The sequence below is a fragment of the Equus asinus genome, chromosome 2 (assembly GCF_041296235.1).
Source record: "Equus asinus isolate D_3611 breed Donkey chromosome 2, EquAss-T2T_v2, whole genome shotgun sequence".
NCBI lineage: Eukaryota > Metazoa > Chordata > Mammalia > Perissodactyla > Equidae > Equus > Equus asinus.
Genome location: NC_091791.1, coordinates 98,133,607 through 98,187,089, shown reverse-complemented (window position 1 = coordinate 98,187,089; position 53,483 = coordinate 98,133,607). Strand labels below are relative to the sequence as shown.

The 53,483-nt window shown below is 44.0% G+C and overlaps 1 protein-coding gene across 1 annotated transcript; it reads right to left on the bottom strand.

Moving 5' to 3' along the window:
- Positions 1-25,604: 25,604 nt before the first annotated feature.
- On the bottom strand, positions 25,605-52,272 carry BNC1 (basonuclin zinc finger protein 1). The gene is made up of 5 exons (XM_070494356.1): positions 52,154-52,272; positions 37,276-37,375; positions 35,973-36,208; positions 32,132-33,996; positions 25,605-27,885 (listed from the first exon to the last, which is right to left on the bottom strand). Exons 1-5 carry the CDS (start codon positions 52,160-52,162, stop codon positions 27,201-27,203), a joined length of 2,895 nt encoding a protein of 964 aa, XP_070350457.1. The 5' UTR covers positions 52,163-52,272; the 3' UTR covers positions 25,605-27,200.
- Positions 52,273-53,483: the final 1,211 nt, after the last annotated feature.

Here is a 53,483-nt window from a genome sequence, read left to right as displayed (position 1 = left end):
CATTCATCTTTAAATGTTTACCAACTTTAGAGGTGATAAAGAAACCTATTGATGTTTATGGTGGCGAGCCTCCAAGATGGCCTTCAAGGACCCCATCCTCCTGGCACCCCCTGTGGGTTTCCCCTCACATTGAATCAGAGCTGCTCTGTGTGACCATGGCTGGCTAAAAAATTTGCAAGTCTCAGTGGAAAATGAAAATGTGGGGTCCTTGTTCAAAAAGCAAGAAAAAGTGCCAATAAATGTACTAAAAGTACCATAAATAAAGCTTTCCCCTTTCTTCTGCAGTCTCTCTCTCACTCAGCTTCTCATGGCTTTTTAAAAATTTACTATTAATGTCATCTTAAGTAAAGAAAAATTAAAATATTAAAATTTTAGCACAAAATTTACCATTCACCTTTGTATGTGCAATGCCAGTTTTAAATGCAAATATGAGAGCATTTAACTCATATGCAGAATCACCAAGATCACATGATTCATATTCTGTAGCTTATACACACATACGTATTTTTTTCTTACCAGAACAGTGAAAGGGATGCACAAAATTAGCTCTACTCTTTTAAATTTCACTCCTTGTTATACATACATTCTCCCAACACTCTGGAAGCTGGTGGCTTCCAAAGCACGCTCACCTTGTACTTGCTTTGCGTCTCATTGAGCTCTCACCTGAATTCTATGCGTTGCTAATGCTGTATGCGATGGGGTGGCAGGAAACAGCGGTAGACACGAATACTGCGTGTATCTCCTCTGCTCACATGTGTAGCCTATTGTTCCCGTGGACTTCACTCATGAAACAAAAGTTCAAAGGTAAAATTATTATTTTTTTCCTTAAAGATTGGCACCTGAGATAACGTCTGTTGCCAATCTTCTTTCTTTTTTTCTTCTTCTCCCCAAAGACCCCCAGTACGTAGTTGTATATTCTAGTTGTAGGTCATTCTGGTTCTTTTATGTGGGATGCTGTCTCAGCATGGCTTGATGAGCAGTGTGTAGGTCTGTGCCTAGGATCTGAACTGGTGAAACCCTGGGTCACTGAAGTGGAGCATACAAACTTAACTACTCGGACATGGGGCTGGCCCCACAAAGGTAAAATTATTAAGAATATCAACATGGTTGGGGCTAGCCCAGTGGCATAGTGGTTAAGTTTGCTGCTCCACTTCAGTGGCCTGGGGTTCACAGGTTTGGATCCCGGGCATGGACCTAGCACTGCTCAAGCCACCCTGTGGCAGCGTCCCACATAAAACAGAGGAAGATTGGCAACAGATGTTAGCTTGGGGCCAATCTTCCTCACACACAAAAAGTCATTGCAGCTTCTGCTTTGTTCTCTTGGCTTGCTTGCCCTCAGGAAGTTGGTCACCACATTGTGAGGACACTCAAACAGCATCACAGAAATGCCTACTTGGGAGGATCTGAAGCCTTTTGCAAACAGCCAGCACCAACTTGCCATTCATGTGAATAAGCCACTGTGGACATGAACCTCCCAGCCCCATTCACACCTTCAGGTGACTCAAGCCCCAGCAAACATCTCGACTGCATCTCATGAAAGACCTCAAGCCAGAATTACCCAGCTCAGCTGCTTCTGAATTCCCAGCCCACAAAACTATCAGATACAACAAATGTTGATTGTTGCTCTAGGTCACTAAGCTTTGGGGTGATTTGTCATACTGTAATAGATAACTAAAACAACACTTTAATTCACATTTGCTTTAATTTTCATTAGATTTGGCATCTTTTTTCATGCTTGATGGCTATTTTCTTTCAACTCCTCATTAACTTTGCTCATTTTTATTTGGTCGTTTATCTTTATCTTACTGATATATAAAGAACTCTTTGTAAACCAAGGAAATTAGCCTTTTGTTGGTCCTATGCATTGTACAGGTTTTTCACAGTTTATATTTTGACTTTTTTTCGTTGCAGAAGTTTAAAATTTTTATTATAGTTAAATTGACCAATCTTTCCCATTATGCCTTTTAGATTTTGCTTCAGACTTACAAAAGGCTTTTCTCATTTCACAGTTATTGAAACGTTTATCGGTGCTTTGTTTTACTACTCTGATGGTTTCATTTTTACATTAAAATTTTTTTTATTATTTTAGAACTTTTTGGAGAAGAGAGAAATACAACTCCTCCCCTTCACAATAGTTAGGTCATTATACAATTTCAATTACTAAATACCATCTTTATCATATCCCAGATGCCTGTCTCTTTTTGGGTTTCTTTCTGTACTCTCAAATCTTCCATTGATTTGTCTATTCCTGTGCCAATGTTACTCTTCTATTTCTGGATATCCTGGTTATTTTTATGTGTTTCATTTTTCTAGAATAATTTTGGAATCATTTTTCAACTTCAAATAATTAAGTGAATCAATATCCCTTGGTATTTTTATTGCACCAAATTTATGAAATTGAGTATCCCTATCAAAGAGTAAAGTCTGTTTTCCCATTGGTTCATGTCTATTTTATATTTTTTGATAGACTTTTAAGATTTTCTTCATTTAGGTCTTATATATTTCTTATTAAGTTTATTCCTAGGATTTTTAAAAACTGAGGTACAATTGATATACAGTAAACTACACATATGTAAGGTGTACAACTTGATAAGTTTTGACAAATGTATATAATCCCGAAAGCATCAATGCAATCAAGACGACACATGGCCCTTTGTAATCATCACTTCCCTAAGCCACCACCCATCTGCGTTCTGTCACTGTAGACTAGTTTGCATTTTCTAGAATTTCATATAAATGGAATCATACAATATATATTCTCTTTTGTCTGGCTTCTTTTACTTAGCATCATTATTTTGAGATTCACTCATGTGGTTCCATGTATGCATAAGTCACTTTTTTCATTGCTGAGTACTATTGTATTGTACGAATGTACCATAACTTGTTTATCTATTCACCTGCTGAAGCAAATTAGGGAAGTTTCCAGTATTTGGCTATAACAAATAAGGCTGCTATGAATATTTGAGTACAAGTCTTTGTATAGACACGTGCCTGCTTTCTTTTTTCTTTAGTAAATACCCGGGAGTGAGATGTCTGGGTCATATGATAGATGTGTGTTTAACTTATTAAAAGACTGCCAAACTATATTGCAAAGGGCTGCACCATTGGCCATCCCCACCAGGAACATGTGTTTTGGATCCTATCTTTGTTACTACTTTCTAGTTTTATTGCATTATTAAAACAGAATGGGGTCTGATTTAATTCTGCTTTTTGGAATTTATGTAGGTTTTCTTTATGACCTTACAAAAGATTGATTTTTATAAATGTTGCATGGGTACTTGAGAAGAAAGTGTTCACCATGCTCAGCATATAGAATTCAACCTTATTGATTATGTAATTCAGAGCCTTTATAGGCCTACTTATTTTTTGTCTATTGTATCTGTCATGTGTTCAGGGAAGTGAATTATAGTCTCTTAGTGGTATGTTTTTGTCAATTTCTTCTTCTTATTTTCTGCAGTTTTGTCTTATGAATTTTATTTATTGTAAAAAAGATTCATGACTGCTATAACTTCATTGTGGATTGTTCTCTTTAACATTATAAAGTCTCTCTCTTTGTTTTGTAAACTACTTTTTCATTTAATTTATCTTACCTAATTTTAAGTTACTATGCTGTATTCTTTTTGCTAAATCTTTAAAGCTTTTGATTATGGAGATTTTCAAACGTGCAAAAGTATGAAAAAACAGTATAATGAATCTGCCTCATAGCTATTATCCAGTTCCAACAATTATCAATTGATGGCCAATCCTGTTTGTATTCTGAACACTTTCTGTACTCCTGAATTAGTTAGAAACAAATCCCTAATATTATATAATTTCACCTGTAAACATTTCAATGTGTATCTCTAAAGGATAAGGACTCTTTAAAAATATCTGCAATACCATTATCACCCTTTAAAAAATTGACAATAATTCCCTAATATCACCCAATATCACAGTCAACATTCAAATTCACCTGTTTCATAAGTTTTTTATGGTCTAATCTCTCAAATCCTGAGCCAGATAAAGCCCACATATAGTAACTGTGTCTTTTAAGCTGTAGGTTTTCTGCTCCATCTCTTACTTTCCCTTGCAATATATCTGTCAAAGAGACTAGATTATATGTAGAGTTTCCCAAAGACTTGATCTTGAAGAGTTCATCCCCCTGGTGTTCTTTAACGTGTTCCTCAGTCCCTTGTACTTCCCATATACTGGTATTTAGATCTAGAGGCCTGTTCAGATTCAGGTTCACATTCTGGCAAGAATAACTCATAGGTGGTATGATGTACTTCCATAAATTGGCACATGATGCCTACTTATCTCATTTATTTTTGTGGGGGAGTGGGGTGAGGAAGATTGGCCCTGCGCCAACACCTGTTGCCAATCGTCCTCTTTTTGCTGGAAGAAGATTGGCCCTGAACTAACATCTGTGCTGGTCTTCCTCTATTTTGTCTGTGGGACACTGCCACAGCATGGCTGATGAGTGGTGTAGGTCTGCACCCGGGATCCAAATCCATGAACCTGGGCTGCCGAAATGGAGCACCCTGAGCTTAACCACTATGCCACTGGCCAGCCCTACTTATCTCATTTTTAATAAGGTTTAATAATATCTCACTTTAACAGATCCACTAATTCACTATGCATTATATGGGGGCCAGCCTGGTGGTGCAGTGGTTAAGCACACACGTTCCGCTTCGGTGGCCCAGGGATCACCAGTTCGGATCCCGGGTGTGGACATGGCGCCACTTGGCAAGCCATGCTGTGGTAGGCATCCCACGTATAAAGTGGAGGAAGATGGGTACAGATGTTAGCTCATGGCCAGTCTTCCTCAGCAAAAAGAGGAGGATTGGTAGCAGATGTTAGCTCAGGGCTAATCTTCCTCAAAAAAAAAATAAAATAAAAAATAATTCGTTATGGGTTATAAAGTGGTGCAATATAATCGTCTATAATTCCTTCTTCGCTTGTTATCTGGATTACTTGTCCAAGAAGAAACCTCCTAATCAATTACTTGGTTATCCCGAGGCACAGTTCACACAGGAAAGTTAGTTCCATTCACTCAGATTTTCAAAATAGTGAGTTGGTTCTCTAGCATTTACTAAAAGCAATCCATGAACTTCTCCCTTTCTTTTTTATTTTGTAGTGTTATTATGAACTCATAGATTTAAAAACACCTGATGTGTTTCCATCCATTGAAATGATCATTTTTATAGATGTTTAAATTGTCTCATCTCTGGCCTTTGGGTGCTCTTCAAGTTACATCAGGAGTCCTTGTGAACTTAGAACCACAGAAGTTTTGATATGTTCCTTGCTTTCTGGTATGACAAGGTGTCCCAGATTCACCTTTTGATCTTCTTGCCCAAGATATGGAATCAGTCATTTCTGCAAGAAGCTCTGATTCTTTTTAGCGGGTAAAGCTACTTAGAGATCATAATCTAGGTGCTAAGGACTATATTCTTTAGGTTTTCATTTGCCTGCTATGTCTATGTCTCTACTTTGACTTTCAACCTTTCAGAGTCACTCTCTTTTAGATGCATGAGTTAGGTTTTGTTCGTTAGTACATTTTGAGATTAACAACATAAACGGAGCTATTTCCATAGTTCTTGCATGTATAACTGAATTAGACATATTCAGCAACTGCAGGAACCCTACGTTGGCTCCCTGATCTATTGTGTGAGGACTATTATGATAGGAAGAGCCAAGTAGAAGACCTTGGAACTTTCCTCCCCTACTAGGATCTACCCCAAAAGCATATGTGGAGCAATTTCAGAGGTCAGTGCCATCATCAAGGGCTTAAAAGACACAGGGATGTTGATTCTACTGCGTGTCCATTTACCTTGTCTGTTTGGCCTGCACAGAAGGTGGTTGGACCTTGGAGAATGATAGTTGATTATCAAATACTTACTCAGGTGGAGATGCCAACTGCACCTGCTGTTGCAGGTGTAATATCTTTCTTGGAGCAAATCAACTAAGCTCCTCATACTTTGTACACAGCTATTGACGTAGCTACTGCTCTTTCTTGTATATCAGCTTGCAAGGTCTCCTGAAGCAGTTTGCTTTCACCCAGCAGACATAATGCCTCAGGACCATGTCAACTCTTCCGCTCTCTACTATAATCTAATCAGTAGAAATCTTGGTTGATTTGGCATCCTACAGAAAATCAAAATAATTTACGACACTGATGATATAGTGATGACTGGTTCTGACGAACAGAAATTAGCAAGTATCTTAGATGTCTTATTAAGATACATGTGTACCACAAGGTGGGAGATAAGAACCACAAAATTTTAGGGGCTTACTTCAGAGAGGTTTTTGGAGGTCCCTGGGTCTAAAGCATGTTGGGATGTCCCTTCCAAGGGGATTGACATATTACTCTATCTTGCCCTGCCTACCATTAAAAAAGAGGCAAAATGCTTGATTTGCCTCTTGGAGGCAACTTGTGCTGCATTTGAGTGCATTCCAGCTCATTTATAGAGAACCCTGTCAGTTTTGAGGGGGGCCTCCAACAAGAAAAGTCTTTGCAGCAGGTCCAAGCTGCAGTGTAAACTGCTTTGACTTGGGTTTTATGACCCGGATATACTTGAAAAGTCTATGGCACAAAGGGAATGGAGCCTCTGGAAAGCCCTAAAGGAGAATAACAGGATTTAGGAGCAAAGTCATGCCCCTGTTCTCCAGTTGAGAACCAGCTCCTACCGCGTTCTGGTAGAGCTAGAATGTTTAACCGTGGGACATCAAGTGCTTATGTAATCTGAGTTCCTATCATAAACTACGTGTTATCTGGCTCGTTAAGCCATAAAGTTGAGCATGCACAGCAGCAATTCATAATTAAATAGACATTGTATAATAGAGATCAAGATAAAGCAAATCCCGAAGGCACAAATAAATTACGTGAGCAGTTGTCTCAGACTCACATGATGCCTACTCCCGCTTTTATGCTTCCTCTCCCCGTATGTATACCTATAATTGATTTGTGAATTCCTTATTACCAGTTGGTTGAGGATGAAGAACTCAGATCTGATGATTCTTCACAAGATACTGGTACCAACAGGAAGCAGACTGCTGTAGCATTACAACTTCAATTAGAAGTACTCCTAAAAGGGTGTTGAAGAAAAATTCTCTCACCTAGCAGAACTTCCAGTGGTCCATTTTATTGACGATTGGTCAATGTGAGACACCCAGAGGCTAGACTTTTTATTGATCCATGGGCGGAGTTTAATGAGTTGGCCAGTGGTCAGGAACTTGGAAAGAAGATTGGAAAAGGAGCGAAAAGGAGGTCTAGGGAAGAGTATGGAGATAGTCCTCTTTGAAAGGGCACTGAGTGAGGATGTTTGTGTTCCATGTGAATGCTCACCAAAGGCATCTACCAAAAAATAATTAAGTAGACAAGAAGACATGCGCTGGGACGTCAGCCAGCCTCTTTCCCCAGCCACCTCGGCGCTTGCTCAATGGATCATGTTCAAAGTGGCCATGATGGCAGGGATGGGCTCAACAATGTAGATTTCCCCTTCACCATGGATGATCTAGCTAAATGTCTACTTGCTAACAGCATAGGCCAGTCGTGATACCCTAATGTGGAGTGGGTAGTAATTTGTTCTCATTGGGATAATCACTTATTATGGATATGGATTTAGCTCTTCTGTCTGCAATGCTTCTGATAGTACCATCCTCCCCGGACTGATGGAATTGCTTTACTCTCCATAAAAGTACTTCATCCATAACTTCTGCCAAATAACTCCTTTCAGAGCAAAAGAAGAATTGCAATGGCTCAAACTCATGTAATTCACGGGTGTTACCATGTACCCCAATGCTCAGAAACAGCTGGCCTGAGAGAACAGTGGAATGGCCTACTTTCTTTTTGGACTATGATCAATATATGTGCTGTTTTTCCACAGCTAGAACACAGATCTAGGAATCAAGGGGTAGAAGTGGAAATGTTTCCTAACAACCCACTCACAGAATTTTTGCTTCCTATCTCTGATGGGTTTCTGCTAGCTTAGAGGTCTTAGTTTCCAAGGGAGGAATGTCTCCACTAGGGAACACAATTGATTTACATCCTTGATTTATAAGTTGAGACTTCCGTTGGCCATTTTGGACTGTATGTACCACTCAACAAGCAAAGAAGAAGGTTATCGTATTGGCTGGGGTGACACCAATTATGTTGGGGAATTGAGTCACCAAGACACAATGGAACTCAGTGGGTTCTCTAAGGCACCTCTTAGTACTTCCATGTCCAGTAGAAAGAAAGTTAACGGCAAACTAAATGAAGACCAATGGGGACCAGACTTTTTAGGAATGAAGGTTTAGGTTACCCCATAGAATCTGGATCTGCTGGGATAATGGCTGAGGATAAAGGAGGTTGAAATGTATAGTAGATAGGAAGCTATATACAACAACCACAGCTTGAACACCAGTTATAGAAATGGGGTATAGCAGCTATGCATATTTTTTCCTTGCTTGGTATATGTATCTGTATATATATAATTTTTCCCTCCTTGTTGTATACGGCTTACTGTTAATCTTTATGTTCCAAAGGGTTTACATGGGATTCCGATGGAATTAGAAGAGAAATTAACCTCACCCAGTGATGGATATGAGGAATGTTAGGGTTTCATATATTACTTTTTTGGTAAGAGTGATGGCTTTGTTGTACAGAAAATGGTTGTGTCTTGTTAGGTGGAAGCATGGAGTTGTTATTCTTGTCTTACGTTCCTGTCTTCTGGCACTGACCTTTAAGAGATGATCCGAACCCTGCCTGATTTTAATCTCCAATATAGGTGGCTTGCATGTGTGATAATAGTATTCTTTATCTTTAGAGTTGAGGTACTTCTCCAAGCTATGTCTCAGTTTTGATAATACTGTATCATATTTTCCCCATGGAAAACCATGGAAAGCAACATGGTTGTTTTAAGTTGCCTGAATTTGAAGATATAGTTCTTTCTTCATTTCAGGGGAGTTTTCATCTGTTCTAATTTTGGACACTTTTTTTTTTTTGCATCTCATTTGCTTATTCCTTATTTAGAGTATCATTTATTGTGTGTCTTCCATATCCATCATTTTATCTCTAATTGCTTTCATTCCTTTGCCTTTTTCTGTTTTGTGAGATTTGTTTTTTGTGTAATTCATTATCTTCCTTGATTTTTATTCTTATTTGTGAATTAGCTCTATACAGACATTTTTTTTTGTCCTCAATTTCTTTCCTTGGCTCTGAAGTCTCCCAATTATTCTTCTTGGTCTATGGTGTTACCTTTGTATGTTTAATCTTTTTTTTTCATACGTTTTATGTTCTCTAAATTTGAGGGCACAATGTATTTATTACCTGGTATTTCTTTCTTTTTTCTGGGGTGCATCTACTGCCTGAATGGACTTTTCACCTGTTTAAAGACAAGCCATCATTTCTCCGGGGAGCTTGAGTCTATTCTTTGTGAATGCCTTTCTAAACACTCTAGACATGATATTTGTCCTTAAGTTCATCCTCATGAAGCAGTTACCTAGGTACTTATGTTAGTTAGGGTTCTCCAAAGAGAGAGAGCCAATAGGATGTGTGTGTGTGTGTGTGTGTGTGTGTGTGTGTGTGTGTGTGCGCGTATCTGCTGGGGTGGGCTGACAGGCTGGAGACTCAGGGAAGAGGTGCAATTTTAGTCCAAAGCAGTCAGAATTCCCTCTATCTCAGGAGAAGTCAGTCTTTGTTCTATTAAGGCCTTCAGCTGATTGGATGAGGCCCACCCACATTATGGATGGTCATCTGCTTTACTCAAAGTTCACCAATTTAAATGTTAATCTCATCCCCAAAAAACTCCTTATAGAAACATCCAGAACAATGTTTGACCAAATATCTGGGCACCATGGCCCAGCCAAGTTGACACATAAAATTAACCATCACCACTGTACCAATATTTTCTAAAGGGGTGGGGTTGAGAAAAAAATGGGTGACCAGAAATGGACAAATTATCTTCAGATGTGTAAAACGGATTTCATCAGCCAACCATACTTTAGAGAAAGCCAAAACTTCTGAGGTAAATAACTGTGCTCTTTAACAAGGGCCAATCTAGTACGCAGCGTTTTATTCATTTGAGAGGAAGGCAAAGAAAATCAGAGATGATGAATCAATAACTGTACCCACAGCTTTGGGAAGACCAAAATTTCTTCCAAGCTCTCAGAGAAAAAGGTAATTGCATCAGCTAATGACGAAAAGGAAGCATCATTACAGCTCACACAGACCACACCAGACAGCCCAGGTACCACCTTTGTTCATTTTTTCCCTCCCCCAACTTCCCTTTGGTTAAGTGCTCCCTCCCTTTGGGGCCCAGTTCTGTTCATCTCCTGCATCAAAACTACGATTTAGCCTCCTCTCAAACGCTATAGCATTTGGTATCTGCCCCAGGGATTTTATTACTGCTTCTTATTTATCCTACATGGTCACCATTTCTCTGATGCACAAGACTGCAAGTTTCTCAAGGACCCATATCTTATCTCTGGAATCCAGCACACAGGGTGGGCAGTTAGCGAGCTGTTAACATCTGTTAAGAATGACACTCTATGCTTTTTCTTGACATTGTGTTCAGATGGTACTGTAAAAGTGTAATATCTTTATGCAAGATTTCAGGGTTAAATGGTGACTTGAGTAAAGGAACCTACTCCTTCGATCTCAATCCCAAGCGAAAGGAATAAGGAAATTAAAAAGTTGGAAAATGTCATATGCCTTTTCTATAAAAGATGACCATCACACAACAGAAAATTAATTTCTGGAAGTCAAAGTGAGTTGAAACATGATCAAGATGAGTATCAGGAATTAATTTGTAATTCCCCTCCCCAGAAAGCAGTTGAACTTTCGGATTCTTGAATCTAAGGATATTCTCTAGTCTTTTTTTTTTTTTTTAAAGATGGGAGGGAACATTGGGAGTGGGCTGTAGAACATATAGGCAACATTCAACTCAGTATCTTCTTGTCTATACATATCAGTCACATTTGAGGGCCTGGTTCATGGTGCAGAATCTCTACCACACATAGAGAAGAAACTATGGAGAGACCCTGGCCCACAGCCCTGGCTCCCTCCCTGTTCTCTTCGAGAGGCTTGGTCACTGTAACAAGTTCTTTACCTTTAGACATGAAGGGACAATGCCATCAGTGCCTGAGTCATGTATGAGGTGATCTGAGAAGAATGTTAGGGGCAAATACAAGGTCTGGATGGAAATCTTAGCCTCCAATTCTGAATAAATACATGCACAGGCACGAAGAAGCAACATTCTGTGACTTGAAAGGAGGTTAGTAAAGTGCTCATGAGCCAAAAGAGCACTCATTTGCAGGAGGCATTTTGTTTCGGGTCCTCAAAGTTCAAGAGAACTTCCAGGTATCCCTGGATGATGGTGGCCACCTAAACTTGTATCTTACCACACTTCCTCCAAAAAACTATACAGATCAACAAGAAGAACAAATAAAACCATCATTGATCCAGGCCTTTAGCATACTAGAAGACAGAGAATACTATAAACTTCACATTCATTTAATATACTTAATTGTAGCTCTAAGACTAAAACAAAAGGTGGGGGAGGGCAAAGGGAAGAATAATATGCAAAGGGGACAGTAATAAGTTTATGGATTGTTGTACAGGCCATAGGTCAGAGTCAGTGGATACTTTTCACAACTGACAAACCAAATGAATAAAAAACATAGAACCAAGGTTATTGTAAAAGGTTTAACAATAACAACAGCTAGACAAATATTCTGTGACTTGGCAAACCTTTCTAAATATCAAAAGAAAATTTAAAAATTAGAGCAAAGAAAACACATCAAATAGAGAAAGAAATACAGTAAATATACATATATAGTAGTTATAACATAAAATAATAAGATAGAATTGAGGCCAAATATAAAAGTCGTATCAACAAATGTGAGTAGATTTAACTCATCTCACAAGAGAAAAAGATTTTCAAGCTCATAAAGCTGATATGTATACAAGAGACACACCTAAACAAAGTTATTCAGAAAGGCTAAAAATAAAGAAACAGGCAAAATATACCAGGTAAATGGAAACAGAAAGAAAGCTGGAGTTGTGATCCTGATATCAAAATAGTATTCATGCGAAAAGCATTAAGCATAACAAATAAAGGTGCTAAAACCACATATCACAATTAAGGTACAACAATTAGGAATAGTTATGCACCAAAAAATGCAGCCACCATCAATATGTCTAGAAACAACAGGAGATGCAAGGAGATACAGATTGAAACACACTGATAATAGGAGACTTTAATACACGGCAAGTCCAAGACAGATCAAATTGCCCAAAACTAAGCCAGAATAATGAAGACAAATAATATAACCAATAATAAGGTAGATTTCACGTGTATATAAAACTTTTACACCCTGGAAATACATCTTCTCAAGCACACATAGATCATTAGCACAAACTGATCATCTGTAAGGTCACAAAGAAAAGATTAAATTCTACGAAGAAGAAAATCACTAATAATACTCTCTGATTACATGGAATAAAACTAGAAATTAATAACAAAAAAATTTAAAATGCCCTTCCATTTAGAAATTTAAATATCCTCTATTAGGTCTAATATTTCCTATGTCTACGGAACATCTACAAAAGTGGATTTTATATTAGGCTACAGAGAAGACTCCAGTTAATTTTCCAAAGCTAAAAATGTACAGATCTCTCTATCTTATCACGATGCAATAAAATTACAAAATAAAAGCCCAAGGTTAACTAACAAAAAATCTTGTAAAACTTGGAAATAAAAACAAAACAAAACACTAAAAAAACTTGGGTCAAATAGGGAATAAAAATTAAAATTACAGTGCACAGAAAATAATAATAATAGTGACATACATTTCAAAACCTCCATAATAAGAGGCAAATTCTTAGCACCAAATTCTTACACTAGAGTGAGAATAAATGAACTGAACATTCAACTCGTGAAAACAGAAAACAAACCCAAGAAAAGCAGGAGTAGGAATTAATAAGGATAAAAGCAGCATATCAGTAAATAGAAAAATGAACCAGTGTTATTGATAACCAAATTGAAGGAAAAAAATAACTCAGATTTCTGGCCAGACTGATCAAGAAACAAAACACGTGTTTAAATTACTAACATTGGAGAATTACTCCCAAAATGTGCAAAGTCAAGTCATTTTTTTCTCCTCCTCCTTCTTCCTCCTTCAAAGCTCACCAAAAACAATCATCAAAAAGAACGTGATCTGGGCCCTACAATGGGTGTGAGACGTCCCTGGATTTGAAAGAGAGCTCAGGACGAAGCAGGCACCTTGCAGACTGCATCTTCTGGAAGCTTGGCTGGGGAGGGGTCTGGCTTTGGGTGCAATGTGGTGGAGTTTCAGGGCATCCAGACCCTGTGACCAACGTCCCTGCTGGTGTGTTGTCTCCAGCGGTTGCAGAAGAGAGGCATTTGCTGGGTGAATCTTGAGTGTGGACAGCAAGCATTGCTCCTGGCCGCAGAGCCTCCAAGCCTGTCTTGCTGTCTGGTTCTCCTAAAGGTTTTGGGAGCTACTCAGTGTCCTTTGATAAGTTCCTTTTCTGGTTAAAATAGCTAGGGTGAGCTACGTAGTTAGTGACCAAGAACCCTCGCTGATATGAGGAAAGTCAGAGTCTGCAATCCATTCTCAGGGTGGTCTTCTCCAAACTCTTGGGATGGCAAACCATTATCAGAATAAAATAGATGCACCCCAACATACAGTCATTACCCCATAACTTATATACAGATTTTGGTATGTTCATCAACTATAAAAATGATAAAACAGATTAAAGTAGGAATTTTGATGAGATGGAAATGGACTAAACAATATTTTAAACCAAATCATTTAAATTTTATTTATTAACAGCATATCTTTCCTGATATAAATCCACACTTCAAATACTTTTCTAGATAAAATTTGGCTTTGTTTGGACTGACTTTTCAGTCAATCAGATCAGATTGTCGTAGTTTTTGCTTTGTAGTACAGCTGACGAAAAGTTCATTTCTAGTAGTAACAGACATGTCACGTCCGCCATTTTTGTTTATTGTTCTGTTTGTGTTTGCTTTAGCATTGTCTTCACTCCATAGTTTTTGTTTACTTGTTTGTTTTACTTTATTTTGTTTTTGTTTTGGCAGGAATTTTTGTAAATTCCTTGTTCACTTTGTGCTGGCTAGGTTTTAAAACTAGAGAATGTAGTTGGTAATCCTCTAAACTAGGCACACATGAACCGCATGACTTTGCAACATGCTGGAAGGGAACGAACGAGGGCGAAACTATGGTCAACAACTCTAAGTGTGCAGCTTCCAGTCTTCCACACGCGCACCACATGCCCACCTGACATACGAGCAGAACAAGGGTGCTCTTGTTAGACCGTATATTCAAGATCAGTAGAGATGAACTTCCTTCTTTCATTAAGATAAAAATAAGATCAAGAGAAGCTCTGAACGTCTTTTCTTCCTGCAGCCCAGTTGATTATCTCTTGCCCTAGGGAGTGCGTGTCCCACTTGGGAGATGGATGGGAGCAGTGAGATCCAGGAGCAGGTGTCAGTCACGAAAGAAGTGAGACTGCTCCTGTACAGATGGACTGGACACTGGAAAGGCAGCGGGGGAGGGAGCTGAAGGAGACACTACCCTGGAAGGCCAAATTTGTTACTTGTGACCTAGTTTGTGTGGCCAAGTGTGGCTCCCGAGAGGAGGCAGGAATCTCCAGACCCATAGCACAGGGAGTTGTGACTCAGCCTCTGAGCCAACCACCCCCTTGAAAAATGGAACATGAAGGGAGACTTACTCCCAGGACAAAGGAAAGACGTGGTAACCGCTGTTATTCGGCTAACTGAATAGACAGTTCCAGACTCTTTCCTTGTTGCCACCTCCACTATAGAGGTGAGGAAAACCGTTTGCCATCCCTGCTTCTCTCCTGCTAAATGTGGCCACACGGCATGGTTCCAGTCCATGATACATAAGTAGATATCGGCTAGGGCCTTCTGGGAAAACTTTTGCTTTTCTTGATAATACAGAAAAATGCAATTAGCGCTCCTTCTTCCTACCTTCTGTTGAGGTGTGGTGCCTGGAGTCAGAGCAGCCTCATGGTTCCCCGATGACAATGAGGAAAAAGTCAAGAGATTTGCAAAGATGCTGGACTTGACCAGGTTGTGCCACTGAGGAAACCCCAACAGTTCCTTATGCCGAGGTTTCTTGTTATTTGAAATAACAAACTCTGCCTGACACCAGCTTTTTGAATTTTCTGTTGTGTGCTTCAAAGCATTCCAAAGTGCTACAAGGCACCACGTTATAGACCAAAATTATAGACCAGTTCTCTCCATTTCCTCCCTCATCTCAGCCTCACTCAGCCCCATTCTATGCTTCAGCAAGTAGCCAGCCTCATTCAAAGACGAAAATCATCCAAAAGAAACGCATATAGGTTCTGAGCGTGGAAACAGCAAAAGTCAAGGAGGAAAGAAACCCAGGCAGTTGAAAAACATGCATCTCAAGAGGAATTACTCCTTTGAAATCTGGAGCTCTTAGAAATACATAAATATAATAGCCAAAATAATATAAACATAATTGCCAAAATAAATATTATTTAGATAAAAATGAAAAGTAAATGGTCAACATTTTTTTTAACAAAAGAAAGGAAAAAGATGGAAGGATGTTGGCTGGGTGGTGGCATTATATGTGATCTTTTTTTCTACTTTTGTCTTTTTCTGTGTTTCCATCCCTCTCCCCCTGATCCTCTAGGAATCTGTATCACTGCATTCAGAAAAAGCCCAGTATTTAACAAAAGTTACCTCTTTATTATATCCTCAGGTCTCTACTCTGGGGGCTTGGATTCTAGGTCAGAGAGACTCATTTCTTTACCAATAGCCATGCTGTTCTGACTACGTGTTTGTTTATGTTTTTACTCAAGCACTGTGCACAGCTTTCCTCCACTGTCCTTCAGGAGAGTGTGCGGGGCACACCCCACCTCGGATCCTGACCTCGGGCCATCCTGGTCCGCAGCCAGCAGAGCCGTTACCCAAGAAGCTCATGAAGAGCTGAGTGGGGTCTGAGCTGCGGGCAACGGAAGCAGAACTGAGTGAGGGCACCTGGCTTGGTTGAATGTCTGTGACCAACTGGCCGTGGAAGTCTGCTGACCTAGGAACTCAAGCAAGCCTCAAAGAGTTGGTCCCTTTGGCTCAAGTCAGAAAAGGGCAAGGTAAGAAGAGGGCGAGACGAGAGTGAAGGAGGAAAGGACAGGAGGGACTGGATCCGGAGGCAAGGAGAGCAGGTGGCTGAGAGCTCTCACCTCCTGTGTCCTTCCTTCCAAGGCCAGAGGTCCTGTGGAACAGCAGGGGAAACACTGGGCCGGGGAACTGGCCCAGTTCTGCCCCTTCATGCCCCTACAGCTTTGTGCAAGTCATCACGCGTAAAATGGAGCTGCCCTTGCAGCCCGAATGGGGATGTTGTGAAAATCAACTGGGGTAAGTGCTCTTGTAAACTATTGGGTCCTTTTCAAAAACACAAGGAATTATTAATCAATACAGTTTATGAATAATAATTAAGCCAGGGGGTTGGCTCAGCTTATTTCTGAGGTTTTTTGCCTGGGAACCTCTCAGGTATTTAATACTGAGGTTTGGGTCTGCCATGACTAAGAAAATTGGATTTTTCCCAGCAGCTGCTATTGACTCAATTAAAGAATTTCAACAGGCATAGTGGTAACTATAAAAAAACTGTTTGTTTATAAGCACAATAGACTTAAATCCTCATTTCCCAAAGGAGGAAGAAAATACATAATGTCGAAATGGATGATTGAGCAATGGCAGTATGAGAATATGACTTAGAAATATAGAGATAGACAGCCTGTGTTCGTAGATTGGAAGCATTAATATTGTTGAAATGTCCACGCTACCCAAAATAATCTACAGAATCAATGTAATCTATATCAAAGTTCCAATGGCATTTTTCACAGAAGTAGAAAAACAATCCTAATATTTGTAAGGAACCACAAAAGACCCAAAATAGCTAAAGCAATCTTGAGGGGCAAAAACACAGCTGGAGACATCCCACTTCCTGACTTAAACTTTATTACAAAGCTATAGTCATCAAACCATATGGCACTGGCATAAAAACAGACACATAGACCAATGGAGCAGAACACAGAGCCCAGAAATAAGCCCACGCATACACGGTCAACTAATTTTCGACAAAGGATATACAAGAAATATACAACGGAGAAAGGAGAGTCTCTTCAATAAATGGTGTTGAGAAAACTGGAGAGCCACATGCAGAAGAATGAAATTTGGCCCTTATACCATACACAACTCAAAATGGATTAAATACTTAAAAGTAAGACTGAAACCATTAAAGTCTTAGAAGAAAACATAGGGGAAAAGCTCCTTGACATTGGTCTTGGCAGTGATTTTGTTGGAATCGATACCAAAAACACAGGAAACAAAAGCAAAAATAAACAAGAGGGACTACATCCAACTAAAAAGATTCTGCACAGCACAGGAAACAATCAACAAAATTAAAAGGCAACCTATGCAATGGGAGAAAATATTTGCCAACCATATATCTCATAAGCGGTTAGCATCCAAAAAATGTAAGGAAATCATATAACTCAATGGCAAAAAAGCCCCAAAACTCAGAGCCAGAAGCAGAGGGGGCCCTGGAAAGGCTTGTGCGATCACCTGCGGCATGACTTCTAGAAAGGAAGTCTGTCTTTTTCCTTTTTTTTTTTTAACAGAAAAACCAAAATACTAAAACCTAATATATGAAGCCAGACAGAAGTGGAATGAACCCCTCTGGCGGTGGCAGTTGCCCACTTCGGCCTGGGAGGCCCCTATGAGGGTCCCTAGAACACTCCGAAGTACAATCTGAAAAACACCATCTCAGGATGGTGAAGCGAGGCCTCCAGGAGCTGGAGATGCTTAAGGCCCGCGGCTGCGCATGCGCAGAGGGGGAAGCTGGAGCCTGGGGCCTGTGGGCCCATGTGTCCTTCCCACCACGTCCTTCCTCCACACGCGGGCTGGCTGAGAGTCAGAGGGGAAGACACGTGCCAAACCTGGGCCCGGCAGGGGGCCTGCGTGGACCCCGCCCTGAAGCGATGTCTGAGGTTGAGGCGCTCAGAGCCAGGAAGCTGGCTGAAGAAGCTTCAGGAAACACGTGCTCTCTTCAGCCAGCTTTGGAATTGGAGGACGTGGATGGGTCACGAGGGGAATTTCCAAACATGTTTTCTAGATGGGACAGGACTCAAGAGTAGCACACAAAATCATATATCCGACAAGGGGTTAATCTCCAAAATATATGAAGAACTCACACAACTCAACAACAACAAAAAAACAAGCAACTTGATCAAAAAATGGGCAGAGGATATGAACAGACATTTTTCCAAAGAAGATATATGGATGGCTGATAGGCATATGAAACGTTGCTCATCATCACTGATTGTCAGGGAAATGCAAATCAAAACTGTAATGAGAGATCACCTTACACCCATTAGAATGGCTACAATGACCAAGACAAAAAATAACAAGTGTTGGAGAGGGTGTGGAGGAAAGGGAACCCTCATACACTGCTGGCGGGAATGCAAACTGGTGTAGCCACTATGGAAAACAGTATGGAGATTTCTCAAAAAATTAAAAATAGAAATACCATATGACCCAGCCATCCCACTACTGGGTATCTATCCAAAGAACTTGAAATCAGCAATTCAAAGAGACTTATGCACCCCTATGTTCACGGCAGCATTATTCACAATAGCCAAGACTTGGAAGCTACCCAAGTGCCCATTGGCTGATGACTGGATAAAGAAGATGTGGTATATACACAATGGAGTACTACTCAGCCAGAAAAAATACAAAACTGTCCCATTTGCAACAACATAGATGGACCTTGAGGGTACAATGTTAAGTGAAATAAGCCACATGGAGAAAGACAAACTGCGTAATTTCACTCTTGTGGAAGATAAACACATGGATAAAGAGAACAGATTAATGGTTACCAGGGGGAAGGGGGTTAGTGGGTGGGCGAAAGGGGTAAAGGGGCACACGTATATGGTGACTGACAATAATGTACAACTGAAATTTCACAATGTTATAAACTATTATGACCTCAATAAAAAAATTAAAAAAAATAGTAGTGCACAATGCCAATTGCAATAACCAAGAAATTCCAGCAGAGGGCACTATTCACCAACGATCTGAAATGCAAACACGTGTCAAAGGAGATTGGAAGGCCAAGAAGCTCCTTAAAAATGTTTACTTTTGTATTCCCAGCCCTCTGCAAGGAACATTAAAAAAGAAAAAGTAGCCATTCCGACTAATCAAAACTTATCAATCGCAGATTTCTAGGCTGTAGCTTTAAAAGCATCAGGTGAGCGACAGACATTCAGTTCTTTATACAGTTTGCCTGCAGCCACTTTGAAAGTTTCTTGGAAAACCTGGTTTTAAGGAATAGCCAAAAACATACTTCGCAAAGAAGGAGTGGTGGGTGAGGAGAGGAGGGTGACGGGCTGGGCCACCTGCTCAGGACTACAGAACTGTGTTCAGAGCTCCACATATTTCTCTTGTCCTCCATCATTGCCAGGCAGCTGGGAACAGGGTCTCATTTCCCCAGATGAGCAAATCCTGTTCCAAGGTGTTGCCTCAGGGCGTCTCAGGCTCCTCTGTAGATGCTCCCAGGATCTGAGGGGTAGGAGGAGTGGCTGAGAGAGGCTGCCCAAACCGGGGTGCCAAGTCTACTCTCGCCAAGAATGGGATGAGTGGCAGGACCCCTTCCTTTTGGGAATAGTCTAGACAAGTGCATACTGTCACCTTCCCCCTCAGAGGGTATTTGCCAGCGTATGGAGACATTTGTAGCCGTCAGAGTTTTGGGGGTGCTATTGGCATCTATTGGGCAGAGGCCAGAGAAGCGGCTTAATATCCTACAATGCACACGGCAGTCCCCCACAGGAAAGAATTATCTGGCCCAAAATATCATGACGGTGGAGTTTGGGAAACCCTGAACTAGACTTTAGACCGGGGATGCTCAAAGTGTGGTCCCCAGACCACGCGCATCAGCATCACGTGGGGACTCATTACAAACGTCAATTCCCTGCCTCAGACCTACTAAATCTGAAGCTCTGAGGGCAACCTGTGCTTTAACGAGCCTTTCAGACGATCTGACACATGTCAAGGTTGAGGACCACTTGTCTGGAGACTACACTGCTTGAGATTAGTCTCTAACGTTGTGTTTCTAAGGTTTTAATGTGCTTACGATCGCCGCAGAAGTGTTAAAAGGCAGATTCTGATTCACTAGTTACAACTGGCATCTCTTACAAGCTCCAGGTGATGCTGATGCTGCTGGCCGGGGCCACACTTTGAGAAGCAAGAGTTTAAGATACTGCTTCCAAAACTTGCCAGATCCTAGGATAGACCTGAAGTGCGTGTTGAAACTTGGGATTCCCAGGTTCCCCTGAGGCCCGCTAAGTGGGACATGTCCAGAGGAGAGCCTAGACATCTGTATTTTCCTAAGTGTCCCAGCAGTGTCATGATCAAGCAGGTCTGAGAACGCTGACTTCAGAGGGGTAGGCTCAGGAGTTATTAATGAATGACGTCACGTGGGAGTCCCCTTTGTCTCTCCCAGAAGTTCTCCAGCGGGTGGGCGAGAATCACCTGGGGAGCTTTGAAACTCTCCCCTCAAAGGCCAGCCACAAGGCAGATGGATGACATCACACCTCTGAGGGGGACCCAGGGAGCAGGACTTTAAAAAGATGCCCTGTGATCGCAATGTGCAACTATGCTTAAGAATCAGTGACCTTAGAAAACAGTCTGGCAGTTTCTCAAAAAGTCAAACACAGAGTTACCATGTCAGCCAGCAACTCCACTCCCAGGTATTCACCCGAGTGAACCGAAAACATACGTCCACACAAAAACTTGTACACGAATGTTCACAGCAGCATTATTCATAATAGCCAAAAAGTGGGAACAGCCCAAATGCCCATCAACTGACGTGTGGAAAAACAAATGAAAGTGGACGTGGTACATCCATGAAATAGCATATCATTTAGCCATTAGAAGGAATGATACACGTCACAATATGGATGGCCCTTGAAAATATTACACTAAGTAAAAGAAGCCAGATGCAAAAGGTCACATACTGCATACTTTCATTCATATGACATATACAGAATAAGCAAATCCACAGAGGCAGAAAGTAGACTAGTGGTTGCCAGGGCAGCAGGTGTGAGGGGAGAATGGCGAGAGACTGCTTAATGGGAACAGGATTTTATTTTGGGGTGATGAAAATGTTTTGGAACTAGACAGCGGTGGTGGGTGCACAACATTGTGGATGTACTAAATGCCACTGAATTGTACACTCTAAAATGGTTAAAATGGTAAATTTTATGCTATGTGAATTTTATCTCAATAAGAAAAAGAATCAGTGAATTCTAAACTTTCCTAATAGAGGGAGATTTTAAGAAATCACGCAAAATCTGGACGTGAGTGGATCAGCTCACTTAGAAAAAGCACCTAAGATAGGACAATAGACCATATATATGCCCCCCGTGGTCTTGGACATTCTGCTAGGGTAGGGAGTAATTTTGTGTGTGTGCGTGAGGAAGATTGGCCATGAGCTAACATCTGTTGCCAATCCTCCTCTTTTTTTGCTTGAGGAAGATTGGCCCTGAGCCAACACCTGTGCCAACCTTCCTTTACTTTTTCTATGTGGGACGCCTCCACAGGATGGCTGATGAGTGGGGTAGGTCCACAGTAAATGGTTTTAGAGAGCTTGACCAGAGGAGTAGATATCATTAGATCTCTATGATTAAGGGCAGAAAAGCCAATTTCCAGCTGCCAGTTGAAGTTGTACTGATGTGAAAGGATGCTCTCAGAAGCTGGGAGGCTGGCGCTTACGTTCAAAGGCTGATGGAGAAAGTGATGGCTGAGGTCGGTTCTCTTAAAGCTTGGGTCGGGGCTCAGCTTATTTAATTGGACTGTAAACAGAAGGATGACCTTACAAGGCTGAAGGTTTAAAACGTGCAGGCAACTGATGGCTGAGTTACATTTATGAAGCCACACACCTGGGAGGGGAGCCTGAGAGTGCCCCACCTTCAGGGGGAGAGGTCGTGGGGAGGTCATGACCCCATGCCCTCAGTCAGATGGGCCTGGCAGGGAGAGACGCTAGCAAGAGAAGCTGAAGAGAGAGAGAACTCTCTTCTGGAAATTCAGCGTGTGTAATTTATTTTTATTGTTTTGGTTTACTATCTGTCTCCCTTCCTGGGCTCTAAATTCCAGAGAGCAGGGACCACCTCTGTTACATTCATAGCTGTACACTCAGCAGTGCTTGGTGTGCAGTAGCGGAGTTCTCAATAAGTCTCTGTTGATTGACAGCTGGAGGCCACAAGCAAAGCCCCCCATAAGGGGTGAATGCTGACGGCAGAACTGCCAAAGGAGGGGTGGGCGTGGAGTAGGGTAAATCTCGTGAGCAAACCTTGACAACACGCAGGTGCCAAGAATGGGCTCACTTCACTCAACACTGAGGGGGAAGGAGATGGAGGTCACCAGGGGCTTCCTGGAAATGATGACGTGGGAGCTGAGTCTTAAAGGAGGACCAAGGGTTAGTGGGTCAGAGACTGGAAGGGCAGCTCCTGAAGGCAAAGCAACATACACAGGTCCATCGGAGACCACCAGGATCAGCCAGGATGGTGGGGCAACTGCAGGGGGTCAGCCTGGCTGAGGCCGGCCTGGAGGGGCTTCTACCCCAGGGGCAGTGGAAACACCCGGAGGATGGGGAGACACGGCCTGATCTGTGCTATGGCAGAACTCCCTCGGGCTGCTATCTGGAGGCTGGATTTGAGAAGTAAATAGAAGTAGGAGGCTGCTGGCGTACTCTCAGAGAAGGAAGCAGAGGGTTGCCTTGTTGACCTGACATTGACAGTGGGCATGAAAAACAGGGGAAGGATTTGAGAGCAGTTTTTGGTAGGTAGATTTGCTGGGATTTGGCAACTGACTGCTGCTGTTGGGAGAAGATAAAGGGAAAAGTCTAGGATAGTCATAATGACGAAGATGATGCTTACAGCTAGTGTTCGTTGAGTGCATACATGCCAGGCATTGTGCACCGACATTTGAGCTTCATCATGACACACCGAAGTAGCAACTATTTTTATCCTTATTATATGGACAAGGAAACTGAGATGCAGAGAAGCTGTTACTTGGCCAAGATCACTTGGTTAGTATGTGGAGTAACCAAGCACAGTCAGACCTGAAGAGCTCTTAACCAGACCCAGTACCGCCCCCACGGTTTTAGTTGGGTTCGCCAGGAGATGGCACCACTCAATTCACCCCAAGGAAACAGGAGGAGGGAAATATTTGACTGGTGGGGGGATGATGAATTGAGTTCAGGACTAGTTGAGCTGGAGGTGCTGTGGATTGCTCCATGATATCCAACAGGCATTTGCTAGTCAAGAGGGCAGCCCCACAGGGATCCTGCTGGAGGTATAGACTTAGGAGGCGTCAGCATACAGAGAGTTGAAGTCATGGGGATGAATGAGACAACCTAGAGAGAGCACGAGAGTGGAGAGAAAAAGGCCAGGAGGGACCAGGGTGCACCAAAGAGCCAAATGTGTCCTTTGGCTGTGGCCATCTGGGAGTCACCAGGAACCTTAGGGTGAGGGAAGAAACAAGGATGCAGTGATTAGGGGAGAGGCAAATCTACTCTTCTAAGGACCTTGGCTGTACAAAGAGAAGGAAAGAAGGCATCAGGGGTCCAGAGAGCTACTTTTTCTTTATTTTAATCATTAAGATGAGAGAGATTTGCGAATGTTATCAGCTAGACAGATGGAGCCAGCAGAAAGGATGAGTTTGATAATGAATGAGAGAGGGGAGCAGTGATGGAGGAACATCCTCAAGGCAGCTGGAGGGGTGAGGTGGGAGCATCAGCCTTCAAAAAGAATAGGAACATTTGAGTCCAGAGGAAAACATAGGTCTGAATCCATCTTGAACAGGACACAAGGGCTTGAGGAGGGTAGCATTTGGCCAAGCGATCCAGCTACTGTGTTCTAAACCCGTGGCCACATTTGCACAGAGGCCACACTTCCCATGGGTTGCTCACAGCCAATGACTGAGTGGGGCAGGGATGCAGCTCCCAGCGAACCCACTCCTGGGAGACAGGGGACTGCTCTGAGGGTGGACCTGGGCTCAAGGACTCCTCCATGGCCTTGCTGAACCCTCCTTAGACAACACGGCAGTCTTGGTACTTTCACCCACCCTCCCCTTCTTCCCTTGGGGTCAGACCTGCACTGCATCTGCTGGCTCCCCCAGCCTTGCCTAGCTCCCTTCCTATTTTCTCCCCAAAACAATCTCTCTTAAAATCCTTGCACACACAGTCCTATTGACATCTGCTTCTGGGAAGACCTAGACTAACATAGCCACTTGTAGGCACAAGTGGACCAAATCATAAAGGTTGAGCCAGGGAAACTCGGATCCCTCAACAGGAAGGGTTGAGCCTAAGGAGACCGTGACGGGTCTGAGCGTGACAGCAAAATGGGTGGTGGGAGTGCAGGGGGATCCTGGTCACCTTCTCATAGAGGTCTGCACTCATTGTGACTGTCCACCAGGCACGAGATGTATTCTCAGGAGGTCCAGGCAGATGTGGCCGCATGAGGATGGCTGTGAAGACAAACTGACAGGGGGGTGGTGGGCAATGGAGGAGAAGCTGAAGGGGTTCCTGCCCCATTCTCTGAGAGCAGGAAGTGAGGTCAGCTACTGTGAATATGACGAGTCGATTTGGTGGGATCTTGTAAAGTGGAGGTTTGGAAGAGCTACTGTGAGGAAAGGGAGAGAAAGCTGATGAGGGTTGTCATGAAAGACTAGTGGGAACAGAGGATGGAGAAGCAGCAGGAGTTGAGATGTTCTAGGGCCTTGTAGGTCTTGGGAGGGCCTCTGGATTTTATGCTAACCACTAAGGGAAGACACTGGATGGTTTTGAGCTGGGGCACCATGTGATCCGATCTGCATCTTAGAAGGAGCGCTCTGGCCCCTGCTGGAAGTTAATGATGACACAATAGACCCCTCAGGAGGACCCCAGTCACCCAGGCAAGAGATGATGTGGCCTAGAGCAGGGTGGCTGTAGTGCAGATGCTGGTGGATGAGAGAGCTCCCCTCGGATGACTCCTCTTCTCCCAGTGAAGTATGAAGCAGGGACATCGATGTCACCTGAGTGGGCTGGAAGGGTAGCAAGGATGGTGCTTTTATCTACACATTGCACGAGTAGAAAAAAGAGGGGAAGAAGTTAAAAGTTAAGTTATAAAAACTTACTTTTTAAAAAAACTGCCTATTTAGGAAAGAAAGCAGCAGCTTAAATCTTTCATTGCATTCTATTTTGAGCACTGGCTACAGACTTACCTTTCATAGCATAGCATTTTTAAAAAATCACTTTACTTTGTATTTTCCTCCATGATAAATTGATACCCAGCCCCTCCTCCCAGTGAAGCTGCCACTTCCTCTCTTTGGAACTAACTTGCTGTGACTGCTGTTTTGTGTGGCACTATTACTGATGCTAGTCCCTGCTCTCCAGGCCTCCCCGGGTTTTCAGCTCTGTAAGATTCATAGTGTGTGCATGCGTGTGTGTGCACAACACAGGCACCTGTACAACAGGCAGTCCATATGACAAAACCAGTTTTACAAATGTTTGCCTTTTTAAACAAAACGTGTGTCATATATTTTTATTAAATCATAGAAAACTCATTTGTATACAAATTTTTCCACTTTGGGGAAACTAGAATATTAAACAGCTGGGTAACAAAACAGTTGAAAGATACATCTCACTTTAAGCAGAGATTAAGTTTTAAGTTGTCACATTTATTTAAAAAAAAAAGTTGAAATAATCAGTAATAGGTTGTTGGCTTTTTTCACCTTTAGGCCAGAGGAATAATCTCTCTTATAACTCCCAATTCTCTTTAAGGATGTTTTTCATTACTTAAACCAACTCTAAGTTTAAAAGATGGTTAACCTGAAGTCTTAATACAAAATCAATTTCTTTTTCCCTACCACGGGCTTTTAGATAATGTAAATGCCAAATTTCAGAAGATGGTCTCCTTTTACAGGACTGAGTAAGCTTCCTTTCTACAACAGCAAATGTGTCTCAGGGCATGGAATATATTTCAGAATAAGTTAAATATTAAGACATACAGTATGGCAATAACGTCCTACTTGTCTTTCTACTACGTAGATTTGTAAGTTCATCCTAATCTTACACATTTATAAAAGAGTGAAGGCTGAGGGATCCAGTGATGCCAAAAATGCACAACCATCAGAACCACATTCTCTAAACGCTTTGGGAGAGTATATAAATGGTCCTGCCAGAGCCACGCATGCCTTCGTCCCACAGGGGATCACAATGAACGGACTCCAAAGTTCACCAAATGAAAACGGGCAGTGGTTCTGAAGTTTAGGTCGTCGCTCATTCTGCTTTTGAGCCGAGACCCAGAGGTCACACTGTGACGTGTCTGCACTCACCCCAAATACTCACGTAACATAAACACAAATTAAATATTATCAAAATAATTTTAAATTAAATTGAAGACCACTATTTTTAAGTGCATGAACTATCTCCCACGTAGCTTCTTGAACGTGTGTTACAGAGCAAGAAATAACATCCTTGGTAACACCCATGTTTCTACAAGTCAGAGGCCAGCCCACTTCCTCTGAGAACTCCCTGGAGTAATATATGAGACCTTTAGGGGAAAAAAAAGAAAAAAATAAAAGCAATTCTCCACTCCAAATGGAGGGATAGTCTCAAAAAGTCATTTTCCTAAACTCAAGTCTGGATTTCAGACTCATTCAAGCAGGAACTGAAAATGTGACCTTTGGACTGGCTCCTCACCCAGGGTGACAGTCTGCTTACCCAGGACACTCAACTGACCCTTAATACTGCAAGCCTCACTTCGAGCTGCCCCCAGGTCCTGGGCCCCTGATGTTGACCTGCAGACCTGGAGCTCTCCCAGGGAATGTGTAAACAAATCTGGGGAAAACTGCGTTTCTGCAAGTTTTTGTTATGTCAGTGAAAAACCTTCTGGGCTAAGAAAAATAATAGGAAATGCTGCCCCGATGTCAGCTTCCCACAAGGCTTGTCTTTTGCTCCTCCTGCTGTAGAGGACTACAAAGTCAACTCATATACTTTTGGCCTGGCTTGCCCAAATGGTATTAAACAAAGAAACATTTCTTTGGACTACCCTATTCCTGAATTACGACAAATGCTTGACCAAGCATACTTGGTCCACCATCTTGTTACTGGAGGTGACTGGGAGAGGAGGCCAGGCTTTTGTGCAGGTTGGGATTCTGGCTGTGTCTGTTTCGACTGCGGACAGATGAGAACATGGTGTTGCAGCCTGGCACTTTGCATTTGTGGAGTTGACGGAGGTGCACAGTTTTATAGTGGGCCCTGAAGGTCCCTTTATTACTGTATGTCTTTTGGCAGAGGTGACATGTTATGGGCAACCCAGAAGGTAGGCTAGCAAGGCTCTGGTCGGCCTTCTCCATCAGAACACAGATGGGGTACTCATCTTCTCCAGGGACCAGGCTCGGCCCTTCACAGTTCCCATCACTGTCCTCCATGAGCACGGTGCCTTCCTCGCTTGCCCCATCTGAGTCCCAAGAGGAATGGCTGCTGCTCTCCGACTTCATGCTCGAGGTAGTACTCAAATCCAGGATGGTGCCCTCGCTTGGCAGGCCAGAGTTGTAGCTCTCCAGACCGGCACTGTGGACTTGGGTTATTGGGTAAACCAGACTGCCCATCCGACTCGTTCCCTTGAAGATGACAGATGTCTGGGAGGCTTGTTGTGTGAAAGCCACGTCCTGATAGGCCTCCTGAGCCACATCTTTCAGAAGGTAAGCTGCATGGAAATGGTCTTCACTGCTCTCCAGTGCTTCTTGGGTCAACACTTTTTGGTGGAGATTTAGGTTTGAACTGTGTCTACAAGAGTGAAAAGATGGTTAGCAATGCGTTGGGCTGTTGTTTTAAAAACAGTCATCATTCTAAGTGGAGACACTAGTAGATACCAGGAAAACCTGTGGCATGGGAGAAGTGATGACAAGGGGCGTGGGACGCAATGAGTGTTTAGTGGACACCGGCTGCTGCCGTTCAACACTTGTCAGAAGTTAGCATTCACCAGGAAGGTCAACAGTCTGGAAAGTGGGACTGTGCAGTTCTCTTCAATTTCCACAATCTGATTGATACGGAACTTCTTGTACCTCATCTATACAGAATGGCCAGACTATTTCAATCAGGCCAATTCAACCGGGACCCTGGAACTAGGAGGTCCCAGGAGAACACTGGTCACAAACAACAAGGAACTCAGCAGAGGACTTCATTTCAATGAAACCAGGAAATATCTTCCAGAGCTGCACTGTCCCATGTGACAGCCACTCCTACGTGGCTCCTGAGCACCTGAAATGTGGCTCCTATCATACCCTGAAATGATAATATTCTGGACAGACTGAATAAAATAAAACACTACTAAAACTTACTCCACCTGTTTTTCACTTTTTTAATATAGCTACTAGAAAATTTAAAATTTCCTCTGTGGCTCATATCACGGTCTAGAGCATTTGCATGCACATGGCCACAGAAGTGCTACAGGAGTGAAAATCTGATTGGCTAGAAATTGTATACATGTGTGTGTGCATGCATGTGTGTGTACTAACTTTAGCTCATATTTGCAACGTTTCACTATATACCAGACAGCAGTTTTGCAAATGCAGCACTGTGAGCACACCACCAATCTTCTACCCAATGATTACTCCTGAAGGGCAGGTAATGAATATCCATTATGACACAAGCCTTTTACTCACAATATCATTTGGATGTAACTTGTCAATCAATGTCGGTCTTGCTCAGAGATTCCCTGCTAACTTCTGACTAGTAAAAACAGCCCATACCAAGGTGTACAATCTTAAAAGGGATAGAATTATTCCAAACAGGGAAAATATTTCCCCCAATACAGATCAGAATGCATCCCAGGGTCAAACTGGGAAAAGCAGCCTCACCAAAATAACTGAGAATTGAATTTTCTCTTCTAAATCTTCGAAGACATGGGTGGGGAAGAGGAGAAGGTTTAATCATATTTCATAAAATGTATAAAATTTACTATTCACTTTTCTTTTCTATCTCCTTACACATTCTTTTTTGGATATAATCAGAATTATACTCGCAGATCACCCACTTCGCAAGCAGCTCATCTCAACTGCAACTCTGCCCTGTGATTATGTCAGCATTCTAGGTTGAAGGGGCAGGTGTGCGTCAGCAGAAAACTAGACACTAGATTGACATATAGGTTCCAGTACACATAAGTGGTTAAGAAAAAGTCAGACAAACACATTTACTGGAACCTTGTACAGAAAGATCCCTGCTGCAACAAAGCAAACCTCTGGGCTCCATGCTCAACTCCTGAGTATTCCATGAATACCAAAAGCTAACTTGTGGGCTCCCCTCTCTCCTCCTTAAGCCTCAGAGGGTAAGATGCGTTTCCTGATGTGCCATGTGCCCTAAGACCAGTGACTACCACAGCTGCGAAAACCCTCTGGACCACCTGCCAGGCTTTCTGCTTCCACGACTTTAATAATGCGGAGCCCACTGCCCAGGTCTGCATTTCTTCCCTTCAATCTCTACCCCCCCCTCCAACTCTTCCCCCTGATTTTTGACTATTTAGATTAGTTGAGACCTGTGGTTCTCCAAGTGTGGCCTGGGCACCCCAGCAGTCCCTGAGACCTTTTCAGGAGATGCCTGAAGTCAAAACTCACTTCATAATGATCCTAAGACATTATTTGCCCTTTTCACTCTCATTCCGTCACTAGTGTACAGTGGAGTTTTCCAGAGGCACATGACACATGATACTGCAACAGACCGAATGTAGAAGATGAAAGAGAATCCAGTTATCTTCTTCTAAGCCAGACATTAAAGATATCTGCAAAAATGTAAAACAAAGCCACTCTTCTCACTAAGTTTTTGTTCTGGAAGATGTAGTTATTTTTCATAGAAATGTTAACATATAATAGGTTTATTATTTTAAGTGATATACATTAATTTTTTCCAATTTTAATTCCTAATACAGTACATATTGATGGCTATAAACCCAAACAGACAAAAGCTTTGAGGGTCCTGAGGTTTTAAGAATTTGTAAAGAAGCTGTGAGACTAAAACATCTGAGGGCCGCGGGTTTAGACATACTCCTTCCAGAAAGCCTTCACTAACTTCTCAAAAAGTCTGGCTGGGCACCCTCCCACGAGCCCACAGCAGCCTGTACTTCTTCCATTCTGGCACCCAGCACATTCAGCTGCAATCGCCTGTTTACTATTGGTCTGTCTCCACCACTGGCTATTGTGGGCAGGGACTGCATCCATGGCACCTAACACAGAAGGTTCTTAAATATTTTTTGGCTGAATAAGTATTCAGGGTGCTGTCCGGGTCCCTTCCTGAGGGGTTCTAATAACTGCCGTTGGCAGCAGCAGCGGCTGGAAGAGCGGAAGTTAGTTATCCTAACAGCAAAAGAGTTCTCATCTCTGACTCAGAGAAATGGTGGTGGGCCCGGGCCTGTCCACAAGGTCCTATTATAATGGTATCATTTTAATCACAGATTCTAGGTAAAATGCATTCCAAGCTCTAGACTACAAGAATTAGTGGCTTAAATCTAGAATGCAAGATGCCTTCCTGCGGTGGGAAGGAGGCTTGCATCACAAATAGGTCATAAAATATTAAATATATGAATAATGAACATAAAGTGAAATAGTATTTTCAATATGCCTTCTTAGTAGACTCTGTAGGTCAGAATAGTATCATAAATATGAAGAATAATCGGACCAATATGACCGTCTCTTCTTCATAATAACAGCTTATTGTGAACAAGCACTCCTCTTGGAGGATGAAGAAGAACTGGTTCACTAATTAGGATCTCCTGGTGCTTGGGTTCAACATCCAGTAACAGAAACAGGAATTTTAACTAATATCACCTGTGCTCTGTCCTCTCTGCTCAAGACAACGAGTGTGTTCTTGTGAGTCCTGTCTAGGAATGTGTGTGGGAGTCTGTACATTTTCCCCTCTTGATAAATTAGGCATTACAATTTGGACTAAGGTGGAGGTGGTGTTGAACTGCTTCAAGTCAGGCTTGTTTGAGCAAATGTAACTCTTTAATATTCTGTGAACCACTCAGCATTTATCATATTGCATTTCGAAATAGCAGAGAGCTGGTCCTTTCCTTACAGCCTCCTGGGGTCATCTTTTGGTATGCTTGGTCTTCCCTTCACTGGGGAGGAAAGTGATCTGCAGAGTGGTTAAGTGACTCAAGTTCATTAAGAAAAGCACAAGTCAGATGGTAATGCCAGTGCTGTGTCCCCAGCGTGGTGAGATATACTCTATTCCCAGGCACTCTGTGAACAGTGTGACTGTGTGTGGGTCATGAAAACCCAGCACTGACAGATTTCTCATCTTCCAATCAAGAGCACAAATCCTGAAATAACCTTCTCAATCTTTATTCTTCGATACCTCAATATATTAAAAATCTCCAATCAAGCAGTTATTCTTCCTTTCCAATGCAACTGGTTAACTAGACATCAGACAAAAGGTTTCATTTGATGGACTTCATATTATGAAATGAAAATCAGACAAATTTTGGGAAGCCATAGCAATAATTTAAAAAGCTCCCTCCTCCCTCCTCTGAGAGAACTAGTTCATGATTCCCTAACCCAAATCCTTTGGGCCAGATGTGTTTGTGAATTCAGAATTTCTCAGACTTTTGAAAGGGAGGAGGATGCATATGCTGTAAAATTTTGTTAATGTCCCCATAATAAATTCATTAGTATTTCTGTACTGAATATATATAAAAAAATCCACACAAAGATTTGAAAAAAAATATTAGAAATAGCCTCACATCATTTCAGCTCAGGTTTTGTGGCCAAATGAGTTTAGACTGTAATTGAAAATTCAGGAATGTGGATCTATAGAAAGTGTTTCTCAATCTGTGATCCCTGGAACAGCAACATCAGTATCACGTGGAAACTTACAAATGCAAATTCTTAGGCCTCAGCCCAGACCTACTGAAGCAGACAGAAATTCTAGGGGGAGGGCTCAGAAATCTGTGTTTTAACAACCTTCTAGGTGACTCAGATGTACGTTAAAGTTTAAGAACCACTGCCTTAGAAGAAATGATTGCCCACAGATGCCTTACCTGTCTCTGCTCCTGCGGGAAGGGAAGGCAGCTTTACAGCCCTCCACGGTGCACATGTGTGTTTCTTTGGCATGCATGTTCTTGTGGTGCATTTTCACACCACAAGCATTTTTAAAGGTCTTCTTACAGATGTCACACTGGAAGCGATTTTCTTCCTTCTGCCGTGCTAATGCGTGCTGACCCATGGGCTCCAGTTCTTTAGAATCTTCGAAACAAGGAAAAGCCATCCCTCTGTTGGACAAAGCACTGAAGAGACCCCCGGCCAGGAGGCGCTGCTGCAGTTTGATGTAGTCAGGAAAAGGAACACAGGGCTCCATCCCAGGGGTAAGGTGGAGCTCGCGGCCACCATCCTCCACCTCCCTGGGCACCACAATCAATGCTGGCTTCTGCTCAGTCTCCCTCTCTAAGCTGTGTGTGGTCTGCTCAGGGGTTCGGCTGATGGCATCACTGGACTCAATCACTGATTCCAGATGGCAGGCCCTCTCTCCTGCAGGGAGAGGCCTCCCTAAGCCTCCTGACTGTGTGTGCTGCTCCTCCAGCGTTCTGTCTGACCGAGGACTGCAGGCCTCTGGCTCATCCTCACTGACCACCTGCAGGGGCATGTCTTCATCCGAGCTGAGAGCATGCCTCTTCTCATTTGCTATCTCCACAGCTTCCTTCTCTATTTTGATAGGCATACTGGACTTCCGGGATTTCTTCTTGGGAAGGACATCAAATGGCATTTCGTTTAAAACCAGCTGTTCTGGGATTGAAGAGGACAACAGAGGGAGAGAAGGCAGCATCCCGGGTGTGTTTGCTAGCTCGGCAGGAGTGGCCGGACTGCGGTAGAAAGGAAGGACCGGCTGGACTGTCTTTAGGTTGGGAAAAAGCACACCGTTTTGCCCAATGCTTGGAAAGGCTGGCTGGCCCCTGGAATCCTCCCCTGAACCAGTATAGGCAGGAAGAGGCCTACAGTCTGGAGAAGTCACCACGAAACCTGGGCGCTTGTAGTTCTCGGAGGCTGCCAGGTTCAGGCTGTTCCTTAGATCTTTGTCCCTGTTGTTTCTGTTCATTGGCATGTGCAGCCGAGGGTTGGGGTTGGCGCTGTGGCGGTTCCGGCTCCTCAGGGAGCTGAAAACCATGTTACACCCTTCAATGGTGCACTTATGCTTGATCTTCAGGTGGACGGCGTTGTAGTGGATCTTGAGGGTGCCTTTGTCATAGAAGGTCTTCTCACACGCGGTGCAGAACACCCGGCCCTTCTTTGTGCCAAGGCTGTTCCTCTCAGACTTCACTTTGGCCTCGGGGGACAACTGTGTCCTTTCAAGCTTAGTGACAATGTTGTATGAGCTGGAGTCACTTAAATGGGCGTTGTCTTCCTTTTCAGTAACAGCATCTGGACAGTTTAGACACTGCTCTTTTTCGACCTGAAATGGTGTGGAATTGGAAGTTAAGAAGCTGCTGTTGGGGAAGGGTCTATGGATTTCCTGTTTGGGGTCCTGACTTTGGTCCTGACCCTGCTCCAGCACATATTGTTCGGGCAGTGACCCTATCAGTGTGGGAGGCACTGGGTTGAAGAACTGGAAGGGCAGCATGAAAGTCATGTTGTTTATGAGGTTCTCAAAGGAGTGTATACTGCTGGGGTTTCCTTTATCCACAGGAGTGGGGAGGCTGGCACTCCTGTGGCTGCAGCTCTCGATAAAAGCCCTGATATCTACATTCGCCGTGGAAGGCGGGATGATGATGGACTGATCTTCTTTCTCTTGAATTGCCATGAGCTCAACTATGGACTTGGTCTCTCCAAAACGAAGGAACTGCTGCAAGGTGGCCACCTCTTCCTCGCTGGTCATGATGCTCCAGTGATCCAACACCTTTCCTGATGCATCCTAAACCCAAACCAGAATTGAAAAGTGCAATTAATTTACTATTCCTTACCCTTCTCTCTAAGAAAGGAGTCATGTGGTCAGGGCCTCCACTAGCACCTTAGGGCACTTTGTGCCTATTAGAAAAAGACACCCCCATGAGCACAGGGCTCGCCGAGTTCAGCCCTCACTCACCCCACTCTCCTAGGACAGAAAGTTTATGCAGAAAATAAACTGCACAAATTTAAGTAGTGGTCCAAAAGAGAGGAATAAAATTATATCACTCAAGCCTAAGGGAAATTTGCTGATTATTTTCCATCTTATTTCAAAGCAACTGGTTGTCTGGAATTAGGCATAATAATTTTCCCCACTAAAATCAAAGTATGTATCATTTGAACAATAGTAAATTCTTTATCTAAAGAGTATAGCTGGAGCAATCAAGCCTAGACATAGCTCAAGCATTCATTCCTTACAAGTTTAATAATATTCCCAAGCAACTAGCATCAGAAAACAAATGAACCTATATTGATCTATTGCCCGTGTTCACAAAGCAGAGCTGTAATTACACTGGAGTGTTGGAGATCTTTCAAACTCTGGCAAGGCCTAACTTTTCCCAAAACTACAATAAATATTTTATCACAGAACATGTATTTGATGGCCTACTGAGATTTTTCACAGTGCATGTAAGAGTTTTGAAGATGATGAGGAATGTAACATCATAAATTTTTCATGCACTAGAGGTTCAAGGTAATTGATTCCATATTTTTAATCCTAACACTAGAAAGCAAGATTATTAGGATCATTAAATATTGATCTATGTCATAATGTAAGATCATAATGCTACTCTACATAAAAGGCTGTTTCTAGCCTGCTGGGGGTCCTGTACTCAAGGTGGGCAAACATGTTTCCACAGAAGAATGGGCTTTAGACTCAGAAAGAAGTGGGTTCAAATTCCGGGTTTGCCACATATGAGTTGAGTGACTTCAGCAAGATTTAGAAGCACTCTGAGCCTCTAGTTTTTCAACTGGAAAATGGGGATAAACTACCTACCTCTTGAGATTACTGGAAGAGGGTTAAGTCAATAAATGGCTGTCATTAGTGTTTGTTTTAGTAACATGGCCTACTTGAGTAAGACCGAAGTATATGTTAGTCTTGGAAATGCATTCATTCTCCCATTTCACCGAAATTTTTATCAAAGTTAGCTGACACTTCCTAGTGTAGAGGCAAGGAGAGAAATGCTGTAGCTGTTTCATATGTCAGAGAAATTATATAATTCGTATCAGCATATATGTTCTTTGCTGGTGAAAACACCTTGATAGCCTCCTTGAATGTGAAACACAAGGCCTATCCCCTAGCATAATATAGAAATAGAGGTGAAATGACTTTGCAAAAAAAGAGAGGAGAGAAGAGATGAAAGGCAAGGGAGAATGGAGAGATGAAGAGAAAATGTGCGGTGACCAAAAGAGAATTGAGGAGTAAGAGAGAGAGAAAGTCCAAGAGCATGAACACAGAAAGACCACAAGATGATGGAGCCTCGGAAGGAAAATCAGCACTGGGGTGGCAGAGGGCTTTAAAGAACAGGAAGGTGTGGCATGAAATTGTAACTGTGTGCTGTGTGGTTCTGCACTGTAAGTTACCCCTAAACTCTCAGTAAAATCGGAAAGAGACAGTGTCTTGTGTCAGCAGGTAACTGAGTCTAATAAAAGAAATGTAGGCAGCACTGAAGATGGGGCAAATGGTTTACTGTGGAAGAAGTGGCTTAGTGAAACCCACATCAGAAAATATGTAACACTCCCAAATCCTCAAGTTTCACAGTGTCTTGAGGAAAGCACTGGATTCCTCCTAGAACATGAAGTATGGCTTAAGCCATTAGAAAAAATATTAAAGGGAAGGGATGACCACCAATGGCTGTCGCATTGGCCGACAAGTGGATGACATCAGTTATGTGGACAGAGATACCAGAAGATGTTCTAGGAGAATGGCGGCTATGGTCACCATACCTGTAGCACGTATCCACGGATGTAATCCTGAAGGGTCCAGTCCAAGGCATGGAGGATCTGCAGGACCTCATCTTGCTTCAACACACTGAAGAGCCGGTCCAGTAGGATTTTCAGGCGAACAGGGATGGCCTGGGTCCCGTAGAGCATGAGGCTGCTAATATCAAACACCACATTGGACTGGACAATCTCCACCTGGCTTGTTGGATACACTGGGGGGATCCTCAGCTTACTTAAAGCTGAAAAATCAAATTGAAGAAATACCACTTTTAAAGATTCTCCTACAAAGAGAAACACTGCACAGGAAGTCAGCTAGCGCTAACTCTCAGTTATGTGTTCCTACAGAAAAAAGATTAATATGCAAACAATTAACAATCTTAATTGCTATCAGGCTCCAAGTTATTCACAGGAACTTCTAAAAAAAATAGGCTGGGCTGAGACTATTCTTTTCTCCCTTTCCTGTGGCATCTCTAAGGAGTAAAACAGCCACAAGCAGGTAAGATGCAAAGAAAAGGGGTAAAAACAAAAGCAGCAGATGCATAATGAAGAGGATGGAAAAATCAGGAAGCACAGGGTCTGGAGATGAAGAACCTGGGCGTGGGAATCCAGCAGATCTGGGGTTTGAGCCCGAGTCTGCCACCTCGAGTTGTCGGGCTTGGCATTAAACCACTGAAATTGGTGCTGTCCAATGCAAGAGTCGTCAGCCACATATGGCTATTTAAATTTATATCTAAATTAATTAACATTAAATAAAGTTAGAACTTCAGTTCTTCAGTCACACTAGTCACATTTCAAGTACTCAGTAGCCACACGTGGCTAGTGCACGGTTGTCAGGTTTAACAAATAAAAATACTGAACTCCCAGTTAAATCTGAAGATAAATTTCAGATAAACAATGAATAAATGGGATATACTTAAACTAAAAACATTCATTGGGATATACTTGGGCTAAAAAATTATTTATTGTTTATCTGAAGTTCAAGTTTAACTCAACATTCTGTGTTTTACCTAGCAACCCTGGGCTAGAGGCTACTGTATTAAAGAGCGTGGAACACGTCTATCATTGCAGAATGACAGCACTGAAGCATGAGTTTCTTTATCCTTAGAATGGGGTAGATAAAACATTTACCATATAGAGTTGTCGAGATTCAGAGAGAACATATATAAACTCTTAGCCTGTTACCCGGCACACAGTAGTAACTTAGAAATGTTAGCTGTTATTCTTAGATATTAAATCAGTACCTGAATAACTATAAGTTTTTTAAAGGGAACACTACAGGACAAGAGAGAGGACAAAATAAAGTTACCATGGGCCACCCATCCATGTCTGCACTGCTCACACTGACGGTGGTTTATTTTCCCCGGTTTGAAACTCTGGCAGCTACAGTTCAGAGTACAGCCAATAGCCTGCAACAGAGAACACAGGGATGCCCAGGATGTTAGTGATGTGTGGACCTACATCACACTTACAAACAGGACGCATTCCTCTGTTCAGCAACACTCACAGAGCAACACAGGCCCACTCTGTGCCAGGCCGACGTGTATACTGTACCTGGAAGGAGGAGCAGCTAGCCTGGGACCTGGAGACTGTGAACACTCACACAGATATTCCACATGCAAGAATGGGCTAAAAACCTCAGAGCTTTCTATAAGAAAAGATTATGGGCTGAGGAAATATCTTGCTTGTTATTAAGGACACAGAAAGGGTGAAGAGTCACATTGTCACCAAATCTCTAGGTTGACCAGAGCAGCAGCCCTGAAAGGTATACAGAGGCTGTCTGGGACAAGTACACCGAAGAACGATTGGAACTGAGAATGATCCACACAGGGAATTCGTGACCCCTCGAGATGTGGTAGAGGCTGAACATCAAAACAGATTTGAGGACACGTAACGGCTGATTACAGTGAGGATGATTCCTGACTCCACTCACTGGACTGCGTGGCTGACAGACAGACACAGGCCGGACAAGCCCTGTGTCGATGCCCAGTTGCATGGTAAAGGGCCACATATGGTGTGAGTGTGTGGAGTGGGGATATGGCTGAAACAGAAAATAGAGGTGTACATGTCAACCAAGTTCTAGTATTAAGTACAAAGCTTCACGTGTATTTTTAAGGTGAATTTTTCAAAAGGGGACAGAGGCCTGAAGGATGTGATCTATTATTAAAGAGAAAAAGCTCTCACAGGAGCTCTGTCACGGAGGTTCTGGGAAGACCGCTGGGTGGAATCCATATGATTCAAGACAGCCTTGAAACTGGGGGGTGCATTGTGTTTGGGGGGGATGAAAAAGGCCTACAGTGATGGGTTTAAACTTCCATCTGCCATATAAGGGACTATGTGGCCTTGGGTGGGGACAGTGAAGGGAGAATCTGGCCTAGGACTTTGGAAACTTACTTTAAAGAGTATATAACTAGTCTTCACTTAAAAATCGGTGGCTGGTGGGAATATAAAATGGTGCAGCCTATTTGGACAAGTTTGGCAGTTCATCAAAAAGTTAAATATAGAGTTACCACATGACCCAGCAATTCCACTCCTAGGTATGTGCCCAAGGGAACTGAAAATATATGTCTACACAAAAACTTGTAATTGAATATTCACAGCACCATTATTTACAACAGCCAAAAAGTGGAAACAACCCCAACGTCCATCAAATGATGAACAGACAGACTAACTGTGGTATATCCATATAATGGAATATTATTAGCCAATAAAAAAGAATGAAGGATTGATACATGCTACAACATGGATGAACCTTGAAAACATTATCTAAGTGAAAGAAGCTAAGTACAAAAAGTCAGAGGTTGTATGATTTCATTTACATGAAATGTCATGAATAGGCCAATCCACAGAGGCAGAAAGCAGACTAGAGGTTACCAGGGGTTGTGGGGAAGAGGGCAGGGATGAGGGGCGACTGCTAATGGGTGATAGTGGGGGGGGGGGGAGAGGGGCATTCTTTGCTTGTTTTCATCTTTTTAAAAAATAGCTTTAAGTTGAGACATAATTTACATATCATACAACTCATCCATTTAGAGTATACAATTCAATGATTTTTAGTATATTCACAGAGTTTTGCAACCATCATCACAGTCTAATTTTAGAACATTTTCATCAACCCCAAAAGGAACTCTGGGTACAAATTTATGCTGAACACGTGTTTTCATTTCTTTTGGGTATATTCCTAGGAGTGGAATTGCTGGATCATATAGTAACTCTATGTTTAACCTTTTGAGAAACTGCCAAACTTTTCTGAAGTGGCTGCACCATTTCACATTCCCACCAGCGATGGATGAGGGTTCTAATTTCTCCACATCCTCGCCAAGACTTGCTATTGTCTGTTTTTTTTTTAATTATAGCTATCCTACTGAGTATGAACTGGTATCTCACTGTGGTTTTGCTTTGCATTTCCCTGATAGCTAATGGTCTTCAGCACCTTTTCAGGTGCTCATTGGCCATTTGTATTTCTTCTCTGGAGAAAAGCCTATTCAGATCCTTTGCCCATTTTTATTTTTTGAGGAAGATTAGCCCTGACCTAACATCTGCCACCAATCCTCCTCTTTTTGCTGAGGAAGACTGGCCCCAAGCTATCATCCATGCTCATCTTCCTCTACTTTATATGTGTGGCTTGACAAGCGGTGCATAGGTCTGCACTCGGGATCTGAACTGGAGAACCCCAGGCTGCCACAGTGGGACGTGAGAACTTAACCACTGGGCTGGCCCCTGTTGCCCATTTTTCAATTGGGTTGTATGTCTTTTTAGTACTGAGTTGTAAGAATGTTTTATATATTCCAGGTACAAGTCTCTTACCAGAAAAATGACTTGCAAATATTTTCTCCCATCCTTGGACTATCTTTTCACTTTCTTAAATGATGTCCTTTGAAGCACAGATGTTTTAAATTTTGACCAGAATTTCTTTTTGAGGTGATGAAAATGTTTTAAAATTAGTACTGATGGCTGCACAACTCTATGAATAGAGTGAAACCACTCAGTTGTATACTTTATGAGGATGAATTTTACAGTATGTGAATTATATCTTGATAAAAATATTATTTAAAAAAATCAGTCTACAACACATCTATTACAATGGCCAAAATTCGAAACACTGACACCACCAAATGCTTGTTAGGATGTGGAGCAACAGGAACTCTCATTTACTGCTGGTGGAAATGCAAAATGCTACAGCCACTTTGGAAGATGGTTTGGCGGTTTCATACAAAACTAAACATACTCCTACCGTACAATCCAGTGATCACCCTCCTTGGTATTTACCCAAAGGAGCTGAAACGTATGTCCACACTAAAACCTGTACGTGGATATTTATGACAGCGTTATTCATAACTGCCAAAATTTGGAAACAACCAAGATGTCCTTCAGTAAACGAATGGATGAATAGACTATGGTACATCCAGACAACGACATATTATTCAGCACTAAAAATATATGAGTTATCAAGCCATGAAAAGACACGAAGGAACCTTAAATGCATATGACTAAATGAAAGAAGGCAGTCTGAAGAGGCTACACACTGTATGATTCTAATTATATGACATTCTGGAAAAGGAAAAACTATGGAGACAGGAAAAAGATCAGTGGTTGCCAAGGGTCTGGCAGAGGTGGGGGGATGAACAGGCAGAGCACAGAAGATTTTTAGGGAAGTGAAAATACTGTGTATGACACTATAATGATGGACACGTCATTAACATTTGTCCAAACCCATAGCATGTACATCACCAAGAGTGAACCCTAATGTAAACTACGGATTTTGGGTGATTATGATGTGTCAATACAGGTTCATCAGTTGTAACAAATGTCCCCTCTGGTGAGGGATGTTGATAATGGGGAGGCTATGCATGTGTGGAGGCAGGGGTATATGGGAAATCTCTGTACTTTCAATTTTGCTGTGAATCTAAAAGTGTTCTAAAAAAACCAAAGTCTTAAAAAAAAAAATCAGGGGCCAGCCCGGATCCTGGGTGTGGACCTACCCACTGCCTGTCAAGCCATGCTGGGGCAGGCATCCCATATATAAAGGAGAGGAAGATGGGCACAGATGTTAGCTTAGGGCTAATCTTCCTTTTAAAAAAAAAATCAGTGACCTTGTTGAAATACAGATTAAAATTTACACGATTTGACTTACCTCTGATTCCTTTTGGATTACAAGGGACCTGAACAGATCACCTAGACAGAGACTTTCAAGTGAAGGACGAGGGCTGTTCCTAACTGAGGTGTGCGGCAGAGAACAGGGTTACCTAGTCCCTTCAAGAGGCTATCAAAAACAGGTAACATGGGAGAAAAAACTGTTGCTCTTTGTAAAGTCATACACTCTAATACAAAGAACTCCACGTGATCACAGCACTCTTGCACGCATTCTCATCAGGGGTGGTATCATCCCAATGGGGCGAAGGTTGGTTCTGGGGTGGGGTGTGAAAAAATGTTACTCTTTTCATGTATAAAGCACAGATATACGTACATAAACAGATAAAAAGTATATGGTATGATACTAAAATTTCATTGGGGGAAGCACAACTAGAAAAAATTTCTAAAGTCGCCTCAAGTGTGAGGGGAATAATGAAAAAAAGACTGAGAAACACTGCTCTAACACCAGAAATTATTTCACTTTTCAGTTATAGAGTTTGTACTTGCATATACATATACAAATGTTTCAGATACATGAACACATACGTCTATATACCTATACACACAATTATATAGTTATCTTGACTGGAAATTAAAGGATAAAATGAATAATTGTTTAATTTCTATGACATACTGTCAAAACCAAATTTTAAAATGGCACCATTATCTTAGTTTGTAGCACACCTAATATGCTGTTCAGCTTCTCAAACGTCCTCGCAACTCTCTCTGAACATCAGCTCACAGACGAACAATCACCTGTACTCTCAATAGCTACCAGCATACTCAGGACTAAGCCCATGAAATATTTTACAATCTACATTCTATAAATATGACTTTTAAAGAAAATTTTAAAAAGGAGAAGAATTCTTATTTTGGATTATGTCCCTCAGGATGCTACTCGCTCTTGAAAAACAAGATGTTGGAAATCTACAAAGGAGATTCACATTTCATTTATTCAGAAAATAGGACCCACTTTAATCAGAGGAAGAGACATCCTTGAGCACACAATTCCTCCACTTCCTGAAGATTCGGCTCTGAAGGATTGCACTCAGGCAAAGCCCCAGGAAACTCTGGGAGACTATCTCAGGCCCAGCACAGAAAAACCATAGAGGAAACAATCCTAAGCACACTGCACAGCCCAATATGGAAACTCACTTTTTTCTGTATCTCTTGATACCTGACCCCAGGTTTCTCAGTTTCAGTGTCACTGGCATTCGGAGTCAGAGAACTCTCTGGGGTGGGGGCTGTCCTGTGCGTCACAGGAGAACCAGCACCATCCCATCCTCTACCTACCAGGTACCACAGAAACGCCTCCCTTTCCCAGCTGCAAAAACCAAGACTGTCCCCAGACATCGCCCCTGGGGCCAAAACTGCACCCTGTTGAGATCCACTGACCTGACCTGAATCTTCAGTTTCAGCAGCTTCTAGTGTTAGGACAGAATTTTAAGCAGTTTTATCTATAATTCCAATGTATGAATGCTGCTTATAAGAAAGATTCATGTGGTTCTATATGAACCTATTTGAATAAGGCTTAATAAAGCTCATTAACATCTATGGAAATGAATCTCAGAGGAATTATTTATGAACTAAAAAAGCTAATTACAGTGTCTAAGAAAACTTCCAATATTAAGGCCCTTGGGTTTTTCCACCCATCTCAGAATTCCACGATGTAGTAAAATTATAGCACCATTACTTAAAGACAAATTAAAACTTCTAAAATGAAATCAAACCAAAAATTTCTAATTACAAGACAAAAAGTACTCATGTAAATCAAAATAGAAAACTCTTAAAATGTACATCCTTTCCTTTGGAATCCTAATATTTGCTCCATTCCTCAGAAACATAAAGGAGATGTTGACAACATTCCGAACTCATCAAGACATGATTATTGCTTTTTACGCACTCATTTTAATCAGACTATTTCCAAATTGTTATTAGCCACTTTGCTGTGCTACAAATCAACATTCAAAATTCTGGTTTGCTGTTTTGTAACTAACATTTGCTCATTCATCCATTTAGAAATTACTGACACACCTAGTATGTGGCGGATGATTCAGTTATTTGCAGTCTTGGGATGGAGTTATGACCCCATTTTTAGGTAGGTTTGAGGGTCCCACTTCCTCTCCCAGACACCCCTGCTCCACCTTCAGCCTGGGGAGATGCTGTCTTGAATTCCTAGCAGCTGCCGGCCCACGCACACAGCGGGATAGATGTACAGACTTCCACTGCTAGACAGTGCAGGCCTCTGGCGTGATCTGAATGGTTGAGCTTGAGAATAAAAACCGTCCACTTCAAAGCTGTTTTCATCTCTAGCACACACTGATATTTTCCCATCACTGAAGATGAATTCAGGGGGATACTTTCAGGGTACTAGATGGAAGAGGGAAGAAAAAAACTATTGAAGATCATTGAGGTTTCCAGACTCATGGCACTGACCCTTTGAGGGGAGTCATTTGTGATCTGGCTCAGGCTCAAAATTGAATTGTGTACCAGCCAGGCAGCTTCGTAGGCTCAAGTTACTTAGTCTGCCCTGTCCAATACAGGAGCCACTAGCCACATGTGGCTATTTAAATTTAAGTTAATTAAAATCAAACAAAATTAAAAATTCAATTCTTTGGTCACACTAGCCACATTTCTAGGGCTCAGTAGCTACACGTGGCTAGTGGCTACCATACTGGCCAGTGGAGATACAAAACATTTCCACCATCACAGAAAGTTCTACTGGGCAGTTCGGAGTCTGATGCATCTGCCCTTCTACACGGTGGAGTTCATATTTAATAGGCGATTTCATTCAATGCTCATTACACCACTGTGCAGAGGGAATTATTCTCAGGAAACTTATATTTTTGGAATATTTGTAACTCTCCCAAGGTCACACAGCTGGTGAACTCTATGGAACACTTATCATGTGTGAGGCACTGCACTACCCTGTGCCCATGTATTATCTCATTTCTTTCTCACAACCACCTGGGAGATAGGTATTCCCATCCCCATTTTGTGGATGAGGAAACTGAGGAAATGATAAGATATCAAAGTGGTCTCAAATCTGGATACTGGGGGTAGATTATATCTTGAAATACCAATATTTTGTGCTAACTGCACCTACATTTATGGTTTCATTTAATCCCAACAGCAAACTTTGAGAGTTAGGATTTATCATCCATATTCTTTAGATAAAGACATTAAACTTCCACATGGTAAAGAAACTCAGTTCACTGAATAAATATTTATTGAGCATTTATGACCAGGCATTGTTGTAAACTCTGGGAGTTAAACTGCTGAACAAGACCTATGCAGTCACTGCCCTCAGGGAGCTCATATTCTAGAGGAGAGAGACAAAAAATAAACAAACTACCAATTCAGAATAGGGCAAATGCAATGAAAGAATTATGCAGAAAGCGAGGCTACCAATTTCACTGGGTAGCATGGACAGGTAGGGATAGGAGTAAGTGCCTTTTAGACAGGGTCATCATCAAAGGCCTTTGAGGAGGTAACATTTGAGTGAGCCCCAAGAGATGGCAAGGAACCAGTGAAGAACTGGAGAGGAAAGGAGTGTTTCACGCAGAGGGCGGAGAAAGTGCCAAGGCCCTGAGGCACCAGAGGCTGGAGTGTTCTGGGAACAGAAAAGGGGCCAGTGTAGATAGAGTAGCATTAGTAAGGTTAATGCTAGAAAATGGGGATCACAGAGGTGACGGAGAACACTTTGCATAGGATCTTGGGGCAAGCCAAGGAGTCTGGATTTTGTTCTAACAGTGATCCTTTGAATAAGGGTATGAGACGAACATTATTTGCCTGTATAAAAACACCTCTAGATGCAGAGGTGGGAAACCTGAGCTCTTTCCCCATCACCACACTGAGCATCTCTCACCAGGATGTAGTAAAACCTACTACTGGCCTCAGGGGACTTAGGTCTTACTTCCCATTAAGCCACGTAACCTTCAGCTCTACGCCTTGGAGCCTTTGACTGAAACGGGCTGGAGAGCTGCTCCTACATCCCTCAGAGGCCTACTAGCCACATTCATGAGGACACACAGATGGAGAGCTGAAAAGGCCAATTAGTACAGTGAGATCGTTGTTGCGCCAGGCCCACAGGAAGCAGGTCCCAAGGTCCTGTGGGCTCTGATGGTCTGACTCTGCACAGAGGTACTGGAAATACCGAGAAAAACCTCCACAAAAGCTGCTACACAATCACTCACTCCTGAAAGAGGCAACAAAATCTATGGAACTCCAAACCAACACCTCGAGGCCAGCAGTGGGCCTGCTACTTCGTAAACCCTCCACTGGTATGATTTGAGAGAATAATGAATGAATCAATGAAAGCGCTGCACCATGGTTACTAATTATAGATGCCCACCCAATGTCCTTTGCCTGATCTGCCTTGGTACAAGAATCTTAATTTATGAGTCTCTGTTGTGGCCAGGTGACTAAGTACTGGCCAATGGTATACAAGTGGAAGCTGTCGGGTGGAGCTTTACAAAGAAAGCTCCCTATAAATGGGAGCTGACTGGGCTGAGAGACTTCTTTGCTTTTCCTTCTTCCTTCTTCTTGTAACGAGAATATGACAGCTGGACTTTAGAGGCTATTTTGTGACCATGAGGCAACCTTGAGGTCATGCCCTGAGGGTGACTGAGCAGAAAGCATGTTGACTGTTATTTAGCAGCTCTTTTACTAGCAGCCAAATGTAGTTTCTAATTTACATGCTGATTGTCTTGTTGACCATGGAAAGGGCCACATAAACACTATATGAAAATGGTTAACTAGTAGAAATCACCAACGCCAAGTTTAGAGTCTGTGGTCCTCTCTTAAGCAGGAGATTCTAAGGTTGTGCCAGATTCTCAGTGGTAAGAATCATAATTCCACAAGTTGAAATCAAAGGACCCAGTCTGCTAAATCACAAATAAATTTATTTTTTTGGAGGAAACTTAGCCCTGAGCTAACATTTGTGCCCGTCTTCCTCTATTTTATATGTGGAACGCCTGCCACAGCATGGCTTGATGAGCTGCGCATAGGTCTGCGCCTGGGATCCGAACTGGTAAAACTTGGGCCACTGAAATGGAGAGTGTGAACTTAACTGCTATGCCATCAGGATGGCTACACAAATCACTTTTTATTTATTTATTTTTTTAAGATTTTATTTTTCCTTTTTCTTCCCAAAGCCCCCTGGTACATAGTTGTATACTTTTTAGTTGTGGGTCCTTCTAGTTATGGCACATGGGATGCCGCCTCAGCATGGCCTGATGAGTGGTGCCATGTCTGCGCCCAGGATTCGAACCGGCAAAATGCTGGGCTGCTGAAGCAGAGTGTGCAAACTTAACCACTCGCCCACGGGGCTGGCCCCTCACTTTTTAAGTCACTGAGCTTCATAATGAAAATGCTTCAAGTTTTCCCATTGTATTTTTAAACATTGAATATAGACAATTGCTGTTAATATGTTTCAGTCCTGGAAAACTGCAGTGCATATCAAAGACTGCCAATCAGGATCTACAATACAAGACATCCCCTAAAGCAGCTGGACCACCCTTAGCTTGTGGGGAGACGGCTTGGTTCCCCTTCACCTATGGTGAAACTGTCATTCTCATTCTCTCTGGCTGCAGACCCAGCCCTCCTGGTCCAGGAAACCGCATCATTCAAGGCCGGGAGGTCTCCACCCAGCTGCTCTTTGGAGCTGCTCTGCCTCTGCCTCTTACACACATTTTGTACTCCTTACTTCTCTTACTAGAATTGGAATTTTTTGCTACCTCCCCTCTCTCATTTTTCTCTAACTTCTTTCAATTTTTAAGTTTTCCACTGTTTTTACTTACATATGTAAAGCCCCAGAGGTACAACTAGGATTCTGAAAATAGTATCACTATTTGCCAGATGGGCAATAAGGACAATGGGGAAGAAGAGAGAAAACCCAGGAGGTCCTCTCGTGTGAGGCAGCTTGTCTGCTGCTGGCAGCACTGAACTGACGCCCACCTGGAGAAACACACACAGACCAGACATTCATCTCATGCCATCCTCTACCATTAGCAGTTTAACAAAATGATACTAATCTATTTAACAAATTGGTGGTGGTGTTGTTTTGTATTTGTTTTTAAAGCATCGACCATGTACTGATAAAGCGCCTCATGAGGATACAAAGATGAGGAACTCCCAGTGTCTGCCCTAGGGGAGCACTTGTCTTCACTGGGGAAGAAAGTTACACAACTTGATTGGTCAAGAGTAGCAGAGCAGAGAATATGATTTGTCAAAAATTAGCGTAAGTCATTTAACTATACTAAAATCTAGCAATTCAAAAGATACTACAAACAAATGAAAAACTCATTGGCTGCCTTTAGAGAAAGCTAGGGAACCAATTATTCTGAAAAATGGTAAACAAAGAGAAAAAATCAAGTACGTATCGCTTTTTATACAAACTGTACTTTAGGGTAACTGAATCACTAATGAGATGAAGATTCTCTTTATGGAGGTATTCCAGTGAATAAATAAATGAAGAATTAGAAGACTACCATTCCACAACTCCTAATGAAAAGAGATGACAACCAGGTCATTCCCCGGGATGGAAGGATACATCCTACTACATATAGGGTGTTCTTACCAAAAAAAAGTTCAAATTTGAGTCAGATCAAGCCTCTAGGTCAACCTTGGTTTACAGAAAATACCGGGGATAGAGGAACGTTTAAACAATACCACAAGGAAGAAATCACCAAAATACAGACTGGGGAGCACTCTACAGGACAAACGACCCAGCTTTTTCAATAGCTAAATTGCAAGGCAAAAAGAATAAACCTATAGATTAAGAGAGACAATGTATGTATCTAATTTGGATCTTGATTTGAACAAAACAATGGTAACATAAAGTTTACAAGCCAATCAAGGAAATTTGAACACTGACTAGAAATTTAACAATATTAAAGAGTTATTGTTAAATTTTTTAGGTGCAATATGGTGTAATGCTTTTCTTTAAAAAAAGAGAGAGAGCTTTTCTTTTAGAGCTACATGCTAAAATATTTGTGAATGAAATTTTATGATGCCCAGGATTTGCTTCACACCAATCCAGTGTTGGTAACGGCGGGGGGAGTGAAGTGGGATTGGCCCAAAGCTGATCACTGTTGAATCTCCAAGCATGTATCACCAAGCTTCATTAAATTATTCTAATTGTGTCTCAAATTCTCTATAATAAAAAGTGAAAAAAATAAATCAAGACTCCCGTTGTCCTGCAAACTTTAGTTTTGAGTGAGATGGCAGACGTAGAGGGAGAGAAGAGCGCTGTGTACAGAGGCCAAAGGAGGCTTCGTCCAGGAGGCAGCAGCCTTTGACCAGCGTGTGCAGGAAACGCCCAGCCCTAGGCTCACCCTGCACATGTGTGTCAAACCTGGGAGGCTGGGCCACAGAGTACAGGTTCCTGTCATGGGCAGCGAGAGCTGACCTGGAAAGGCAACACGGTGGAGGTGAGGATGGGCTGTCCAGATGGGCACCCAGAAGTCTCTCTGTTGGGTTCATGGAAACATCAGGGTGCTGAACGACAACGAGATACGGTTTACCATGAGCAGAGTTGAAAGAAGGACTTGGTAAGCCTCAGGAACCAGGTAGGCAGCATTTGCAATATAAAAACCACACGAAAGGATAATGGACAGAATCCGGTTTCTCACTGCAGGTATGAGGATGAAAAGAGCAGTCAAAGCAGACTGAGAGCATGAAGTGTCTGGCAGAGAACGGGCAGGTGGGAGGTAGAACCCGGGGGACAGATGTTGGGCCAAGTCTACCTGTGAGTAGAAAGTATGCGTGACACGCTTGTAGAGTTCTCTTGCTGCTTAGTTCAAAGAGGGTGATGGGGAAAATACTTGTTCTTTTGATCTCTATAAATCAAAGTATAAACTCTGTGCCAAAATCATTTAATAGCTGTGCTTTTTTCTTAAAATTATTTGTCCTGAAAATGGAAAATATAAAAAGTAGAAAAATATGCAAATATTACCTTAGACACCAAACATTTCTTCTTAAAAAAAAAAGTAACAACAAGAAAAAATTACATAGAAACATAAATGATAGGGATACATTTTTTCCTTTCTAACCTAAGTTTGAGAGCTCAGAGGTAATTTTCAGAAAACTTTGATAAAAAACGGAGGGACATAAACTGCACATGTAGGAAACTTCTGAACACAACTGGGTCAGCCTGAGGAAAAAAACCCAAAAACCCAAACAAAAAAGACATTTACCCTCCAGGATAATTTTAACTAAGGCGGCGAGTTACACAAGCAATGCAACTTCACAACTGCTGCTGATGCGAAATAACGACGACACCGTGAACGTTTCTAAGTAAAATCTCACCAACATTTCTTTTAGGGACTGAAGGAGAACTCGATTTTAAAAAGTAAGTGTAAAATAAAACCCCTAGATTTTCAAAAGGAAGTTTTTAGAGAGAAAAGATCAGAGTTAGTCAGTTATGCCATCCCGAGCACTGCCTGAAAATTCAGCACAGTCCGTCAGGAAAGGTTCAAGCTGACTGTATAAAAATTTTACCTTCGTGACGAATAATGCAAGAAACAACCAGAGGGCTACAGAACAAAGACAACGCTTCCGGAAGCTGGTGTAGACCTGGAAAATAATTCTGATGTCGCTTTGAGCGTAAGGATGACACAAATAATCTGTAAGACGAGACAAACTAATAGAACTATATGAAAAAAAAATAAAGTTAGCAGCCTGAATTAGCGTTTCCCTGAGACCATCATCCCCTCCACAGAGGCCGTGTGGACCCGGCCCTCACAGCACTTCACTTCTCCATCTCTCTTCTCCCTCACGTTCGCGGGGTGAAACTTTCACCGCCCGAGGCAGAGTCCCAGGGTGATCTGCTAGGCGGTTTATAATAACGAGTCCAGTGTGGACAGGAACAGCAACACCCCTTTGCCCACAACTCCGCCAAGTCCGAGTGAGCCCCACAGAGGACCCTGGTGAAGCCAGTCTGCTCTCTATTTAGACTCACCTCTTTTTTTGGGGGATAAAATAGGCATGTGTCTGTGAAGGAAAACGGGGCCACACCGGAATCCTGGAATTTCCAGAATTAGAAAAAAAAAAAGGCTTCAAACAATGACAAGACAAGAGGAAATCCGGTTTTCAGGTGGAAACCAATTTAAAAGGAACAACAACAAAAAAGGTTTCCAGATGCCCCTTCTGCATGGAACCTGGTGATCTTTAACATCTCTCACCCAAGTCATCAAAAATAAAATATCTAAATAAATAAATTTAAAACAATGTCACAGAATACTCGGAGTAAGGTCATTAAAAATATTCAGCGACCCCCTCCCAAAGCTTGATCTTAGATACCAAAAAGATGGGCGGCTCAGCACCGAGATCCCCCGAGATTTCGGCTATTTCTGATTCTTTTTAAGCAGGGCTGTTTGTGAGGAAAGGAGCCCGCTCTCACGCCATCTGCATAGGCGAAAATCCACCCCGGGGGAGAGCCAGCTCCTCCTGCAAGTCATTTCCCTCGCAGGACCTCCAGGGCAGCCCTCTTAACGGCCACCGTCACCATAACTTCTACAGCCACACACAAGAGCTACAAGACACTGCGGCCCCTCGCTCCGTCGCTGGCGTTTAATTCCACCTACAAAGTGAACTCCTCAAACGCCCCCCGTTTCTGTCGGCCCCGAGGCGTTCACACCTGACAGGAGGATGCTCCCAGGACCAGCGCCGTCGGTCCCACAGGGAGAGCGGCGCTCCTCACCCCGCCCACGGCGCTGAGGGGCCAGCGCGGGCCCCAAGGCCCGACCGCCGCGCGGGACAGACGCGGACACTCAAACCAAAGGGACCCTCCTGCGGGCCCGACGCCGCCGCGCCGGCTGACACCTCCCGCGTGGACCGCGCGCGACCTGAGCGAGCGGCTCCTCGCGCCGCGTCCCGGCAGACGCCGACCCCGGCTCTGAGGGGAGCAGGGGAAGCGAGATGAAGGGAAAGCCCGCGGCGCTCGCAGGGCAGCCGCCCGCGCCCGCGCAGCGCCTCCCTCACACGGGAGCGCGGTGCCCACACAGCCGGGGACGCCGACGCGGCGACACCTTCCCCGCGACCCCGAAAGCAGCAAACCCGGGGGCCGGGCGCTGCGAGGACGAACCACAGCCCAGCTGCAGGCGCGCCGGAGGACGAAGCCGCTTCGGCAGAGTCGTCACAGCCCAAGCGGCGGCGGCCTCTTGGCCCCCAGAGGAAGCCAACGACGACCCGCGGACAGCCCGCGACGCCGGCCGTTCCGCTCCTCCGCGGGACGCACAGACAGCGTATCTCCGCACACGCGCTTCGAACCGAGTTCCAAGAACGCGTCCTCACGGGCTCGTGGGGGACGGCCGAGCGGCCGGGGCGCTCACCGCCGAACCGGAGTCCGACCCAGACGCGCGTCCGCGAACGGAGCGCCCAGAGAGCTCACGGAAGACGCCCGACGGCGAGGAAAACGGGGAACGGGGGGAAGAGCCGCCGCAAGGAGGCGGACGGAACGGCGCGCCAAACGCCGCCTTCAACTCGCCGACAGTCACGCCAGCGTCGCCGCCGCCTGACGAACCCGGCTTCCGAAGAACGGCGGCGGCGGCGACACACGCGGTCAGGGATCCCGGGGCGGCGGGGCCCCCCGCACGCCCACAGCCGGCCCGCCCGCCCCGCCGCCCTCGGAACACCGCCGCGAGCTGCGCCCACGCGCCCCGGCCCGCGCCCCGTGAGCCCCGGCCGGCCCAAGCGCGGGGCTGAGGCGGAGCCGCCCGGGCTGCCCGCGTCCCCCGCGGGGAAGCACCTGAGGGGCCCGGCGCGGCGCTCACCGCGGACACGCAGCCCGCGCCCGCGGGGCGCACGGCCGTCCCGATGCACCGCGCCCGCCGCCCGGCACAAAAGAGCCGTCCCCGCCGGGCTCGGCGACAGCGGCCACCACGCGCCCGGTGCTCAGAGGAACGAGGGCCCGGGACCCACCGCCGCCCTTCCGACGCGCCCGCCCGGCCGCCCTCACGCCCACCACGCAGGTGGCCCTCGGGGAGGCGGCCCCGCGACCCCGGCCTCCCGCCCCGCCCCGCGCCCGGCGCCCCGCGCCCGGCGCCGCCGCTCACCTCGGCCATCGTGCGGCCGCTGCCCCGCGCGCCTCCCGGCCGCGCCGCAGCCACGCTCCGCCGTCGGGGCCGCCTCGGCCGAGTGGGCGGCTCCCTGCCGGGCCGCGCGCCGCGTGTGCCCGCACGCCCGCCCCCCGCGGCCCGCGCCCTCCGCCCGCCCCCATCGCGCCCCGCCCCGCCCCGCCGCGCGGCCGCTCCGCTCTGAGCCGGGGCCGCCGAGGCGGGGCGGGCGCGCACGGCGGAGGGCTGGCCGGCGGCGCGGGAGGCGGGCGCCCCCGCGGGCTCGAGGGCGCGGGCCGGCGAGTTCGCGGACGTGCTGTCTCCGCTCGGGGGCGCGGGGCTGCGGCCCGGGGCGCCCACCCGCCTGCCCGCCGGAAGCCGGGTTTCCCGGGCGCGTGAGGAGGTGGGGCGGGGCCGGCGCGGGGTCCCCGGGGCACCGGGGCTTGTCCGAGAGCTCGGACGGGCACCCCGTCCCCCGCGCGCTCCGATGAGGTCCCCACGAGCGCCCGCGCCCCGAGTCTCGGCTGCTCCCGTTGCACGTGGGGTGAAGTTCGCCCCTCCTGTACTGGGGCTGTGGGTGGGATGCAATTCAGTGTCCTGGAAAACCGAACGGGAGCGTGGGCGCCTCGAGCAGCTGGGGGCGGGGGACCTGGACCAAGGGCTTCCGGGGCCTGGGGACAGCCCCCACCCCATGGGGTCTCCTCCCGACCCCCGGGGCGCGCCAGACCCAGGGGATCAAGCCTCCTCGCCCCTTCAGTCCCCTGAAAGGATTCCCTGAAGGCTGGACTCGGGGGTCCTGCTTCCTTCTCCCCCAGCGTGTCCCAGCGTCCCTGCTGCTGTTGGAGATCCTGGAAAGGGGAACAAAACTCTTCTGCAGTCTGAGATGGGGAAAAGGTGTGAGCTGCGGTCAGACGGAGGGTGCCTGGCTCTGGCTCTGAAAGGCCCGGGCTCCGAGGAGGAGGAGGGGAAGGAGAGAACAGGGCGCACGTGGAAGAAAGTGTGGGAGTCTGGGCTTCACGGGGTCCAGCGGGCCCTGCTGCCTCTGCATAGGCTGGACACACTGTCTGGCGTTCTGGCCAAGCCAGTGTCCTGGGTCTGCGGCCCAGTGCCCTTCCTTGCAGGTGTGAGGTCGCCTGGCCTCATGTGATGGACTCTGCCCTGCCTTACAGGGGTTGGGGAGATTCTTTTGTGCAAATGGCCGCTTTCTTATGAAGCTCTGCTCTATGAATTCCAGACCTAAACTGAGCACTTCCGTTCTTCCGTGTACTCCCCCACCGCCCACCAGGATTTAAGTCTTTCTTCTTGCTCCTCCTCTCTTCTCTGCCCGTTG

What these genes read in the sequence shown, in the direction of transcription:
- BNC1 (XM_070494356.1), bottom strand. An exon ending in TCCGTGGATACGTGCTACAG is followed by an intron (nt 33,997 to 35,972) that starts GTATGGTGACCA and finishes GTTTGGGTTTAG; the next exon opens with GATGCATCAGGAAAGGTGTT. An exon ending in TCCCGCAGGAGCAGAGACAG is followed by an intron (nt 27,886 to 32,131) that starts GTAAGGCATCTG and finishes TCACTCTTGTAG; the next exon opens with ACACAGTTCAAACCTAAATC.